The sequence below is a fragment of the Spermophilus citellus genome (assembly GCF_964194105.1).
Source record: "Spermophilus citellus genome assembly, chromosome: 6".
Lineage (NCBI taxonomy): Eukaryota > Metazoa > Chordata > Mammalia > Rodentia > Sciuridae > Spermophilus > Spermophilus citellus.
The window spans coordinates 70,941,559-71,013,647 of NC_138187.1; the positions used below are offsets into that span (position 1 = coordinate 70,941,559).

A 72,089-nucleotide genomic window follows, 5' to 3' on the forward strand; every position below is an offset into this window, starting at 1 on the left:
TGATACTTGTTAGTTTAAAGATATTTTAAGGGTGTACTACTTAATATTCATGTCAATTCTCCTTTGACAAAAGAACAATATTGATGTTGGAACATTCTATAAAAGGGCTTGTTTATTTCAGTGTATGTGAATTTAATGACTTAAGTTTTAAAACCAGATGTTTTAGTGTCTGATCTATTCTTTGCAAAGTAGCTGCTTCTTATTAAGAGAAGTAGTATACAAATTTTGATATTTATTCTATATACGTTTTTTAATATTTATTTTTTAGTTGTTGTTGGACACAATGCATTTATTTTATTTAGTTATTTTTAATGTGGTGCTGTGGATAGAACCTAGGGCCTCAGAAATGCTAGGCAAGCATTCTACCACTGAGCCACAACCCCAGCCCTTTTATATACCTTTTAATGTCTTTATTCTATGCATGACCTTATACTGGATGCTTGGGTCTTAAAGAAAGGTTCCCAATCTCAGGAAGCACACAAGTTATAGCAGAATGTACTCAGGGTTATGATATGCACCATTGACTATAGGGCAGGCGGACAAACAGAGGCTGGAATTCTGGGGAGTTGAAAAGCTTCTTAGAAATGAAGAGACCTGAGATTTTTTGAGTAATGAATACAAATTAATCAGCTTAGTGTTAGGCGTTTGCTTTATGGTGACATTCATGATATTTTAAATCCAATAATGTATACTTTGTTTTGTGTTTTCAGGCCTTGCTATCTTCTGTTTGTTAAAGGCCTGAAATTGGTAAAATATACTTCTTTGTAATTTGTATTTTACTTATTTCCAAAAGTTACTGGACTTGATGAGGCTGATGACAATGTGTCTACGTTGTGTGTACATTTACATCCACTGAGAAAATTTAAAGAGAGAGAGAAGGAGGAACAGAATTAAAATTGTAGGTTAACTGAGCTTTTATATTTCGATAATAAATTCACCTCTGAATAGCCGATGGAGAGAGATGTTTTATACTTTCATTTTTCTGATAAAATAAAAGAAGGAAATTCATCAGGAGAAACAGACTTTTTCTTGGTACTAAATTCTAAAAGGAATGTATCATGTGGATCGTTATTTAAGGGACTTGGAACACTCCCCCTCTGAATTATGGTTGTTTCCATGGGCTTTTTGCAACACCAAGAGCTGAGATTTCAAGTCTGGCAAGGTTTATTTGGCAAGTGCCTAAAGGGCAGAGCCTCTGGGGCTGATTGAAGGAACTTCCTAATTAATCAGACACCCGACACACAGGTAGCAAAATTGACACTTGTTCATGAAGGTCATGGGACCCTTGCAGACAGAATACCTCCTTGCTAGGAAAGCCCTGCTCATCCCAGTGAGGATTTGAGCTGGGGGGATGTTGTCTTTGGATTTGCCGCTATAGTTAAAACCCACTGTTCCATGCCATAGATCAAGGAATCGGTGACTCGCCTGGAAAATGTTGAGGCAAGGTACTGCCAGTTGGACAGCTTGACCATGAAAAAACCTTGCCATGATTCCTGTGGAACATTTGGTCTTGAGTGCTTCTGTCTCCCTACACTGGGAATTAGCTACATAACGTGCCACCACATAACCAGACTAGCCTGTAGGGAGAGATGGTATGGCCAAGATGATGACTGTTTTTGTTGAGTGGTTCTTTTTCATGGTTATTAAATGTCAGGTCCAGTCTTTTTTTTTTTTTTCCTTGAGACCTTTTTATGTTCACTGTAGTAAAATTATATCTCTAATTCATCAAAAAGATGATTTCTAAATTAGACATGTAGCAAGAAGAGGACTAGAAAACAGCCTCGTCCCACACCATTGGGAATTAAATTTGGATCTGTGAGAAAATCATTGTCGCCCACTCAGATTGCTAGTAATGTATTATGAACAGGCTTTGAAGGGCATCAATAGCTGACAATCCACACCAGTACCCACAAATTGACCCATGGACAATGCTTATCTATGAAATCAGAAGCTTATAGTAGATCAGTTAACCTGACCACTTAGCTTTTTAAAGCCAGGGTGGAGGTAGAAGTTTAGAGGAACATCTTGGCTGTTAGTGGAAATATTGTTCTTGGATATTTTATGTGCAAGGAAAAAAGCATTTACAAATCTCATTTTTTTGTGAGTCTTCTATTTACCAGGACTTTTATATACATACATCAATGATTTAGTTTTTCACAGTACCTGTGAAGTGCAGATATAGGATTATCTTTGCTTTACATCGATGAAACTGAGTCGAAACTTGAGAACTTCAGTGATGTATTCATGATCACATGGAAAATAAGCAGGAAATTTGAGATTTGGACTTAGATTTTCTGACTCTAGATCTCATGTTCTTCTACTACCTCCAAAGTGCAATTCATTTCAAAGAAAGCTGATGTAGAGTCTGGATGAATTTAAAAGTAGATTAACAAAATAAAATTACCTAAATGTTAAGTTATGAATCATCGTTAAGTATTCACAAATTCTAGAATTAGCCCAAGTTCAAATGGAACAAAAATGAAGAATATAATAGTTTCAGTGTCTTACAGTATGAAATGAATGTAATTAGATATTGGTCTATCCTGTGATGGGAAAAAGTATTTGTTGAGATGTTCTGAAGGATTTTTGAATGTTCCCAACACAAAGAAATGACCACTGTCTGAGGTAGCAGATGCCAGTCACCTTTAACTGATCATTACACATTGTATACATGTATTGAAATGTCACAATGTGCCCTGTGAAGATGTGCCATTATCATGTGTCAATTAAAATATAATAATAGAAATCAGATTGTTACATTTAATGTTAACAATTTTGTTTAAGTGCTTGGTGATAATCAAGAGCTTTAAAGACTAGTTCAAGACTGCTGCCCAATTATAATACATCCTGGCCAGTTCTTTCTGCTCCAGCATCTATGACACCCAATGGTTTGCTCTCAAGCAATGTTTGCACAGGGATTTGGTAGTTATGAAAGACATGGAAATACATCTCTTTGGTGGCCTCATAGTTTAGATTCTCTGTGCCCTCCATTCCAGCAACTCTGGGAATGTTTAATGATATCATTGAAGTTCAACAACCAGAAAAGCTGTGCCCCAGAGGGACAAAGTGTGCTCTGTTCCTGAAGATATGTCACCACATGCCCGTGCAGATGTGTGATGAGCTGACAGAACAAAATCTCCGCCCTCTTAGCAGAGGCCCCCCTCCCTGCTCAGACTTCACTGGTATATCATCTGTGTTCTCAACTGGTGTCAAAAGACCCAGGAGCCTTTTATTTGTCTGTCTGGATTGTTGATTCACTCTCGGCATCACAGAAGGACTTTCTGCCTTGCTCTTCTCTGCTTGCCCAGACCACCCCCCCCCAAGACAAGCTGTCACAATTTCAGGAACTACAAGCAACAGATCGTTTTATTCTTTAATCCATAAATAAACATTTCTTCCTTTGAACTTCATTAAATTTGGATGTGTTTTCATTTTGAAACAATCTGGCATCCCTATCATTTAGACATATAAAACTATAAAACTAGCAATTAATTTTGGTCTTTAGGAGTGCTGGTGGTCTAAAAGCAGTGAGTTTATGCCAACAAAAGCAAAGGAAAACCTCAAACATGTAGACATAACACTTAAATAAGAAAATTACAAAGCGCTCTGCTCAGTAGCTAAAGGAGATTATCTTCAACTTGCTCCTGATGGTGTCCATCAAAATTCCCAGCTTGTTTAAAGAATTTCGAAGACAGGAATTCTATTTCCTCAAACATTATTTATGTAAATATAATAATTCTTTGATGAAAACCTAAAAATGAAGACTTAAGTTGGCTGATTATGAAAATGTTGAACAATATTTACCAGGAATTAATTCTATTAATTGCAAATACATTAAAGATCTGAGTGCTTATTCGACACAAAGCACTGTGCTAAATATTGAAAGGAGGGTGAGAGGGTTTCTTCTTTCAAAAAGCTTATAAACTAGTAAAAAAGACTCTTAATCAAAAGCAATTATCTGTTGACTGTAAAAGCCAGACTCCTAGTCACTGCTTGACTCCCAAAGCTGGGTCATTAAAAGACATTGCAGCTTCTGTAAGCGTTCTTTCATATTCTTCTTTTGGAAGGGAGAAAGCCCATCTTCTGCTAGGAGAACATTCTAGCAGCCCTCTGGGGAGGCCGATGTGGGAAGCACAGAGACCCTTGCCAACAGCCAGCACTAACTTGCCAGAGTGGTGTGTGAGCTACCTCGGAAGCACATCCTCCAGCCCTAGTGGCGTCTTCAGATCCCTACGGCCCCAGCCCACATCTGCAGCAACCTCAAGGTAGACTCAGAGCCAGAACCACCAGACGAGCTGCTCCTGAATTCCCGAGCCACAGAAAATGTAAGTGGCAATTAGTGATTATTTTTGTTTTCAGTTGCCAAGTTTTTGGGGGTGATTTGTTATGCAACAATAGATAACTAATACATGGAGCAGCTGGCCTATGCCAGGTGCTATTTTGGTGGTCAAAATGGAGAGTAATCCTTGCCATGCCTGCAAACTTCCATAGTTTATGATCTGTTAAGGAGACAATCAGTTAAAAAATAAATATGATGGTCAATGCTTATAGCATCTCAACTCACAATAGCTAAACTATGGAACCAATCTAAGTCCCCCTCAACAGATGAATGGATAAAGAAACTTGGTATATATCCACAATGAAATATTACTCAGCCTTAAAGAAGAATGAAATCATGCATTTGCTGGTAAATGGATGGAGCTGGAGAATATCATGAGAAGCAAAATAAGTCAACCCGCCCCCTAAACCAAAGGCTGAATGTTTCCTCTGATATGCGGATGCTAATTCACAATACAACGGGTAGGTGCTAGGGAAGAATAGAGGTACTTTGGGTTAGACAGAGGAGACTGAAGGGAGAGGAGGGGGTACCGGGGTAAGAAGGATAGTAGAATGCATCGGACTTTATTACTCCATATGCATATGTTATTACCTGACTGGTGTGATTCTACATCATGTATAACCAGAAGAAGGAGAAGTTATACTCCATTCATGTATGATGTGTCAAAATGCAATCTACTGTCATGTATAACTAATAAGAGCAAATAAAAAATAAATATGATGGGAGACTTAATGTAAGACCTTTCAAGTGAGCTGTGGATGTCTGCTCTATGAGTCAAGAGAAGATGAAGATACTGTTTGACAGAAGGAGATGGAGAACAACTCTTGACAGGGGCTAGGTGGACTTTGAATGGAGTATATGATTCAGATAGGCAAAGCACAGGGAAGAGCACCTGAGGTAGAAGGAGAAAACAAGAAGTGACAGTGGGTTAGGAATTGCCATCCTGGGTTGAGTGGATCAGCCAAGACAAGAGCAGGGTGGGGTGAGGAGAAGCCTTGGGTCATCTAAGAGAGACTCAGCACCCTGGCTCAGGTCAGACTTGATCTGTAGCTGACAGAAATCACTGGAGACTTTTGAATTGGTATGTGGCAACTTAAGAGTTTAAAATTGGCTTATCATTTCCATTTGTATTTATTAATCTCCGACTGTGTGCCTACTACTCTTCTAGATATTTGAGGGACCAAATGAATAACAAAATACCTCTGCCCTCAGGGAATTTAATCTCACTGTACTACACAATATGCACTCAGGACAGCAGAGATCAGTACATCTACATGGCATAGAGTGGAAGGCAGCAATGAATCATCTGGAGGATCCGGGTAGTCAATAATAATAGAAAAAGCTTATCTTGTGCTTGCCATGTGCTGAGGACTATTCTAAAACCATTAATGCATCATCTCCATGAGATAGTTAATAGTAGTATGACTGTTTTGCTGCTGAGGAACTAGAGACATGGAGAGTTTAAGTAATGGCCCTACATCCCCAAACAGAGAGTAGAGAAAGGATTAAACCCAGACAGTCTGACTCTAGAGTGACCAGCCACTGTGCTATACCACCTGCTAAATAATAGTGAATCCTGTTAGGATATAAGTGTAACTATCAAATTTTCAACAAAGGTAAAGTCTAACTAATATGTTATTTTTCTTTTTCTTGATTGTATCTCACAAAAATTCTCTGAATAAGATCAAAATATCCAGGCTGCACTGAGAAAGTTCTGGAATACCACAGTAGGGCTTGTCTAGTGTTTTCTTTCCACCACCTTGTTTTGAAAGCAGAAGTACTGGAAATATTGCATAAAACCCCAGGCTGGCCAGATTTCAAGGCTTATTTCTAGACCAGAGTGGTTTGGATCAGGTTGAATAAGATTCTGAACATTTGGATGTGGAGATAAAACCGAACCTCAGCAAACTGAGAAATGACAAACAAACCAAAGATTTTCAAATTATGGGATGGTTTAGGGGGTATGGGCAAATGTCCATTAGCAACTAGGATGCAATTCTCAAGCTGGTTTTTAGCCTAGGTCCAAAGGGTCAGTTTTTGTTTTCAGTTGCTCTCCTCTGAAGTGCAATTCCCGCTTGCCTAGGACCTGGCAGCAACAGTAATTAGAAGAACAACTTATTTTTGTCAGTTTCCTGTTAAAATTTTGCCCCCAAATGATTATATTGGCACCGACTAACTTGTGCTCCGTTCATAATTTTCATATCCTCAGAATTTATAATGATGAAGGGGTTAGTAATGCATAATTATAATAAAACAATGATTTTATGAATTAATGAATAATTAGAATAATTAAAATTACTTGCGGTTACAATTACCTCATAAAAGTTCAATTGAATACCTTTCACAAGCCAGACGCTCTCGAGCACTGAGGACTAAGGTGCTAAGGCGTGGGCCCTGGCCTTGTAAGCTTACCTTGCAGTAGAGAAGACAAATTGGTGGTCTGTGGTAGCCTCAGATGGGACTGAGTACTCTCCCCCACAGTGGGGATACCAGAGGCCATTTATTTAGCATCCGTGAAGTGGCAGATGCTGTTTAATATGTCTTCTCTCTGCCATTCCTAATCCTTACACTTTAACCTTGTATTTACAGATGAGGAAACTGAGGCTCATAAAAGCAAATGGCAAAACTGGGATGTGAATTCAAGCGTCTGTCTCAAGCTTTTCCCACTTCCATATTTCAAATGTGTGCCTGTCAACCCAAGTCTTCCTTTTAATCTGGAACCACAAAAAAAAAAAAAAAAAAAAAGATAGTCTACTCACTTGCAAGACCCCACTTGGGTCTTAGAAAGAGGTGTTAATTCTTTTTGCATAAAATGATGCACTGGGGAAAGCAGGAGCATAAAGAAAAGGTGAGGAAGGTTTCCATTTCTCCCTTGCAGGACAAGCCCTGATTTCTGAAGCTGCTGGTAGGTGTCAGCAGGCCAGTTTGTGCATCAGTGGCCACCTCTGTCCTGCACCGAGAGCTCACAGGAGAGTAACATGTTACACGGTGCCATGAATTTTTAATGAGTTTTGAACTTGAAAAGTCCTTTCAGGAGGTGAATAAAATATGGAGTTAATTGAGCACCGCTGCTCATTCTCCATCTCCCACTGTAGTCTTTAAGTGAAATATGGTTGAAATATCAGCTGTCAGATAATGAATATTTTAAAGAAAATTCTATTATGCACCCAAGGTTCATTCAGCTCAGTAATGAGAGTAATGAGGACGGTTACCTTTAGGGAAAGGAAGTGAGATCACTCTTGCCACTTACTAGGGGGCTGGTGTGACAGGCATCTGCTCTGAACATGGGTCTATGTCTGGGGAAATCACAGCTGCTTGTCTTAACCTTACCCGGTAGGAAAAAGTCTACCTTACAATGGTTTGGAGCTCTATCAGTGGCAAAGAGCTGGCTGCAAACTATTTTTATTCCCTTGGCTGATTGTTGAGGTAGAATCCATCACCTGATGAATATTCAGCGGGTGAGATTAAAAAAAAAAAAAGAACATGATTCCATCTCTCCTTTCCTGCAAAGCCCTCTGTGGCCCAAACAGAAAGAAACCACAAAGGCAAGAGAGGAAAAGTCAGACACATCCCCTTCCTCCTCCATATGAATGCTCCGCACAGATGCTGGGAAATGTCTGACCCTGGGAAAGGCAAAAGGAAAGGGAATCAGTTTTCAAATTGTTTCCAAGAAGTCGCCAGAGAGAGAAGAAGGTCACCTTGAAATTGGGAGGATGTAAAAAAGTGGGCAAGGTTGATAACTGTTCTTGATGTTACCTCTGGTTGAATATAGGCTGTTGGGCTTTTCCCTTGAGTTTGGAATGGAGTTTGGGGGTACCAAAGAAGAAAAAGAACAAAATCACGGTGCTCCAGGGGAAGGTAGCCCTGACAGGGCCTGTCAGAGATCAGCAACCTTGGTGGCATGGTCTGGAGTTGGAAAATAGCAAGCACACAGGCACATTTTTACAAAGGATAAAGATAGAGAATAGTTACTATTCTATGTGTTATAAAGTCAGTTTTGCTAGTTGTGTGATTATCTCTTGTCAGGCTAAAATGGAAATATTTGTAATTTTTCTTCATGCTGTTCTAGTAGGATCTGATGAGCAGTGTAACTGAACCAATCCTAGACAAGAGGCAGCATTCCTTGCTCCCATCCTCCTGCCTGTGTTCCTATGTCTTTAGGCCAGTTGTCTTGTCCCGTGCCATGCATGTGGTGCAGAGACTCCTGGTTGTCCTGGCAGGGTCTCACACTTCTGGGTTTTGATGATTTTTTTTTTTTTTTTTTTTTGGTGTGAGAACTGAGAAGTCCCTTGTGGAAGATTATAGACTATTCTTGATAATAAAAACCATCACAGATATTATGCTCTGTAGGTACCTAATGTCTATCAGGCATATCACAGACTATTTAGTTCTCATTGAGACCCAACATTATGTTATTATTTTCTTCATTTTATAAATAAAGTAAATAAGGCTCAGAGAGGGTAAGTAGTTTGATCCAGATCACACAACTTTTAAAATAAGCAGCTGAGGCTTGACTCCAGATCAGTAATTCTAAAATGCATGCTCTGCTTTTCTCCTTCTGGGAAACCATGGAGGTAGAAGGAGGTAATACAGTCTTGGCGCTAGAGAGTGGGTATCTTGCTGGGTCTTCTCTCTGCCTTCCTAGGGCTGTTGGGGAGGTTGGAAGAAGCCCTTTGTCTTCTGTCTTTGGCTTGTTGCTTCTTGGTCTTGGGTGGTCATAACCTGGTTCCTGGCAGCTATTTATGGAATTTCAGCTGGCCAAATATACACAAGGGACAGGAAAAGGGTAGTGAATGAGGAATTTCTACAATAAAACCTACACCCACCCAGAAACAGGGTTGTAAGTGGGGATGGCTGGTACACTTTTGCAGGTCCTGGCATGCAAAAGTTGGAATGGAGACACTGGCTGGTGGAAAAAAAGACACACGTTTGGTTCTAAAAATCCAAACCTGGCAATTTAATAATAGAAGCACAGAGGTTCTGTTTTCACCTAAAAATACTTAATGCAGTTTCTCTGGCCTCATAAAAATGTCTGGGTTTGTGATACAATGAAATAATGCCTCATGGAGGGGATTGAGTAACAACCGTGGAGAACAAAACGGTCTTTTCTGCCAACGTGGCCCTACCCTGACCAGTCTCTGTTGGTGCACCTTCTGGGAGCAAAGTGGAGGAGGTCATCTGAATGATAATTACTGATACTTAAGAAGCGGCTACTAAGTGTAGGCTCTTCACATGTATTCTTTCATTTCAGACTTTAAACAATCCTAGAAAGTAACCATTTTTTTTCTTGCTTACAGAAGAGGGAACTGAAACTCTATAGAGTGTCTACTGACTTGCTGCAAACAACTCACCCCCCTAAGCAACAGGATAGGGACTTGAACTCACATCAGATTACAAAACCTCCATTTCTGCTACTCTCTGATGTTTCTTTGCTATGCCTGGGGGATGCTGCTTTGTAGGTCTTTTTATTTTTCAACTTAGGTAGAGAAGTGGCACCACCATGTTTAACTCTCCATGGCTAGGTTCTTATTCACCACGGTCAGGGTTCTCCCTATATTTCCCTGTTGCAACACAAGGCATCCAAGTTCCCCACCCCTGTTTTGGACACTGACATATGTCAGTCATCATAGGTGACTGGGGCTTCCATACCTCAAGATGGTCTTCTCCTTTGGGTCCTTCCAACAGGTTCCCTGTCTTTGTATCAGAAGGCTTTTGTCCCCATGGGGACTCCAAGTGTGCCCTCTGTGTGGCCCTTTCCCCTCCTCTTCTCTTTCCCAGCCACATCTTATCTAGATGGACCCTAGAGGGTACATCTAGTTTAGCAAACACCATACAGGGAGTCTTGCCTGGAACTTAGGCTGCATTTTCCCCTAATCTTCTCCTGGATCAGGGAAGGAAAAATGGTCCTTGTGGTCCAAAGAAGAAAGGCAGGGGTGGGAGGGGGGTACCCTGGAGAACAATCAGATTATTACTTCCAGATAACAGGTGTGAGAACTGACCTAAGCTTACTTAGTCATTCCCAAGTCCAGGGTCTAGCCATGGACTGTGGGACCTGAAAATGCATTTAATTTTGCAGGAACAAACCTGCAAAACTGCCTAGAGAATTAGATATAGAGTTTGAGAAGAGGTCCTCACATAAGTGGGGCTTTGCTATAGAAACATCACCAGCCCTAGCTGAAGTTTTGAAAAGATGTTCAAGGTGGTGAGGGCTGGGCAATCCCTCACACCCTGTTATACCCTGTTATAGTAAACAGACATTTTAACCCAGGCATTGATTAGACAAATATTCATCATAAGCAAGCACCAAATATCTACACAATTAGATATATCTGAAACTCAGTGAAATCCTAATCCCTGGTCTTTTCAGTGTTCTCACCATGGAGGTTCTAAAGTAGCACCTTGCTTTATCTGGGCTTTATCAGCCTCAGGCAGACTGGCTACACTCTGTCCTCACTGCAGAGTGGACTTCAAGTGCTATCCTTTGGGTACTCAGTCCTGGCCAAATGCTCTTCTATGCCCAGTTCATGCAAGACTGAGGAGTATTTCTAAACAATTTTAGTGAATCTTTGTGCTCCAAATGCTTTTAATTTTAACCATGAAAGACAACTAATATTAATCGTGTTACTTAAAATTCACTAGTTTCAGCAATGAAAATCCATTTTTGACATGTAGTATACTTATTTGCAAAATGTTAGCTTTTCTTTTCTTTATAAAATTGTGGTAAAGTTCATATGATACAAAATTTATTATTTTAACGATTTTTAGTGTGTAGTTCATGACACGAAGTACACTCACATCATTGTACAGCCATCACCACCATCCATGTCCAGAATTCTTTTCATCTTGCAAAATGGAAACTTTATATGGATTAAGCACTCCCCATTATCTCATCCTCTGAGTTCCTGAAACCATCCTTCCACTTCTTGTCTTTATAACTATTTCAGTACCTCGTTAGGTGGAACCACATAGTACTTGTTATCTTGTGACCTATTTCACTTGGTGCCATGTCATCAAGGTTTATTCATATTGTGGCATATATCAGAATTTTCTACCTTGCTCAAGTGAAGGTAGAAAATTCCGTCACCTCTATACACCTATCTTGTTCATCCATTCATACTTGGATGGACACTTGGATTTCTGCCCACTTGCTACCTTGAATAATAATGTTATAAACATGGGTGTTCAAATATTCCTTCAATACCCAGCTTTAAATTATTTGGGGTAACATGGTTAGAAGTGGGGTTGCTGGATCATGTGGTAATTTTATTTTTAATTTTTTGAGGAGCCACCATATTGTTAAGCAAAATGTGGTTTTGGTCACAATAATAACAGGAGATCTTACACTTGCTATTTCAGCATGTGGCCCTTTATGATAAAGTACTCTCACCCAATTCTGGACTGGGCATTCTAGAGAGCTCTTAGGAGCTGACCATACCTAGAATGAACTTGTAAACTCATTGCCCCTTCCCTAACATCAGAGTATTTATACTAAGATCTCACACCTTATAACTCAACAGCTGTATGACATCCTATATTCTCAAAATGAACAGGAAGTTCTTGGATGATAGAGATGGATGAATCTAGCATTTCTTCATTTTCCTTAACTCTGTGATAGTTACTCATTTAAGAAAGTTAGAGAGGTAAGAAAACCCAAATTCTGGTATGATGTCTTCTCTTTCTCCTACCGGGCAATCTTGGGCAAACCTACCATTTTCTTCTTGAAACTGCAAAGGTCTCTTACTGACCTAGTGAGGATTTATGTGGTTCAAATGGGATAATATGGCTGAAAGCGCACATTTATCTGTAGTACTCGGATACTGTCATTTATGACAGGTGGTTTTCCGAGGAAGGAGAAGATAGAACAATTTGATCCTGTGAATTGCCTTCAGATGATACTGTCCCCCACGCACCTGGGACCTATTTCTTCATATAGTGGAAAGCAAGCGGAACTCAGGCTCTTTCCAGGGCTGAGAGAGAAGCCTTGACTCCACCCCCTTTTGTTCTTCCTTTCTCAAGTCTGATCCTAAGATGTGATTAGAGGTGGGGGAGGGCAGAGAGCAGAGGAATCAGGAGGTAGGTGAACCATCTTTTTAGATTTTGAAACTGCCCATTCTGCCTGTCTCAACTGCGTGGCTTCTTCTTACCCTCCAATTAATACTGCTTCTAATCAGTGAATCAAGCTTGTGTCAGATCAAATAACAGAAACCTGAACAGTGGGCCCTGATGGCAGGCTGCAGGCTCACACTGAGGTTGGTTTGCAGGGAGTCTGACTAGGGTTTTCTGGAGAGAGAGGAAAAAAAGATCTTGTCTTTGTTTTTAATTAATGCACTTACCAGTTTTTCATTTCAAAGCATCACATGAAGAAAATCAAAGAAGTCCATGTATTAATAATAATAATAATAATAATAGTAATAATAAAAGGTTCTATTAGTAATAGAAAACATTTTCTAGAGACACTTGACAGACTTCATTTCCTTCAGGTGAAATCACAGCATAAATTTTAGATTTGTTCAGGTATTTTCATGATAGGTTAGTGAGAATCTTATTTTATTAGTGTCTAAAGTCAAAAGAAAAAAAAATATATGAGTCTTATCCAGATTAGAACATGACTCTTATAATTCAAACAAAATGAGAAAAAATTTTAGCTTTTTTAAAAATTGGCTTTTGTTTTAGTTTAGTTACAGTCTTGAGAAGGATTTGATGAAAGATTATTCTAGGGATTTGTTTTTTGTTCTCTCACCAGTTTCTCTGGAAAACTTGATCAGGGAGGTGTAAAGGACGATTTTGTTTCATTTGACCTGTCAGATCTGAATCCTCAGCTAGAGATGGGCTGGAGTTGCTGAATATCCTCCAGCAGTTTGCCATATTAACTGTCAGTCACCGGAATATAGAGCTATGAGCTGTGTTCCCTGTGGGGCTGGTTTGTTTCCTTTGGGTTTGTTGTGTTAAACCTACTGAAATATGCTGGCTGGAGCACACCATCTTTAACTGCTATTTTCACTGTGAAGTATATCTCTAGGACTTGCCAAGGGAACAAAAACTGATATTTGCCTCAAAAAGGCAATGTTGCCTGGTGTAATAGTCAGCTTTTCATCACCATGACAAAATATCTTAAAAAGAGGAAAGGTTTATTTTGGCTCATGTTTTCAGAGGTTTCAGTCAATGGTTACTTGGCCCCATTGCTTTGGGCCTGTGGTGGCATAGTTCATCATGGTGGGACTATGTGGCAGAGGAGGCCTGTTCATTTCATGATGGCAGAGAAGCATAGAAAGGGTAAAAGGGAGGGGTAGGGTCCTAAAGGCCCCTACAAGAGCACACTTTCAACGAGTTAACCTCCTTCCACTAGGCCCCACCTCTTAAGTGTTCTTTTATTGCCCAATAGCACCATAGGTTGGGAGCCAGGACTTTAACACCCATGTAGAGGACATTTCATATCCATCTGGGCAGTAGTTGTTATTTATCTTTTCATTCTTTCAAAACAGGTTTCTCCATGTTACCATCTCCCTTGTCTGGCCCTGCCAAACTTATGACTTCATTGAGTTCCTCACTTGCAACTCCTCCCTTGCTTCAGCAGACTGAAGAGCAGATGAAGTAAAGATGGAGAGTGTCAGGTGGTCAAGGCATGAACCTAGGGGAATGACGTTCTTTCTGCAGAGTGTTATGTGTTGACATGATATCTTGTTATCTCATTATAGCCACCATAGGAGTTGGTAGGAAGGGTGTGTGTGTTTCATTCTTCCTATTTTACAGATGAAGAAGTTGCAAGACCAGCAAGTGAACAGTAAGCCAAAGTTTGAATGAGGAGAAGTTTTCTGTTTCCTGGTGTAGGGTTGTTTCAGAGTGTGACACTACCTCTTGGAAACTGGTGTTAGAAGATAGGGGGGAAAAATTGGGTAGTATGAAATCAAAAGGTCCGGGTTTGAGTGTGGATCTGGTCACTTACTACTTGTGCAGCTGAGCATTGAAACCCTCTGAGCCCATGTTCCATTTTCTGTCATGTGATTCCTACTTCATAGAATCCCTGGAGGAATTGAATTTAAAAAATGCATAGTGACACCTTAGAAAGATCTCCCTACCCACCAAAACAGTAAGGCTACTAAAATTTTTGATGTTGGCTGCATTTTATACTTGACAAGTTCATTCATTAGGTACTCCTATGCAAGGGGGTCAGTTAGAAGGGTGGAAGGAAGAAACCTGGGTCAAGAGCTCTGAGAATACTGCTGCCTTGGTCTTGATCACTATAGCAGTGGCAAAAGAGCTGTAGAAGTCTATTGGTGATATTTAGTTCCTTTATGTATAAAGGAAGGACTCAAATAATTAAAGAAAAAGGATAACTGCTTTCTTAGAATGTGAGTTCACTGATTTGCCAACAAATACTGATTGATTATGCAATATTTACCAGACGTTATTCCAGGGGCAAGTTGTAAGCAGGACAGATAAATTTCCTTTCTGTTATGGATATTACAGTTGAGTGAAGAAACAGAGATAATAAATCAATAATGCACTAGTACACAAGAGATCACCCACCGGTTTTATGATGAAAATAAAATAGGGTGATGCTCACTAGAGTGGCTAGGAGGCTTCTTTAGATAGGAATGCGAGAGAAGCTGTCTGGGGGGACATGACATTTGACTGAATGATAAGGAACCAGTCATGCAAAGTATGGGGAAGGGCACAGCAGCCCAAGGGCTTAGAAAGCTTATTGGTGATCTGTACCAGTGGAGAGAGGCACCGAAATGAGCATTCTGAAGTGGTGGCTAATCCAAATGTGATTAATGTTTGCCCTTGAATCTGTTGCTCAAGATACAGTTTAGAAAGGACATTCCCATTCAAAGCCACACTGACATCTTAGCTCAGATTTGCTCCACAGCTCTAGGTCCATCCTTAGAAGGAAAAAGAGATGTGAGAAGTGTGCAAATTGTTATATAGCAGGTGCAACCATCGTCTCCAACATGTAGAGAATTATGTGCTGTGACTACGTGAGTTAGGCTTCCTGAAGAGGAGAATTATTCTCTGGGTTTAGAGAGTGAAGGGCAGGGAGAAGTTGGGAAAGTATCTCGGGTCCATTGATGACCCAAATCTGGTTGTAGTAAGAGGCTAACAAAGTTTGAGAGCCAAACTGACTGAAGCAGAGGGTTTTGGAGGCACTAGAGATGGCCATAGTGAAGAGGGAAAGGGTTTTGTGGAAGCCATCGGAGGGTGGGCTGAGGCACTTGGATTTTGTTGGATGGTTAGGGAAGAGGGTTAGCAGCACTCAGAGGTGGATTTTCTGTAGAGAGAAAATCTCTGGAGGAGGATACTCTGTATGCTTTTTCCCTCTCTCCCTAGTTGTTACTACCCCACCCTCGCCCCCCACCGACAACCAGCCTATCTGTCTGAAAGGCTGGACCTGTGCAGTTAAATATGCTCCTCCTTTGAGTTGTAACCAACCCTCTCCCTGAGTGCCCAGGTTTATAATATGAGGTTACCATGACAACAAAAGAGCAGAAATATCCCACAGAATTTAAACCCAGCCATGCTGGAAAAACCTGTAGTTTAGAATGTCCATAAATTAGTGGAAACTAGGGACAAATCTCATGCTTTGGAGAGTCTTGGAAGGTAATCAGGAGTGCTCACCTGACAGAATACACACACACACACACAAACACACACACACACACACACACCAGAAACCAGCAACCTAAGTTAGCCCTCTGCATTTGGTGGACATTGGTTAGGAATCTGGTTTCCATGTTTAGTTGGCCTCAAAAGTAAATGTTGCTTTTCCCTCTTCCTTGTAAACTTTTCTCTGCTTTCTTATTTGTATACTATCTTGCACTTGCCCACTTTTTTCTCTTTATCAATCTCTTACCCTGAGATTTTTCCTGGGATGAACTCAGTCTTGCTAAATTTCTAAAGTCCCTCCCAACTGAAGCAGAGATCAGGAGGGATCACTGAGCTTTCTTACTCTGGAGGAGGATACTCTTGAGTGCTTGTTCCCTCTCTCCCTAGTTGTTACTCCCTCCTCCCCACAACTAGTCTGTCTGTCTGGAAGGCTGGACCTGTGCAGTTAAATACTACCCTTTTATCTGATTTTCTCTTTGCATTTAAGCCTCGGTATTGAAATTTGGAATGGAAAAAATAATGAACTATAATTACCACTTCCCAACCACTTGGAAAATCTTGTTTCTCTCCTCTGTCATTCATTCATAAAAATTAGTGAATTGTTCTTAAAATTCTTTTGTGCTGGTGGCTCTTTAGGAATTTGGGGAAAGATTCTTCAAGAAGTGAGAAACAGCACATCTGCATTCTATTTTGCCATGCTAGCTGTGCAACTGTGTTAACCCTGTGATTCTTTAGTAAAGAGGAAGATGCAATATATGAAGGCTGCTGCAGTCTTCTTAGTCGCTTTTAAGAGGGGAAATGCATGCCACAGGTCTTGGCTGCAACATGGGTATACCTATGTGATTGTAATAAGGCAGCTCCTACTAGACTAAATGATAACTGAAAGGAACATATACTTGATTTCTGGGAAAAGTAACCTCAAGTGAATTGTATTCTATCTGACCAGTATCTAATGGTTCCATGTAGACATTTTGGTCTCAATCCCCTGATAAGGCAAAATTTCAAAGTAGGCTAGTTGTGTACCCCTCACTTCTCCTTTTGCATACTTTTCTGTGCCAGGTGCAGCAATTCTGGCTAAATATATCTGGACAGAGAAATAAATGACTCACTGATTATTTGACAAGTAGTAGAATGCACATCCTGAGTCAGGTGATCCGACCAGTCAATTCACTTAGAACTGAAATCAATAACATTTCCCAAGGACTGCTTGTATCCTATAAGTAGTGCAACAAAAATAATAACGAAAAAGGAAAACAGGAAGGAGGAAGGACAAAATACACATAATCATAAGTGTAAACATTTGAGCATAATTTGCTCAAATCAGAAACAAATCAATATCCACTCACATAGGTGGGACTAGTTGAAAATTACGATACATCCACATAATAATGTACTATATAGCTATGAAAAGAAATAAGAAGTAATTTATATACTGTTATGAATGATTTTTCAGGATATTTTATAAATAAATACAATAAAGCTTAAAAATACCTCCACAACTATGTATTGTATGGTACCTTAAAATCCAAAGAAGAAGAATAAGAATACTACATATGCTAAAATATATATGTATATATTATGTACATTTATGCATGCTAACATACATACCACATATACTTGTATATAACATTATATGTAAGAATATTTATATGTACACATTGCATAATATAATATGATGCATATTTATATAATTAACCAAAACCCAACAAAAATTCACTGACGAGGGTAAGAAGGGCAGAATAAAGAGGATAGAGAGAGAAGCTGGACTTCCCTGAATCTATTTTGTTTTGTAGCTGCAATTTTGAAATCAGATATTTTATCAAATTATGAAACAAAATTAAATTTAGCAAGCAATTCCTAAAAGAAAATGAAAAAAAGAAAAAAAAAATGAACAAGTGAAACTGGATGCATTTCAAATTGGTGGCATAATCACACAGAGAGGAATTATCGCAAACGGCTTTTTAAACACAGTCATTTATCCACACATCCCTTGAAAAGTATAGCCCCGAAAGAAAACAACAGTAACAACAAAAAAGCCAAATTAGGAAAACACCTAAGTTTGTTTTTAACACCCGTATTGTTAGTAATAATATTGGTGTTGCTAGTCTAAAGTTCTTAAAGATGTTATCAGATAAGGCAATTACATAATTTTGATAATTCCATTAGGAATTCTGTAATAGCCAGATGGAAGCTAAGAGCCTTCATCAGTCATCTCCCCGCAGCACACCAGTTTAGGCAGCTGTTCACATACTAAACTAACTTCATAACAGCTAAAGCAGCCAGGTGAGAGACTACATTGCCTGGTTTTAGTATAATAAAAATAAAAGCATTAAAGAAGGCAGGAAGAAGAGTTGTCTGTATCATCCCCCATCCCCCAACACACAACTCCTGGGGGTATAGGGTGGAGAGAGAAGCATCCCACCTGGGGAAGGGAGAGGGAATTAAGTCAGAGCTTTACACTTGAAAACTAGTACTAGGCCCCTAAAATCCTAGAGGTTAAGTAAAGACCCCCATAATACCAAGCTTGGTAGGAACTTATGAAGTATTTTCCTTTTTGAGAAAATGTAAACCCTGGTTGTGTGTTAGGCCTGGGAACAATGATCAACTGATTATCAATGAGTGCCTCTAGTGGACAGATCGATCGTGGTTTGTAATATCATTTCTCACCTAGAGAACTAGCATTTCTTAGATAAATGGCTGATTCCAGGTCTGGGTCAAGAAATATAAAGTAACTAAATAAGATATCTAAAATTGCATAAAAAGAAAAAAAAAAACTGAGGTAACTGGAGGAGGCTACCATTGGTAAAAAAAAAAAAAAGACAATCTCACTATTGATAAGAATAGTAATTGCAATGAATTCAAATCTATCAAGTAAGCATAAATCAATGGGATTAAATTAATATTAAGTATGATCTTTTAAGGGTGCTGTTGAAATGACTAATTATTATGAAATATAGAAAATAAAGGAAAAGAATCAAGAATATTTGGTTTTCCAGAGGCACATTTATTCTGTTCTTCTGGATAATGAAATATTTGATAAGGGGAAGTTTCTCTACACAGAGAAAAATTGATACATACAAGAGAAATAATGGAATTAAAATATAATTTTCAACCTCAAATGAAGTAATGAATAAAGACAATAATCATCAATGACTGCTAATGGTAAAATGTGAGAAACAAATGTCGCATAATTTTTAGTGGAAGCATACACACTACCCAGGAAATATTTTTGCCAAAAAAAAAAAAAGAGGAACTTAAACTGGCTCAACTCTCTAGGTCTCATTGCTAGTTTAAAGGAAATACAGGGAACAGAGAAATGTAGTAAATAATAAAAGCTTTGGGATACAATCAGCAAAATCCAGAATGTGAGGCATTTTACATTGACACAAGATCCAACTTTTTCAATAAATCATTATAAAAATTAATAAAGAGGGAAAAGGAAAGCATACATATCTAAAAAATGACTACAGAGACATACCAACCATTTGTCATGTATGATCCTTATTTAAATCATGATTTCAAAAATGTATAAAATTATTTGAAATAATAAGGAAAACTTGAACACTAAGTCTTTGATGATATTGAAGAATTGTTCAATTTTTTAAATAAATAAACTTCAGTTTTTTAGATAAGTTTTAGGTTCACAGAAAAATTTGCAGAAAGTACAGAGGGTTTCCCTATATCTGTGTCCCCACACATTTATAACCTCCTCTTCTACTGACATCAGACCCCAGAGTGGTATATTTGTTCCAATCCATGAACCAACATTGACATATCATTATCACTTAACATCAATAATTTACATTAGGGTTCACTCTTGATGTTGCATATTCTATATATTTTGACAAGTATTAAATGATAGGCATCTGCTATTGTAGTATTATATAGAATAGTGTGCCATAACAATCCATTGTTCCTAAATATTACTCTTTGCCCTTTAACATTTATTAACCATTGATATTTTTACTGTTGATAGGTTTGCCTTTTCTATAATATCATATAGCTGGAATTTTATGGAGGTAATCTTTCAAAATTGATTTCTTTTACTTAAGTAATATGCACTTAAATGTCCTTAAATATCCTCCATGACTTTTCATTTGTTTTTAGAGCTAAATAATATACATTGCTGGTGGGACTGCAAATTGGTGCAGCCAATTTGGAAAGCAGTATGGAGATTTCTTGGAAAGCTGGGAATGGAACCACCATTTGACCCAGCTATTCCCCTTCTTGGTCTATTCCCTAAAGACCTAAAAAGAGCATGCTACAGGGACACTGCTACATCAATGTTCATAGCAGCACAATTCACAATAGCTAGACTGTGGAACCAACCTAGATGCCCTTCAATAGACAAATGGATAAAAAAATGTGGCATTTATACACAATGGAGTATTACTCTGCATTAAAAAATGACAAAATCATAGAATTTGCAGGGAAATGGATGGCATTAGAACAGATTATGCTAAGTGAAGCTAGCCAATCCTTAAAAAACAAATGCCAAATGTTTTCTTTGATATAAGGAGAATAACTAAGAACAGAGTTGGGAGGAAGAACATGAGAAGAAGATTAACATTAAACAGGGGTGAGAGGTGGGAGGGAAAAGGAAAGAGAAGGGAAATTGCATCGAAATGGAAGGAGACCCTCATGGTTTTACAAAATTACATACAAGAGGAAGTGAGGGGAAAGGGGAAAAAAACAAGGGGGAGAAATGAATTACAGTAGATGGGGTAGAGAGAGAAGATGGGAGGAGAGGGGATGGGGGATAGTAGAGGATAGGAAAGGCAGCAGAAAACAATAGACACTAGTATAGCAATATGTAAAACAGTGGATGTGTAACCGATGTGATGCTGCAATCTGTATACGGGGTAAAAATGGGAGTTCATAACCCACTTGAATCAAAGTGTGAAATATGCTATGTCAAGAACTATGTAATGTTTTGAACAACCAACAATAAAAATTAAAGAAAAAAATATTTCATAGCTTGGGCCTATCACTGTTTGTTTAAAACTCTACTCACCTACTAAAGGATATCTTGATTATTGCTCTAAGTTATGGCAATTATGGAAAAGAAACTCTTAGAAACACTTCTGTGTTATATTTTGTGTAAACATGTTTTCAGTTCATTTGGATAAATAGAAAGTAGAATGATTGCTGAACTGTATGGTAAGGCTATGCTTAATTTTTTTGAAAACTGTCAAATTGTCTTCCAAAGTGTTTGTGCATTTTGTATTCTCACTAGCAATGAATTAGAGTTGTATTACTCCCACAACATTGTCAGGATCTGGTGTTTTTTTTGGCAAGTTTGATTTGGGTTTTGGCAAGTTTGGTAAGTGTGTAATGCTATCACATGATGGTTTTTAAAATGCTATCACATGATGGTTTTAATTTCTTAATAACATGATGCTGAATATTTTTTCATAGGCTTATTGACATCTGTATATCTTCTTTGGTTATATAAAAAGTCTGCTCAGGTTTTTTGACTGTTTTTGATTGGTGTGCTTGTTTTCTTATTGAGTTTTAATAGTTCTTTGTGTATTTTGAAAACAGTCCTTTATCAGATGTGTCTTTTGTAAACATTTTCTCCAAGACTGTTGCATGTCTTCACATCTTTTTGATAATATCTTTTGCAGAAAGGTTTATCATTTGAATGATACCAGTTTATAGATTGTTTCTTTCAAGGATTATGCCCTCGATATTGTATCTAAAAGTTCTTCATTATCTCCAAGACAACCTGGGCTTTTCTTCTATGTTATCTTCTAGGAGTTTTATAGTTTTGTATTTTACACTTATGTCTGTGATGCCCTTGGAGTCAGTTTTTGTGAATGGTGTAAGGTAAGGTGTTTGGATTTATTTATTGTGTGTGAATGCCCACTTGTCCCAGCACCATTTATTAAAATGACTCTTTTTTGCTTTATTTGATTACATTTGCTTGTTTGTCAAAGACCAGTTGGCTATACTTAGTGGATCTAGTTCTGAGCCCTCAATTGTTGATGGACACCATATCTTGATTTATTTTTATGTGGTGCTGAGGATCGAACCCAGTGTCTCACACATGCAAGGCAAACACTTTACCACTGAGCTACAGCCCCAGACCTCTATTCTGTTTAACTGCTCTATTTGTCTATTCTTTTGCCCACATCAAACTGTCTTGATTATTATAGATTTATAATAGTCTTGATGTTGAATAATGTCAGCCTTCCAACTCTGTTATTTTCCATTAATATTGGGTTGGATATTCTGTGTCTTTGCCTCTCCATATGTGTCAGTCAGCCTTTTGTCACTGTGACCAAAATACTCAACAAGAACAACTTAGAGTAGGAAAGGTTTATTTTGGCTCATGATTTCAGAGATTTAGAGGTTTAGTACATGGTTGGCTGAGTCCATTGCTCCGGGTCCAAGATGAGGCAACATGTGGTGGAAAGGCATGGCAGTTGGGAAGTAGAGAGAGAGAGGGGAAACAGGGAAGATGAACTCTTCCAGGGCCACACTCCCAGTAACCTCCTCCTCCAGCCATGCCCTATCTACCTACAGTTACCACCCAGTTACTCCTTCAAACTGGGATAGACTGATCAGCTTACAGTTCTCATAATCCAATCATTTACCTCTCAATATTCCTGCATCAACACAAGAGCTTTTGGGAGATACCTCATATACAAACTATAAAACCACATGAAATTAGAATTGGCGGGGGGCGGGGCTGGGTTGTGGCTCAGTGGTAGAGTGCTTGCCAATTTGGTACAGTGCTCTACCAAATTCTTTTCAATTTCATGTGTGAGGCCCTGGGTTCGATCCTCAGCACCACATATAAATAAATAAACAAAATAAAGGTATTGTGTCCAACTACAACTAAAAAATTAAAAAAATATATAAAATAAAATTAGAACCAGGTTTCAAATCCATAAATAACTTTCTGTGTTTTTGATTGAATTTGTATTGAATCTATAACTCAAGTTGGGAAGAACTGATGTCTTTTTTTTTTTTTAAATTATTTTTTAGTTGTAGTTGGATACAATACCTTATTTTGTTTATTTATTTTTATGTGGTGCTGAGGATCGAATCTGGGCCTCACATGTGCTTGGCGAGTGCTCTACCACTGAGCCACAACCCCAGCCCAAGAACTGATATCTTAACATTATTGAGTCTTCTTATCTGTGAACATGGAATAACTTCATTTCCCTATTTCTTTGATATATTTCATCAGAGTTTTGTAGTTTCCCTCATTTATATCTTATACATATTTTACTTAGTTTATACCTAAGTATTTCATTTTTTAGTAAACTAATGACAACACTATTATATTTTAAATTTCAAATGCCACTCGTTCATTGCTGATATATAGGAAAGGGACTCGACTTTTGTGTTTTAACCTTATACCTTATAGTAATCTGTCTATAATCACTTATTAGTTTCAAAGTTTCTTTATTTTTTTTTCAGATTTTCTACACAGATGATCATGTCATCTGCAAAGAGAGTTTTATTTCTTTCCTCGCAATGTGTATATAACTTTTATTTCCTTTCCTTGTCTTATTACATTGCTAGGACCTCAAGTCAGATACCAAAAAAGAATAATAAGAGGGAACATTCATGTGTTATCCCTGATCTTAGCAGGAATGCTTTTAGTTTCTCATTGTTATGTATTGATGTTAGCTGTACTTTTTTTTTTTTTTTGGCAGATATTCTTTTCTACAAAGAGAAAGTTTCTCTTTATTTCTAGTATGTTGAGTTTTTTATTTTTCAATCATGAATGGATGTTGGATTTTGTCAAATGTTTTTTTCTGCATTGATAGTATCATGTGACTTTAGCCATTGTCATCATGGATTGATTAATGAGATTTCAAGTGTGAATCAATTTTGCATCCCCTGGGATAAATACTACTTATTCATGATGTGAAATTATTTTTAGACCTTATCATATTTGGTTTAGTAATATTGGTTGAGAATTTTTTTCACCTCTGCTCATGAAGCATATTGTTGGTAATTTTATTTTCTTATGTCTTTTATTTTGGTATTAGGGTGATGCTGACCTCATAGAATAAATTAGGATTTATTTTCCTCACTTCTGGAAGAGATTGTGGAAGATTGGTGTAAGTTCCTCCTTCAGTGTTTGGAGGGATTCACCAGTGAATTCGCATGGGTCTGGTGCTTTTTGTTTTTAAAAGGTATTAATTTATTGAATTGCCTTATATATACCTATTCAGCTTATAGTTTGTCTATTTCTCTTTGTGTGAATTTTGGCAGATGGAGTATTTCAAGGAATTGACCCATTTTATCTAGGTTATCAAATTTGTGGACATAGAGCTGTTCATAGCAAATTTTTTAATCTATAGGCTTTGTAGTGGTGTTCCTTCTTTCATTCTTGGTATTAGTTAATTTGGATTCTCTATTTTTTTTTCTTAGTCTGGATAGAGCTTACTGATTTTGTTGATTTTTTCCCCCCAAAGAACCAGATTTTTTTTATTTCTTCTTTTTAATTTCATTGATTTTTGCCCTAATTTTTATTATTTCTTTTCTTCTCGCTTCTATATTCTATTTATATTAAACATGTATTGTTTATAGTAAAACAATCAGTCATTGTCATGGGGCTAGGAAATAGATAAGGATGACCATGTGAACCTTTGTTGCAAGACAGGTCTACTGGCAACAAATTCCATTGATTTTTATTTATCTGAGGAAGTGTTTATTTATCCTTCACTTTTAATGGGGAATTTTATGTAGAAAATAATTTTATATTGACAGTCATCCCTCCCACCCCCCAGTTTGAATACATTTTACTCCATTCTCTTCTAACATTATTTTCTTGGGAAAAGTCAGGTATCATTTTATTCCTCAGGAGAGAAGATATTTTTCCCTTCTGGATTTTTTTTTAAATTTTTGGTTTTATAAGTTTGAATATGATATGCCCAAGTGTAGTTATTTTTGGCACTTATTCTACTTAATATTCTCTGAGCTTCCTGGATTTGTGATTGGTGTATGAGACTAATTAGGGGAAATTCTCAGTCAGTGCTTTTAATATTTCTTCTGTTCCTTTCTCTCTTTCCTTCCCTTGTAATGGTATTTCTATTATGGGTGTGTAACACATTTGGTATCTGTGACACAGTTTTTGTGTACTCTATTCTGTCATTTTCAGTGTTTCTTCTCTTTGCTTTTAAGTTATACATTTTCAGTTGTCAAATCCTCAAGCTCAGGGATTCTTTCTTCAGGCAAGTCCAGTGAGTCTATTTGTGAGTCATTGTTGAACAATGATTCTATTGTTGTATTTACTTTTGGTGTGTTAATAATAGGGTATGTTTTAACGATGAGTTCTTTTAGGGATTCTAACTGAAGTATTTAAAAATTAAATTTTATTATTATGTCTAGGATTTGCTCCATACTAACCCAGTAGAGTATGTGGAGATGGGGGAGGGGCAGAGAATAGTTAAAGGCAGAGATGAACAAGTTTGGTCATAATTTAATAAATGTTGAAGTTCCGGTGATCCATTTATCATACTATTCTGTCTGGTATTTGTATATATTTGAAATTTTCCCATAATAAAACAGATTAAAAAGAGGTTAACAGAGAGAGGGGGACAATTCAATTCAGAAAATAAAGTGGTAGTTTCAGATCTCTCAGTACCTGGGAAGAATGTTTTCTGAGCCCTTCAAATTAAACATAAATGACCAAAGTTGCCAGCATACCTGCTCAGGAGCTATATGCCTCCTGCAGATTGTTTTTATGGTACACTTCAGTGCTATTCTTTGGATTCTGTAAAAATGGGTATCTGCTGCAGCCTGCACAGCCCAGGGCAAATTCCACGTGTGCTGTTAATCAAGTTTGCTAAACTGCCACCAAGTCTAGGGGTCATTGATCCCCCTGGACTCTGCTCAGTGCTATTGATTCCTTCCTGCTGCCCTGTGGTCTTGTGACCTCTCTAAACGCCCCATGGCCTGTGTTTCCTGTCCCTCAAGGAGCATGTTTGCCTGTTCCATAGCTTCCCTTGCTGCAGGGAATACAGTGTGATGCCTAATAAAATTTACTGAGCAACAATAAAGTTCAAGGTTGGCTCTTCCTGCAGAGGAGTTTAGCCTTATCTGCTTTCAGCACCACTCTCCCTGTGGTACTTAGACTTGTTGAAGATTTTCAGAGCAATTGGTTTTCAAGCTGTCACTGCTAACCCGGACTCGAGCCTTGGAGATGACCTTTCTCCAGGCTGGATTATTTATGTCTATCCTGCAGCCTCACTAGGGAAGTGTGTTTTGGCCCCCAAACAAAGATGACTGTCTCCTACATGACCTCCAAATAGTTCCCGCACATGACCCTCCACTGGGATAATTTGTTGAAGTTTGCTGGCTTTTTTAGTTGTTTAATTTTTGAGGTACCTGAGGCATCTCTTTGGGGATCTATTGTACCCATTTCAAATAGATTCAAAATTTATCCCACAGACCGTGGGTATAATTTTCAGAAAGTTCCTGAAGACTTTGGGACAATGAATTATAGTGCTGACCAAGATGAAAAATACAAAATAATTTTTAGGTTTTGAAAATAGCATGGCCTAGGGGTTAAGATCATGGCCATTATCAGGCTGATGTGAGTTATTAAATCCTTCCTAGCTATGTGATTTTTAATTTAAATTCAATTTTTAATTAATAAATAATAATTGTATATATTTATGGGGTACGATGTGAAGTTTTGATATAGGCTATATTATGGATTAAATCAAACTAATTAACATATCTATTATTTTACATGCTTGTCATACTTGGTGGTGGGAACATTTAAAACCTTTCTTTTTTTTTTTTTTTTTTTTTGGTACTGGAGGTTGAACCCAGGAACACTTAAACACTGAGCTACATCCCCAACCCCTTTTTATTTTTTGTTTTGAGATAGGGACTTGCTAAGTTGCTGAGGCTGGCTTTGAACTTGTGGTCCTCCTGACTCAGCCTCGGATTGCAGGTATGTGGTACCACACCCAACTTTAAAACTTATTTTCTTAGGAATTTCAAAATATACATTACAATTGTATTGTTATTTATAACACCAGTTGTGCAGTAGATCTCAAAAACCTATTCCGCCTATCTAACTGAAACTTTGTACCTCTGACCACAATCTCCTCATTTCCTTCCCTTAGCCTCTGAAAACAAATTGCTGTGTGATTTTGAAAAAAAAAAAAAAATAAGCTAATATCCTGAACCTCTGTGCCATAGTTTAGATTTTGAATGTCTCCCAAAGATCCATGGATTAAAAGGCTTCATTTCCAGGATGGTGTTATTTGAAGGTGGTGGAACATTTAGGAAGTGAGGCCTTGTGGGAGGTCCTTAGGCTACTGGGGATATGCCTTTGAAGGGAATTGTGGGATCCTAGTCTATTTCCCTTCGTAGTTGTGTTTTCTGCCTCATGATGTAAATGGCTTTGTTTCACTATACATTCCTATCACAATGTGCTGCCCTCACCAGATGTGCAAAGAATTGGGGCTACTCAATCTTGGATTGGAACTTCCAGAACTGTGAACCACATAAACCTTTTCTCTTTATAAGTTAATTGGTTCAGGCATTTCATTATGGTTGTGGAAAGCAACTACTATTGTAATTCTCATCACAGGGTGGTGCTATAAAGACTGAAAGAGTATGGGAAGGCTTGTCACATAATGATTGTTCATTAAATGCTATCACATATTATTCATAAAATCAATCACAACATGTAGTCCTCATTCTTATAGTGACAGGTTTCAAAACTCACAGCTCTTCACACATTCGTCTCTTACAACACGGAATATCTTTTACTATAATTATTTTTTAAAAATTATTTACTAGCCTAACCAAAATTACAGAAGCTCCCCTATGTTAATTTTTTCTTCTTAATATTTAGCAGTACTGTAGCATTCAATTTTTTGGGCTCACTACTTTTCACTTATTAACAGCAAAAAGATTAAACTACTATTTTTAAAGCCATAAAATAGTATGCATGTACAAACTCATGTGCCTCCATATCTATGATCAAAATATGGACATTTATGACATTGGATCCCTTATCTATGTCTCACAAAAGTGGCTATTGAAGGCCATTTCAGAAGAAGGTTCTCCATCACCCTAAAAGGGCTAGAGTGTGGAGTAAGGTCATTGCCCAGTGGGAAGGGGGAGGATGCGATGCTGTTTTGTAGATGCTCATAGATGAAGGCTGTTAGCCTGTGGTAGGCATTCCTTTTGTGGCCTTTCCTGTAGGTAGTATGCAGTTTTCCAAACAATTATATTGATGAGGACTTCCCTGGATTTTTCTCTGGTGCTTCTGAGTTCTGTGTTTAGTTCTTCAGAGGTGTAAGAAATGGAGTACAATATGTTAGAGGAATGCTAGTTGCAGCATAAGGCAGAGAAGTAGGGAATCTTACATCTGGTTTAGGTAACTGAGATGCCTGACAGATAAAGATGCTTTAAGTTTTTTTTTTTTTTTTTTTTTTTACCTGAGTATAACTGTGAAGACAGTATAACAATCAATCCTAAATTAACTACAGTTACATAGTCATTCACTTACAATGATGAGACTATTGGAAGCAAGTTTAAGGGAAATCTACGCTTCTCAAACTACACTGTATTTCCAGACCTCTTTGATTTGGTCATAAGCCCTTTGTTATTCAAGTTCCCTGATTTGACCTTGATTACCATTCACTGAACAGCCTTGACTGCACATGAGAGAAGTTCTTTGAGACGGGTCTGGGTCAAATATTTCTGTCTACTTGCTATAAAAATGAAAACAACGCGGTGAAAATATTAAAACATAAAAAAATACCTTCATAACTTTATGTTCTGGGCGCATGAGAAATTCTAAAGACTTATTGCCTCAACCTATTCCTCTGCCTGCAGTCATCTCCTTTAAATAATTTATCTTTCTGGAGGAAACTCAGTTTTCCACTGCAAATTCTTTCAGTACATCTACATCTTTTAATACACACATGTGTCACACAACAATAACATACTGTCTCAATCTTTTTTGGAATTTTAAAAATCCCTTAGTGTCCACATTGCTCTTTCAAGGTAGGAAGCATCACAGAGGGATACAGAAACTGCTCCAGGATGAAACCCAGTTCTTGCTGATGCAAATCAGCAACTTATTGGATAGAGACAGATTTTCCTAAAATCCAGGAAGTTAGCTTCCATAGGTTCTTCGCTCTTTTCTTCTGGAGATATTAACCTTATCAGTTTGTCACTTCTGTAGTTTCCACATAAACACTCCTGGTGTATGTTAAATATATGATTTTAAAAGTCATGAAGTTAAAAAAAAGTAATAATAAGAGAATAGAACATATGCATGTAAACCTATGATTTAGGTATAACTTTTATTCAAAAACCCAAGTGACTACTACTTCAAGACATTGGAAGAGAACATCCTGATTAAACATACTTAAATAAAGTTAGAGTTTTCATAAACTTTATTAAATATATATTTGTAGTATGATTTTCTCCTTTAATACAACTGAGAATAAATTACTTGCACGGCGTCTCATCCAACCTTGAAATGGAATTCCCTTAGTGGAGGGAATACCAGAGGCAGGGCTGCCTTGACCCCAAAGAACTGTGAAGAAGTTTATTTTTGCTGCCATCTTACCTTCCCTCTCCTGCTATCCTGATTTCCTATAGTTCTTCCTCAGGCTCTATCCTGTGTCCAATTCCTCAGGGCTTCCTTGCTGTCAGTTAATAATAGCTTTCAATGCTGTTATTCTCAGAGTTTTTGCATTTTAATAGGACCCTCAGGGATTAAAATGCTTCCAGAACCAAAAGAGTGAATCTCTAATGGTGAAATTCTAGGTACTGGTGACAGGTGTTGTGGGAGATTTTATGGGGGGCTTCTCTCAGAAAACAAATACCCCAAAAGCCTTCAACTGGACTGACTTGGTAGAGTTGGCTATTCCAAGGAACACAGAAATATGAATTAATCAGCAATGAAATACTAACTTTTTTAGAAAACAATCTCTTAACCGTCTCAGATTAAAACTTAATGTTTTAATTGTTTTTCCAGTTAACATATATGTGGGAATATTGGAGGTATTTCCTGGCTGGGAAATTTATGCAATATCATAGGGAATATCCTCTGGAGTGATAACGCAATACAGATTGTTGAGATGGAAATGTTTTGTAATCTGTATTCCCGGTCTTATCCCCTTTCTGAGGAAAGTAATCACATTGTTATAGAGGAAAAATGCTGGATTAACTCTTAGGTACAGGCATGCCATGATAATACGCCTCATACTGAACTGTTGTTTCCATATACATTTTGTACATGGACAAAAAAAAGAAAAGAAGCCAAGATATTCTTCTCACCATTGTTCAGCATGAGAGGATGTCAGATTCCTGCACTTTATCTGGACCTCTCTATCGCTCTTTTTTTTTCCTCCCCCTGCTAAGTAAACAGTGGAGCTTCATCCATTATTCAGCTATCAGAGACTGTCAGGATTTTCTGGCTGTGGAACTTGGGAGTTCTTACATTTCTTTAAAACTGTGGAAAAATGTATTTGCAAAACTGCTGGAAAGGGAAATGAAGAAAGATATCAACTCCTACAATATAATTAATCCTTGTGAGCATCTCCCCCAGAGGGCTAACTTGAGTTGTTCTTTAGTAACGGGAATTAAGTTTTATTTCTGTTTTTGGTTGTCATTATTCACACTTAAACTACCTGTGGCAAGTACTGTGGAGGGGAAAGAGACTGTTGTAAACAGGTTTGGGGCACACAGGAAGGAAGGGCTTTGAAGCTGTGCCCCATGAGAAAATGCACAGAGCCGCTGTGCAAGGCTCCGCTGTAGAGCCAGTAAACACACAGCCCTGCCCGCCAAGTAACTGCTACAAATTCTACTTTAATAGCTCTTGGAAGGCTTTCTGCTATCTTTTGCATGTTGAAGGCTGCAGTTAAAAGTTGTCTTTTGGAGAGATTTTTCCATTTCAAAGTTTCAGGTATAAGAAGTTTGAAAGGCGTGTAAACTCTTGTGTATGTGTATATATTTTTTATAGCTTTCATCTTTTGAATCAAGGATGGTGACCTCCGTACTTGGAAGTAGAGAGCAAACAGTTTAAGGAGGAAACAGATGGAAAGGCAAGAGGTTGATTGCAGGGCTACCTAAACACTTAACATGGATTCCATTTCCACTTCCAGATGATGGCTTCTGTAGGCTTCTAAACAGAGAAGGACTGCACTGTCTTGTTTCTATGTGATATTAAGTGCAGTAGAGAGTGCTCAGAAAAGACATGACCAATCCTTATGAGCTTATATTAGTGCATAATAAGAGGCTGGAAACTCAACTACTTTCTTTCTTTCATAATGTGATTACTGATGGAGTAGTCAGTTGCTATAACATTTATGTAACTGTGATTTAAAAAAAATCATTTGAAAAGTTCTTTCATGGTAGAATGTAGGTGCTCAGGTAGAAGAAATGATAACAATGACAGCTGAAATTCAGGAAGTACTTCTTATCTGTAGGAAGAAACATTGAAAGAAGTAATCTAGTTAGAGAGATCCAGAGCTTTTGGACAACCATATATCAAAAGTCACCAATATTATTCCAAAGAAAAGAGAGTCTCAGGAGGAAGTTATGAAGCTTCATATGTTCCAAAACATTTTCAATGTCTGCATGGAGACAAAGAACATATCTGCATAAATCCAGGAGGAAGAGCTAATAAGAATGAGGACTCTATGAAGATTTAATAACAGAATATTGGGCTAGGGATGTAGCTCATTGGTAGAGTGCTTGCCTAGCATGCCCAAGGCCCTGGGTTCCATCCCCAGTAAAACACACACACACACACACACACACACACACACACACACACAGATTTGACACAGAATCCAATGAAAACAAATAAACATTCATGATTCAGATAATGGGGGGGATATATAACGATAACATTTTGGGGATTCTCAGAATTTAACTGGGAGAAGAATAAATAACTAAAATTAGTTGCAACATAAAAGATACACTTAAGCCTCAAATTGAATCCCTGTTCTGACAAAAATTTGTGCAGTCTTGAGCAAGTTAATAATCTCTAAAAACGTTGACATTATCTATAAAAAATTGGATAAAAAAATAGTACCTCTGTAATAGGGCTTCATTCGATAGTGCATGACATGTCTACCATGTAGCATCCAATGCATTTTAGTCATTGTTATTATTACTGACTTCATAGTAATTGTTTATTATAATAAATCTATGGTAGAGATATCTGGTCAGTAGATAATTACAAATTTAGTGAAGACAGTGATGAATTTTTTTTTTAGAGAGAGAGAGAATTTTTTAATATTTATTTTTTAGTTTTTGGTGGACACAACATCTTTATTTTACTTTTATGTGGTGCTGAGGATCTAACCCAGCGCCCTGCACATGCCAGGCGAGCACACTACCGCTTGAGCCACATCCCCAGCCCTAACAGCAATGAATTTTAACACTTAGTTTAAATAATAAATTGTGCAAGTAAGGATGGGGTAAGTTTTGTTTAGCAAATGTTTGTATGAAATGGAGTTGAGGGTGTTTGTTAACAATAAAAACTTTGTTTGAAGCAGTAGTTTAAATTGGCTATTGAAAAAAGATAGTGACTGAACTGATTAAAACATATTGCCCAGGTCAAAGAAGTTAGAAGTCCCTTGGCATTCTAAAATAGACTCATTATGAAGGACTGCACACAGTTCGGAACAGCTGATTCTGAGATGATGGGCTAGAGACGCCCTGAAAGTCTGGAGGGAGGTGTCAATGAGGCTGTCAATGAAAGGGTGTCAATGAAGGGCACAGAGCAAAGGTTTGGAAGGCACAGGATAACTGCTTTAAGTGGATGGTCCAAAGGTTTGCACGTATCAGTTTTAATTTATAGAGCTGGCAGAGTGATGAGATGGAAAGGCTCATGTCATTGAAAGAAGATTTTCATTAGTTATACTTCCAGAGAGGAAGGACAAGGCATATAACACAGGGCCATATGAGGGAACGCCAGTGCTGGTCAAGAGAGAGATCAGGCCACAGTGTGATCAGATTTTCCATGGGATAGATAAGGCACGCCAGGGAAAACTGTTTAGGATTGGCAAGTTTAATAATCCTAGCAGGTTTTGTGGGCTGTTCTTAGTAGTCTGATACCTGATCCTGGGTTGATTTATGGCAGGAGAAAAATTTGGCGTGGTGTGTAAGAGATGAAAGAGGTGATTGGAGTATGGTCTCAGGATTCATTTGGTTTATATATAAAAGGCATGTGTGTAGGCAAGTCGTTCATTATCTTATGAATTAGCTGCCCCTGGGAGGGGCCATCTCTTCCCCATCCAGCTAGGTTCCCCACGATGCCAAAATATCATAAAATATAGAGAATAAAAATATGATTAATACATTAAGGTACAAGCTGTAGCTCCAGGGGAAGAGCTAAGAACCATGGGGGAGAAATTTTAGAAAGGCAAATTTTAGGGGGAACATTTTTTTTCCATGAAATAGAGCTATCTTAAAGTAGAATGGATGCCTTTGTCACTCCGAGGATGCCAGAACTCATATGTACTCTGGGACATGATAATCAAGTCATTAATGTTTTAGGTGGGATTCCTTCAATGACTAGGAGTTTAGAATAGGGTATAAGTCATAGATTCCATTATTCTCCAGCTAATGGCATGCCTTGTGTGGGAAGGAAATCAAATGACAGTTATCTCTGTCTTCATTCTCTACCTTTCAACTTCTTAGGAGAAGAACCAAATAAAAAAAAAATAAAATTCAGCACTGGGAATAAGTGACTTTTTTTTTTTTTTTTTACATAGTTGTAATAACTGGGGGCTCTGAAAGGGAGAACTGGAACCAAGCCACCGGAAAAAGAAACCCCCGTATTTTAGTGTGAGTTAAGTATAAGCCAAGTGGCCAGATGCCTAAGTTAAAAACAATGGGCTGACCTTGAGTTCTCTTGAGAAACTAGGGACTTCTTGGTTTGTATTGGCAAAGTCTTTCTATGAAGTCATTCTTCCACCAGAAATACATTAAGCTCTAGCTTTCTCCTGTCCACTGGGAACTTTACTGTGTCCTAGGACCACCTTTTATAATTAGCTCATTTGTTGGTTATCATTTTGAGTCTGTGTTCCCATTAAGTATGAAAAGATCTTACTACTAGGATGTTCAGTTTCCTATTTCTTAAAACGAAGGAGCTATATACCAGGATGATCTAAAGGTATTCTTCTGCTCTTAAAACTCTTGGGTTCTTTGATGGTATTCTCTATGGGATTCTAAAAACTTCTGGGATTGACTCAAGTCCCATGAGCCACACTTTTTTGTTGGCAATGTGCTGTATGTCTGTCCAGTGTTATTTTGGATGCCTCTGACTGTTATCAGTTAGGTGTACTCCCCCATTTTATAACCCAAGAAACTTCAGACAGATTAAGAATTTGTCCAAGATCACACAGCTAATGAGTAGAAAAACACAGTCTGCAATATGTGATTCTTCCTGTCTTTTTGATGAGTTCTGTATTATAAATGCTGAGCATCAATCAGAGCATTCATAAAATGTTGGTGGGAAAACCAGTCTTTATTTCCCAGTAAAGTCATTGCCTTCTGGCTTGGAAATATTTATGGTTGTATCTGAAATCTGGGATTTGAAGATGATAACTATAGTCCCTTTGCCTCCATCTTCAAATAAGAGTTTTGTTTCTGGTGTGTATAAGGCAAGAAAAGCAAAAAGAATAAAAAAATCTATTTGAAAAATCATAGAAATATTTTAATTTGTCTTTCATTGAATTAAACTACATTTTTTTCTTTACAGATTTGTACCAGTTTTGTCGGCCCCAATACTACTTAAGGAAAGAAGAAAATTCATTTTCATTTATAAAATTCTCTTTGGATATGCTAGGATAGGCACCTGCTTTGCTTATAAAAATCTGTCTGACTCAGGATGTCTTTCAAAGTGGTGTATTTTATGGCTTTGAAGATTGTTTGAGAATGCTGGACATAAAGGACTCAATGAGGGTACTTGAACTCTCATCCAATGCTGGAAAATAAACTATTTGCATCTGAATGCTTCCCCCCCACCTCCTTCTTTGTACCAGGGATTGAACCCACAGGTGCTTAACCACTGAGCAACATCCCCAGCCCTTTTTATTTTTATTTTGAGACAAGTATCGCTAAGTAGCTTAAGACCTCACTAAATTGCTGAATTCACGATCCTCCTGTCTCAGCCTCCTGAGTGGCTGGGATTAACAGGTGAGCACTATTTACTGTTCTAGCTGAATGGCTTATAAATGATCATAGAAAACACAAAATTATCCTTCCTTCTCAGATATGGGTTGTTGCATCTTCATTTATTTTTATCAACCATATTTTTATCACCTTTTCATTGTAACTGAAAACATATCAATTAATGTGTTATTGCCATAAAAAACATCAATTCTACTTATTTTAAAACAAATCAACCAACTTTGTGGGGTATGGTACAAAAAGTCGGGAGCCGGAAGCTCTGTCGATGTTATAAATTCATCATGTTTAAGGCTCAAACATCTGTTGGGATTTTGTCGTCTGGGTAAGGGACGCTTACCAACTGGGCTAAACAGTCGTGTGACCATCTGCTCAGAATGAAAATATAGAGGGGGGAATTAAATTTATCATTTTGCAAAATTTAGTATGTATATCTGCTTTTACTGCATATGTCTCTGTTTTCAAACATTTGAATGAAAGTTTTTCATATCTAGTTTCTACTATATATCTGTGAAAATAAACTTTAAGGAGTATGTGGTGTGTGGCATATGTCTGACACAATGTGGAAAGGGGCTGGGAATGACAAGTGAAACTGTTGGCAAAGTGATAAAACATTTAGGCTCTATGATTAGGTAACTTTTGAGAGGAAATACCTCAGTTTTCTCACCTATAAAATGGAGTAATAAAATTCCTTATTCAAAAGGCCTTATAGGGATCACACAAGATAATTAATGCATGTTAAATATTTAGTATAATACCTGGCAAATAGTAAATACCCTCTTAATATTAGTCACTCTTCAGCAGTAGTCATCATTATCAATCATTGGGATCGTAATCATCATTCAAATCTTATTTTAGAATACAAAATAGATTTAAAAACCTTCAGGAGCTTTCTTTCTTAGATTTATTTTCTAATACATATTCACTGCACCAGAACCAAATTAATTGGTGTGTGTATATAAGCATGAGCATGAATGTTGATGGTGTGTGTGTGTGTGTGTGTGTGTGTGTGTGTGTGTGAGTGCATTCCACTTTTTGAAAACTCTGTTTGATCCACTTTAATTAATCGCTTCATTCTCTGAACTAATGCCTGGCATTAACAGAATAATTTCTTTTCCCCCTTTTATATATATGGATTCATTATTGAGGATGCTGTTACACTGAATGTTAAAATAATGACTAATACACAAGGGGCCAATTTAGCAGAAACTCTTAATCATGGCTTCCTGTAACCAGGACCCTGATGGAAATATATAATTACAGATCAGTAATTGTGGGGATAACAGTACACTGGGAGATTGAGCACAGTCCAATAGAAACCAGCCCCTAAAGCTCTTTTCAATATAGGTTTTAAGAAATTAAAGTTATCTTGGGTACAATCTTGTTTTTTCTTTGTCTCTCCTCCTTTACCTCTCTTGGCCTCCCTCTTCAGCCTCACCATCCCCAACCACTAATTCCTAATGGTTAGAATTATCCTCTTCTCCCTCACATGCCCTGCCTTGCTCCCACAATCCCAAACCCTTCCTTGTTTCTTCCCTCCACGCTCTCTCTTCCCTCCTTTGTCTTCTTCCAGTACATCAACTAGGCATACACTATGCTTCAGGCCTTGTGTTAGATTAAGTGGTAAATAGAACCAGTAAGGTATTTTCTTTGCTTTTATGGAATTTACAGAGCAGGTGTTAAAAAAAATACAGGAGTGATTAATTTTAACGTTTATAAGGACTATGAAAGTTATGTTCATGAGATATGAGAGTTTGTAATATGGGAAGGCAAGAACAATGGTTTCTATGGTATGACATTTGAGCTTGACAATGAAAGAGGAGTCAGTTAAATGAAGAGGGTGGGGGTGTGGGGGGGAGGCAAACATTCTTATTAAAGAGAAGCACAGATTTTACAACGACCCCCAAGGCAGACAAAGTGAAGGACAGGAGGGTACTGAGAGTCCGGAAAGATAGGAGCTAGGAAGAAAGTGGCTGATGCAGGAAGAGCCTGGGATTTTTATTTACATGCTAAGAACAGTGAATAGCAATGGAATGATCTTTGATGTAACTGTGTTGAAATACAGTATTTATAAATACTGAAAGTTATAGGATAGAATAAACAAAGATCTCTGAATTTCCCACCCAGCTTTATTAGGTTTAAAATTGTGCCATGATTTCCTCCTTAAAAAAAAAATGTTATGCAACATTGTAGATTTTCTTGAAGTCTTTGTGCATAATCTTTCTAACTTCTTCCTCTTTTCAAAGATAACCATTCTAGGCTGGGAATATAGCTCAGTTGTTAAGAGTACTTGCCTCCCATGCACAAAGCCCTGGCTGGGTTCATTCCCCAGCACCACAAAAACAAACTTAAAAACATAAAAAAAACCCAATCATTCTATAGAATTTATATTCATCATCCACATTCAGGTTTTTATACCTCCACTAAAGTTCTATGAAGCCATAAACAATATACAATATTGTTTTCCAAGGTTTAAAATTTTCTATAATTAATATTATATACTATAAATTAATTATTCTATAATTAATTATATACTCTATCTGTGATCTTGTAACTTGCTCTTTTCATAAAACTGTTTTTGTGGTTTACACATTTTGGTGTAGCAGGTTATTTTTAACTGCAGCATAATATGCAAATGTGTGAATATAAAATTAATATAAAAATTTGTTTATACATTTTCCATTTAAAAGCATATAATGCTTGGTACATACTAAGTATGCACTCTACCACCAATCTATACCCCTACTCTGCTAAGAGTCTTCTTGTACAAGGCCCATTAGAAAAATAAGCAGAAGTTGTTCTTAGAAATATTCCCAGAATTAGAATTATGGTATTAAGTGAGATGCGTAACTTCCAACAAATTACTTTCCACTGTTTGCTTGTCAATCTTAGCTATGCAATATATACCATAATCTAATAATAGTTCTTGATATCTTACATGGCTACTCTTCTACTGTTCTTGAAATTTGCCTTCTGTAGGAATTGAAGGTGAGCTTCTCAAAGATTTGATTTTTCCTCTCCTTTGCCCTTGTTTCTTACTGTGTTTTGTATGTATCCCTTTCCTTTCTTATTGAATTATAGGAGTTTTCTACATACACCAATTGTAATCTTTGTACATTGTATGCACAATAAGTGCTTTCTCCAGGTCCATGATTTATCTTGTTCGATGATTTGTTTACACAAGTGAACACAACAAACACAGAATTTTTGACAAAGTAAGTTTTGTTTGTCTTGGTGGTACATGCCTGTATCTCAGCGACTAGGGAGGCTGAGGCAGGAGGATCCTAAGTTCAAAGCCAGCCTCAGCAATTTAGCAAGTCCCTAAGCAACTTAGAGAGACTCTGAAAATAAAAAATGAAGAGGGCTGGGGATGTGGCTTAGTGGTAAAGCGCTCCTGGGTTTAATTCTTGGTACAAAAGAAAAAAAAGTAAGTTTTAATATTAATATTCAATTTAGTTTTAAAATTTTGAAAATAATATTTAAGCTAATGGTTTGTAATTTTCACTGTTTAGTTTAAGGAATCATTACCCAAGATTTTATTAAATTATTTCCCTGCATTATGCTCTAAGTTTTTAAAAGTCTGACACTTTAAGTTTTGTAATCCAGCTAGAATTTATTTTGGGGTAAATAATAATTTGTTTTACAATCTCTTTTTATCCATTTTTTTCCTTAACATGTTTATTTTTGCCTGGCTTTAAATTACTATGATAAATTTGTTTTAAAAATTATTTGCTTGATCCGTTATTCTCCTTAATTTGTAATATTGTAGTGTCTTTTGTTGCACATGTTCTTTTACAAGTAGCATATAGGAATTATTTTTTAAATTATGAGATAATTTCTACCTTTAAATAGATGGGAAAATCCTTTTACACTTATTATAATTATTGATATATTTTTACCACCTTATTTTGAATTTTATTCAGACTGTCCTCTTTTATCTGATTTTTTTTCTTCTTTTTCCTACTGTCCTATGTGTTGCTAGTTTTCTAAATTTTTCCTTTTTGATCTTTTCTGATTTGTAAGCTAAAAATTGTAGTTTCATTTTTCAATCAGTTCTTAATTTTTAAACCATTTTACTAGTTATAAATTTCACTGTGTATGTGACATGGCACATAAGTGACATGGGCACATAATCAACCATCAATAGAACATCTATCCATCTTATTTTTGAAACTAGTTTTCTCTTTAAAAAAGTATTTTTTGGGGGGGCTGAGGTTGTGGCTCAGCGGTAGAGCGCTCGCCTAGCATATGTGAGGCCCTGGGTTCAATCCTCAGCACCATATAAAAACAAATAAACAAAATAAAAGTATTGTGTACAACTAAAAATAAATATAAAAAGTATTTTTTCATGTAATAAATATGCTTGCTAGAACATTTTATTGTTTTTTCTACTCATCTTTATTTTTTGAAACCCATATCTATTCTCTGAGTTTGTTTTTCTTTTCTCTGAAATAATCCTTTAATTTTTTAAAGTGAGGACCTATAGATATTGAAATGCTTTTAAATTTTCTAGGTCTAAACTTAGTTTTCCCTATAAACTCTCTAAAGTTGAAAGTTATTATTTTTTCTCATCAAGTTGAAGATATTATTCCGTTGTGTTTTGTTATTTGTTGTTGCTGGTGAGTTCCATTGCCATTCTAACTAGTTCCTTTGTAGATAATGTCTTTTCTCTCTGAGAGCTATTTTTCATGTTCTGTAGTTTTAGTATGATAATTTGGGAAATGGCTTTAATATTTTAATCCTGAATTCTACTTAGAGGGTGCATTCCATCTGAGGATTCACGTCTTCAAATCCGGGAAAGTTTGAATTCTGAGTAATATTCTTTCACCATTTTGTCTATTTCCTTCTTTGAGAAGTCCTGTTGGGCATTTGCATCTTTCAGTCATTCTCTGTGTATCTGAATTGCCTACAGTCCTGCTGGGCTACATTGGAGGGGATTCCTTGCAATTCTTCTCCCTGTGTCAAGTTTGGGCACATATCATCTATTAAGGCTTTAAAAAAAAAACAAAACTCAGTGTCTTTTTTTTTGTTTGTTTGTTGTCATTTTAAAGTTTCTCACACTTTAAAAATGGAAGTTATCCATTTATCTCATTGGGCAATGAAACACCTATTTGCTAAAGTTTTGCCAGATGGTTCCAAAAGCTTAGCTTCCTCTGGGGCATATTCGTGTTTTGAATGTTGATTTTATTGGCCTTCTTTCTCAGTATTAGATTTCCTCCTCTGTTTTGGAATTTTGCTTTGCAGGCTTATTTTGAGTGGGAGCCTTTTGTGTTTGTTTTTCTTCTTTCTGTTTCTTTCTGTGTTCAGCCCTCCTGGGCCAGTGGTTTTGTGGTCACCTTTGTCCAGCTGCTCAGGGCTCCCTGCCCTAAACCTGTAAGGTTACAGGGCTCCTGTTCCTAAGTGGTATTGGGGGATATTGTGATTTGTTTTCTGCCTTGACTGAGGATTAACTGTCTTTCCATCTTTTTCCTTTCTGGCTTATAGCTTATTAGAAATCCTAGCCATTGGGGAGATAGTTAGTCACAGTTTTCTTCTTTTATGGATTGGTGTTGGATGGAGGGTGGGAGTTCTTGAGTGAAGTTAGCCCTAGTTGCAACTTTGCAGTGGAGTAATTTTGTCCTTTTTACCTCACTAGAACCAAACTGTGACCTGCCACAGCCTCCTTCCAGGATGGGCATCCAGGAGGCCCCTGGCTCCAGCACAGCCCACTGACTTGTGCTTCTTTTCTATTTCTGATTTGTGGAGGGACTATTAGGTGTTTTTTTTTTTTTCCTCATTGTGTCTTTAGTTTTATGTTTTGTCTATTTTATTTGGTTTTGCTCTGTATTAGATTGGTGGTGGCATATTCTATCAATGGGTTTTCATTAGGAAGTGACACTGATAGAATTATACATTTAAAAGAGCTGTTTGTGTAAGGCAGTTTGAGGGTAGTCAGGGAGGCAGGTGATTAGGCTATTTCACAGTCCAGGTGAGTTGACCTTGACCTAAACATGAGGATTGCAAGTGGAAATTACAGAAGCTTGCTCATACACCTTGCATTTAGTTGCTGGGAACTTTCCATGATTTTTCTCATGGAAGGAGCTGGGGAGTGTCTGCCTCTAGATGTCTCTCCATTGGCATTGCAAAGTCCCACTTGAGTTTTCTCAGGGTGTCTTCCTATCATTTGCTTCTTTCATATGTGACTTTTTATTTTTAAATATCCCTTCAATATTTTTCCTCTTTGCTAATGTTCTTCCACTCTATCTTACTCCCCATCATTCACAGGACTGTTGAATTCCTGTGTTTAGAAATAAGGCCTGGCAGAGAGCATTCTGGGGCAGGGCCCTGGGTGGCCTCTGGGTCTACTCTTCTGGTGTTAGGAGTGCCATGAGAGTCTTTTCCACCTCTCACCTTCTTCTCCTCTCCCTGTCCTCCAAACCTCCTCTGCTATCTAAGGCCAAATGGGTTTGTGAATTGCTGATGAAAGATAGGGGTGTCCTGCAAATGGGAACTTCCTAGGGCCTTCTCACATTCTCAGTCTTAGTAAAGCCAAATAGGCTTCTATTTGGGAAATTAGTAATGGATGATATCTTTCAATTTCAACCCAATATGTGACCTCCTATCCAAATGTCCTTTCCAGAGAATATATGGAGTGTGATATCTGGCCTTTCAAAGGCTTCAAAGCAGCTACAACTGCTGCATTTGGGGAACAGGAAAATGCAGAGGTGTTTGATTCCATTATGAGATTACGAGTGGCAGTGAAGGACCCCAAGTCACTTGCACCTGCCTATAGGTGCTGAGAAAGAATGAACTAAGTTTTGGGAAAAATATTAGCACAAAAAGGTGGCATTACATGTTCCCTCTGACTCACTATAACATCCCAAATCTTTACCAGTTGTAAAAGGACTAAGAAACAACAGTACTTCTTTCTTACATCATAGTTTAGAGTCCCATAGTATACCATTTTCTAGAACTCACAGAGGATCCCCAGGAAGAAACAAGGGCACATGCTGTTATCTCACTTTTGAATAATGAGAAAACTTGGTTTAGTGAAATGTTCAAGGTCATAGAAGTAGTGTGTCTGGAGTGTGGCTTCACCCAAGTCTCTCAGATCTTTTGTACTTGTTTTGGAGAGGCTTTAGGTGAGTGAGATTTGGAACCTGTGATGGGCTGATAAGAGATCCAATTCTTTTTTCCATGAAATCTGGGTAACTGGTTGAGTAGCAAATGAATGAATGAGTGAATGAAGGAATGCAGAGAATTGGAGCATTGTCTGTCTCTGGATCTTTGTGTTCAGTGTGTATAGTAGGGTCTAGTCTGGTGTACTTCATACCTTGGTAGGTCAGGTCAGGGGCTGCCTGCCATGGGGAAGAATCATGAGTCAGTATCTCTGTGAGTAAGGATGGCTCCTAACTACTCATGTGTGTTGCAGCCAACAGGAGGAGGTTTTGTGAGATCTCACAGGCTTTCTGCTCCATCCTCAACATTTTCATCCAGGAAAAACCAGAGTGCAGGTGGGGAATGAAGGAAAAGTGGAATCATGAAGGGCAAAGAGAAGCTTAAGGGACAGGGGAACAGAGCTAATGGCTCCCATAGATCTGCTTGTTTATCCTAAAGACATCCATGAAATGCATGTCCAAAAATGATCAAGAAAGAGGCTCTCTGGTTCTCAGAGTCCATAAGTCCTGGAGACAGACACACAGGTAGACAGAGCCAGGACAAGGTATTAGGAGCAGCACTTGCCCTCTCATGGCAGGGGGCCTCCTGTGCTGCTGCAGGAGGGTACTGTTTCCAGGACCAGTTGGCTGGGAACACTGGTCTCTTCCCAGCTGTCTCCCTCAGCAGGAGATTCAGGCTGGAGGCAAATTTTGGTTCTGAGCCAAAAGTGGAGAACAAGCTTTCTCAGAATTATGCTTCAGCTTTTGGCAGTACTTCCCTGTGGCAACCAAAATCAGATCCTCTGGAGCTGTTTCTTTTCTGATTTTCTCTGTTACAGGTAGAAAAACAATAAGGGAAGGGAGGGAAGCTGAAAGACACTGAGCCCCAGGAGAGGCTGGTCTCCAAATTCAGACACTAATGACATTTACTCAGCCCCAAGCAACTGCTGATGTTCACACAGACCACAGGCCTGCTCCAGAATTTAACACTAACTGGGGCTAAGAACACTGACAAAGATTATCTATCTGTATAGATAGATAGATATATGGACACACACACACATATGCACACACACAAAGAATATATATATATATATAACATATTATATATAATATATGTAATATTATATATACACTATATAATATATATGCAACATATATCTATATCTTTATCTATATATATATCTCTCTACATATGGAGCATGGTAGCAAAATAGATCTTTACAAAAACATTGAAAGACTGAGAGTGATTTCAGGAATGGCATTGTAGGAATAAATTTATTGTACCTATACTCCCCTCCCTAAGAAAGAAAAAAAAAAAAAAGAAAAAGAAAAAGGAAAAAATCACCCCAGTGGCTATGAATATCTTTGCAACTTTTAATTTTGATACAAGTATTTTCTAGACTGAGTAGGTTATATGGATCCTTCAAATCCAAGTTAGTTTTGACACTGATAAACATGGTTACTGTCAGTGTGGGTTAGGTTTCCAGTGAGGAAGTTAAATAATGTCATTTAGCTGTTAATAATATCAAGCCTGTAATGAGAACGAGTTTTATGAGGCAAGAAAGGCCCTGCTCTCTTGGCTCAGTGAGAAGTATTGCTGAGCTGCAGCCTCCTGGGCTGATGAATAGAAAAGGCCTTTCTGCCCCTGGGCATCTTAAGGACACTTGTGCCCACCCCATGTGCAGCCTGGACTGTCCCACCTGCTTATCATTTCTGGGTGCTTGCTGGCTTTCTCTTCTACAGTATGCATTGCACAATTAATTACTGAGGTGAGGATAAAATGCCCCCTTCCATGGAAATTATGGAAATACTATCAGAAGTTAAGGATTAATGAGTATGAACAGGTGTGAGATTAAATGCAGCTGAGAATAACAAGGCATGGCTTCTTGGTGCTTATTAGAGTCATCGTTAAAGCTGCTAAAACAAACCAAGAAATTTTATTTCTCAGGTGATTTTTCTAATTTTTTTTGGTCTTTCCTAAGCATTTGCATTTCTTGTCCTTGTAGCAAACAATCTCATTCATCAGTGACTTCCTGCATTAGGATCAGCTTCGTAGAGGGTAAAATTGCTCACATGCAGCTCTCTAAAATGTCAATACAGAGACTATGTTAATTGGCACTATTAAAAACTGCGTGCACCAGCTTGAAGTAATTTATAATCTCATGTTTCCAATCAGTAATTTATTTATTTATAAATAAAAACTCACAGAAGTGGTGAAAATCTTGTCCTTTTCTACAAAACACATGTATCACTTTCAGAACTTTATTGTGTGCTCTTTTTTTTTGGCTGTTGTTGGCATTTGAATTCCTTCTGATCAGCCATAGGGTGACATTGTCAAAGCTGAAGAATCAGTCACCATAAGACTGCTCACCTCAAAGGGTCATCCTCAAACAGATGATGGGAGGTAGAGGGTAGAGAAACCCTAGCTTTGTACTGAGGTTTATTTGACTAACTGTATGAGAAAAATCATGTTGTGTTCAGGGTGCTGTGGACTTCTGGGGCACATGATTTATAGGAAAGTCCTTCTTCCCTGAAGGAGTTTGTGTTTCGAGTGGGGAGACACTGTAACAATAGTAAATTTATTTTATCATCTTATTATTGTCATAAGAACTCCTGGGCAGAGTGAGATCTCATTGCTGACATTTCCAGAGCTCCATCTGGGTGCTCTTCCTGAGATTAAGGAGGTTAAGGGGCTCACTTAGCAGTTCCTCCCATGCGAAGTGGAAGCTTTTGGGTCTACAGTTCAAGCTACCCAAGTTCATAACAAAATGGAGATGGATACATTTCATGCTGAGGGTTTTTTTTTTTTTTTAATGCTGAGAAAACTAACTGCAAAGAGGATTGAGATGCCATTTAAAACAGCTTCCTATATAGACAGTCCCGTGGGAGGGTTCTTCCTGGGAAAAGAATGCATGCCTTTTTATTTTATATATTTTTTAAAGAAACAGGGTCTTGCTATATTGCCTGGCTCCAAACTCATAGACTCCAGCCATTCTCTCATGTCAGCCTCCTAAGCATCTGGGCAACACCTCTCAGGCACAATATATGTCTTCTATGCCACAGTTCTCAAAAGGGAACATATCTCCTCAGGGTGCTGAGGATACTTCTGGGTCACTGAGAATTGAAACTTGCATTCAGTTGATTCCTGATGGGAGGGAAGAGGTATGGAGGATCTCTCAGGGGCTGAATGTCAGAATCTGGAAAATATCCTTCACGTTTGACATGGAGGACGCTTTCCACAGCTGTGGCTGAGCAAGCTCTTAACACATCCATCTCTGGAAGGTGGGAGGAGGAAGTTTTGGAAGCTCACTCAAATCAGCTTAACTGTCCACATTTCTCCTGGTCTATCGATTTAGTGAGATTTGAAACTTCTCTGCAAATTAGAAGCTCGAATATGCAAATACTGGTGGAGGTGACACACTGAAATTTATGTCCATTGAATTAAAATCATGCTCATGGTAAGGATAAATGAGCAAGAGCAGACTTACTTAATAAACTTTAATAGATGAAGGGTTGAGGAAGGGAGTTCAGGTCTGGGAATCTGAACACAGGTGATCTACCTAGAGGGGAAGCACAAGAGAAACCCCATTTTATGTGATGGTAGGACAGAAATGCTTATTGGTTGATTAGTGCCAGGCACAGGCTTATTACTTAATTTCACTTTGTCCTCCCAACGACACTACTATGAAGTAGGGATTATGCACACCCACTTTCCGGATGAGGAAACGGAAGCTTCAGTGGCTACACAGTAAATTTCCTAGACTTCCAGGAGGTTCCATATAGCACTTGTCATACCAGCTGCAGGCCTTTGTAGAGCAGCTTCAATAATTCATAATTTTTGGCTTATCATTCATGTACTTTGATACAGAGCATTAGCCCCAAGCATTAATAACTGACATTTTTTTCCTTTGTACTCAAGAAGCCATGTGTTCATGGCAGTGAGCGCTAAATGCCCAAAGAGAGGCGCTAATGATACATTCATTACAGGGATGCAGGAGCCAGAGAGGTCAGCTCAGGCCACCTGGCTTGGGAGACTCCTGGGAGCAGACAGAAGTGAGTCAGGTCTAGGGAGAGAGGGCAGGATGGGGACACCTGTAATCCAGTCATTGGGTAGGCTGAGGAAGGAGAATTACAATTTGGAGGCCAGAGCAACACCCTGCCTCAAAGTAAAATAATAAAGGCTTAGGATGTAGCTCAGTTGGTAGAGCACCCCTGCATTCAATCCCCAGTATCACAAAGGAGAAAGAAAAGGAATAAATCAAAGGAATTAGTGGCTATTCTGTGCTGGTGGGGTTTGGGGTGAAGGAAAAGAGAGTCTAGTATGACTAGAGAAAGTTGTCACGGCCTCCTTTTCCTGATGGGAGTCAGATTTAAGCTTCCAATCTGCCCTTTAATTGTGAGGTCCCCACCACCCGGCCTTAGGCACTCCTTCTCCATTACTTGCTTTACTTTCCTGTTCAGTATCATCATACAACATGATATACTTATTTGGTTTGTTAACTGCCTTTCTCCCACAAGGTTGTAAGGTCTAGAGCAGGGATAGTTGTCATTTTGGACCCTTGCTATATCTCCTTCTCATATGGGCATACACACACACAAAGAACATTTAGTTCTGCTCTTATAATATATAAGCGTATAAAACACATAAAAGTATAAAATATAAGACTCAATGTTCACTCATCTTTAGCTCTGTTTTATAGTTTATAATTTTTTTTATTTTTAAAGAAATGGGAGATTTTCACACATGTTGTAACTGGATGATTTATTGTAATAATTATCAATATTTCCAAGACAAATATCTGGAAAATGGGGAATAAGGGGAAATAAAAAGACTTAGGGCCTGGAGAAAACAAGGCCCAACAAATTTTCAGAAGTCCTGTGGGTCTGGAAGATCCTGGGAAACAGGAGTCTGGTGATTATGTGAAGGTTCTGGTTTAGAAGCCTGGACCTGAGAACCCCAAGGAGCCAGGCAGGTGGAAAGCTACTGAGCTGGTGCTGAAACCAGCATCTGGTGCCTGTGGCTACATGGGAGTGGGGGTGCCAAAATCAGTCACATCACCCAGCCTTGATAGAATGATGGAAAATAAACACTCTCAGGAGCATGACTCTGACAGTCTATAGAAAAACACAAATTAAGATCTTGGATAAAGAGAAACTGGGGAGATGGTATGTCTCCTTAAATCTTCCTGCATTGAATTAAAGCTACAGAGAAAAGCTTTCAGTGCAAATAAGCTCTACACTGAGGTTGTTTGTTTTTGATCTCTCTTGTTTTCTGAGAACTGCATTTGGGGTTTTAAATTTCCTTTTGGGTATTACATTTACCACATACATGTTGACAAAGTATTTTTATCATTGTTCATTTTTAAATATTTAGAAATTTCCTTATGATTTCTTCTTCTTCAAATAAGATGTAATTTGTTTGTTTCCAGACATGTGGACTTTATTTAATCTAGCATTTTTGGTAATAGTTTTTACTTCTACTTCATTTTGATAAATGAATATCATCCATATAATGTTATTTTTTCCCCTATAATTTATTGAGGACTACGACGTGGTCTGTACCTAGTCAGGTTTAATAAATACTGCAGGTGTGCTTGAAAAGAACTTGTATTTTTGTTTGGTGAGTATAAAATTCTAAATTTATGTTATGTTTTGAGGCTATTAGTCATGCAATTTAGATCTACGTATGCTAATTTTTGACAGCTTGATCTATCTTTTCTGAGAGGAGTATATCAAATCTAAATACATGGGAGATTTATATCAAATGCATCTACATTCATGATTATTAAGCATTTTTATCTAAATTTTCCTTTAAAATAGCATATGTCGTTCTATATATATTTTGGGTTTTCCTTCATTATACTTTTCATCTTGAATTGGTTTTGTCCAATATTAAAAGTTATTCCATCATTTTCTACATGTTAACTTGACTCTTCTTTTTCCTCTCTCTGTTTTCAACCTTTATATTTTGAAATTTTAAGTAGATAACATGAGTATTTTGTCTCTCTAATTTGAATAACATTCTTTTTTTAAAATTTTTTTTATTAGTTGCTCAAAACATTACAATGATCTTGACATATCATACATTGATTCAAATGGGGTATGAATTCTTATTTTTCCACGTGTACAGATTGCAGTATCACCTTGGTTTTATAGCCACATTTATACATACAGACATACTAGTGTCTGTTGTATTCTGCTACCCTTCCTATTCCCCCCTCCCCTCCCCTCCCCTCCCCTCCCATCACCTCTCTCTACCCAATCTACTGTGACACATTTCTCTCTCTTTTTTTCTTCCCCCTCACACCATCTTATATGTAATTTTGCATAACAATGAGGGTCTCCTTCCATCTTTCGTGCAGTTCCCCTTCTCTCTCCCATCCCCACGCACCTCTCTCCCTATTTAATGGTAATCTTCTTCTCATGCTCTTCCTCCCTGCTCTGTTTTGAGTCGCCCCCCCCCCTTATATCAAAGAAGACATTCGGCATTTGCTCCTTAGGGATTGGCTAGCTTCACTTAGCATAATCTGCTCCAATGCCATCCATTTCCTTGCAAATGCCATGATTTTGTTATTTTTTAGAGCTGAGTGATATTCCATTGTGTCTAAATGCCACATTTTTTTTTTTATCCATTCATCTATTGAAAGGCATCTGGGTTGGTTCCACAGTCTAGCTATTGTGAATTGTGCTGCTATGAACATTGATGTAGCTGTGTCCCTGTAGTATGCTCTTTTAAAGTCTTTTGGGTATAGTCCGAGAATAGCTGGGTCAAATGGTGGTTCCATTCCCAGCTTTCCGAGGAATCTCCATACTGCTTTTCAAATTGGCTGCACCAATTTGCAGTCCCACCGGCAATGTACAAGTGTACCCTTTTCCCCACATCCTTGCCAGCACTTGTTGTTGTTTGACTTCATAATGGCTGCCAATCTTACTGGAGTGAGATGGTATCTTAGGGTGGTTTTAATTTTCATTTCTCTGATTGCTAGAGATGGTGAGCATTTTTTCGTGTATTTGTTGATTGATTGTATGTCCTCCTCTGAGAAGAAATAACATGTTCTTTCTACCGGTGAGTTGAGCAAATTTCAATATTAATTACAATATTGGAATTTTTTATAGTGCTTCCTGCATGACAGGCATGGTTCAGAGGGGTTTGCACATAGTAAGACATTTAACTGTCATTGGAATCTTTGAGAAAGATGTCATCTTCTTGTTACAAACCAAGAAACTGAGGCACAAATACGCCAAGGAACTTGCACAAGGTTACACAAGTAAATGGTAGAATCGGGAGACAAGACTCGAGCGCGGGCAACCAGGTTCTGTACTCCCATGTAACAATGTACTGTGATACCCCAGGGTTGTAAATTGAGGTTTGACTGGGATTTGGGTCTTATTCATGTTTTTTTACTCGCCATCTATGTTTTCCTCTTTTTCATGCTTTCCAGTCTAGTTTGATGGTCATATCCACATTGGCTTTGGGGTGAGAGCCAGTGGCCCATGTTAAGTTCTGTTGGTTAAGGATCCTTCACTTCTCTTTCCATCTTAATACCATCACTATTCAATCAATATGAACCCTCTGCTCTTGTCTCTTTGACTACCCTATTTCCCATGTCTCTTTTTCTTTTTTTTTTTTTTGTCTCTTGTCACCTAGAATTTCCTCTTCTCTCTTTTTGTCAATTATTGAAATTCTGCCCAACTTTCAAACGCACAGTCCAAATTCCTTCTCTTTTTTATAAAGTCTTTTTGACTACATGTGTCAGGGTTCTTGGATGGATTCCCTCTGGTTCACTTAAGCAGAAAGAGATAAATTAATGAGTATTAAATAACTCACATAATTCCCCGAAGGCTAGAAAAACAGGTCTGGATGTCTCACAGTTAGTAATCCCAGGAGATGTAGGGATAAAGTGAAAACCCATTGCTGTAGTCATCATCCGTTGTGACCCACTGTCATTTGACACTTATGACACTGGGGGATAGACATGAAAGCTTCCCCCAGTGTTTTTCAGAAGTTCACATTTATGCCACTATGTTAGCAAGAACAGCTCAACTGCATGTATGATTGCTTCTTCACAGGGAAGATTTCTCTTGTTGGTGTAGTTTGGCAAAACTTGCACCATATCCAGAACCCATAGCTGCAAAGAAATCTGAGAAATGCAGATTGTACCTTTAATATTGATGTTCTAGAAGGCATTTGCAAAGAGAGTTGGGCAAGTCTTCTCTATCTAGAATTAATCTTATCCTCCCATGTTCTCCCTCCCTACCCCACTATGAGTCACTCCTCTTATATCAGAGAAAATATTTGGCATTTGTTTTGGGGGGGGTTTGGCTAACTTCACTTAGCATTATCTTCTCCAATACCATCCATTTACCTGCAAATTCCATGATTTTGTTCTTTTTTTAGTTCTGAGTAATATATTCCATTGTTTATAAATGCCACAATTTTTTTTATCCATTCATCCACTGAAGGACATCTAGGTTGGCTCCACAGTTTAGCTATTGTGAATTGTGCTGATATAAACATTGATGTGGCTGTGTCCCTGTAGTATGCTGTTTTTAAGTCCTTTGGGTATAATGGGAGAAGAGGAATAGCTACGTCAAATGGTGGTTCCATTCCTAGATTTTCAAAGAATCTCCATACTGTTTTCCAAATTGGCTGCATCAATTTGCAGTCCCACCAGCAATGTATGAGTGTGCCTTTTCCCCACATCCTCACCAACACTTGTTGTTTGTCTTCATAATAGCTGCCATTCTGACTGGAGTGAGATGATATCTTAGAGTAGTTTTGATTTACATTTCTCTGAATGCTAGAGATGATGAGAATTTTTTATATATTTGTTGATTGATGTATATCCTCTTCTGAGTTCTCATATTTAAAAAGTATATTTGTTATTTTTCAGCTGGACTGTTGCAATTATTTGAGGATATTTTGACCTTACATATTTGAAAAAACATCTTAAAATATCACTTAAATAATAAATACTTGCTGACTACATGATGCAATTACAAGAGATTGGATTTACAGAGGTATGTCCTATTTTTTTAATCTGTAGGTAAGACTAGAAATTTATAAATCCGAATACACATCTCAAGAATGTTATTATTTGCTTATAAGATAATTCTTGACCATCAAAGAAATAGGAAAAGAAGCTGTAATACAAGTTCCACTGAAACAAACATTGCTCTGATAAGACCTAAAATGTAAAACATGGCTTTCATTTATAGAAAAATCACATCATATATGACACATAAGAAATGCATTGTACATAAAGCACAATGTGCCTTTGTAATATTTAGCAATAGAGTAATTAGAACTGAGAAGTCCCTAAGTCTGCCAATAATACATCTCACAAAATGAAAAGAGCATTTTAGAATGACCTGAAATCATAAAACCACATGAAAGATGGGTGCTTGTATTATTTACAGCATGTTCACTTCTGATGTCGGAAACAACTTTCAACATGGGAACTTAGTCACTGTGATATTTCTACCTATTGTTCTGGTCTCCATGTGGATTGGTGGTGGGGTAGTCTGTACTCACTTTTCATGAAATATGTAGAAATTATGTCTATTGTGCATCTTGGCTCTTTCCCTTTTCTCCCATCATCATTGTCAATTGCCTTAGTATAGTTTCTCTTTTCTTTTTCTTCTTTTTTTTTGTGTGTCTTTTTATGGCTTGGACAAACATTGTTTCTCTTCTTTTCCCCTTAGTTGGGTTGGGTTGGGGAATTCTTTTGGCTATGAGTGATAGAAACATTTTACTTAAGTGACTTAAACAATAAAAATTTATGTTCAAATAACAGGGTTCAAAGGTCGAGTTGCCTGAAAGTAGCTGAGGAATGACATGAAGAACCCAAGCTTGCTTTGTCCTTCCACTCTTCTCTTCAGGATCAGCTTTATTATGGTGTTGCTTGGGGCAGCTTATAGCAATGAACTGCATGTTTGGTAAAGAGAAAGGTCGGGAGAGAGAGAGAGAAAGGAGAGACTCAGAGAGATCTCCCTCAAGGATGTAACATACATCATTTCCTTTAGGCTGATCAGCCCAAACTAAGGCTCTCATCACTCCCTGAATCAAGAGCCCTTGCCAAAGGATTGTGTATGTTGGTTGGCGTAGGTGAACCAGGATCACCCTTTGCAACTAGGGATGGGGTAGCAAGACAGAGTCTCCATAGGAATCTCTATTCCAAAAGAATTAAATGAAGGGACAAATTACTGAGGATAGTAAGGTTTCAGGGAACTAAAAAAAAAAAGTGACACTCCTTGGGATTAGCAATTATGGAAATCTACAGCTATCTGTGAACCTAAGAAGCATGAGAAGAGAATGATGTCACTGAAGCAAGGAGGATTGTAGCTATGGCAGATGCCAGCAGACAGATGTGTGGTCAGAGAGGGACACAAATCTATGCCAGCAGGGAGGTGGGTAGGAAGAAGTACTATAAGATCTCTCTTCTCTCCCATCTCATTGTCTCCCAAGGCAGAAGGTAGGTGTCGTGAAGGTCAGGTGGTGTGAAGAGCAGGGCTAGAAAGTGAAGAGACTACTTCTGGAGGGACAAATGCAGACTAATCCGCACAAGCACCAAATAACCTGTTAGGAATGAAAAAGGAGGAAATGGGAGAGAGATGGCAACCTGCATCCAACACACTCCTGAATCTATTTTCTACCCTGGAGGCTGAGGGATCATTCTAAAATACAAGTGTGATCGTGTAAATTTCCTGCTTTTTAGGATTTTTTTTAAAAGTATGGATACCTAATATTTGTATATATTTATGTGCACAATACAATTTAATTAGGTATAGGTATGCAGTGTGTCATGCTCAAATCAGGCTAATCAGCATTTCCATCTCCTTTAACAAATGTCCTTTCTATATGCTGGGAACAGGTGAACCCTTTTCTAGAAAATTTTCTTGTTTTAAAGCTTTCAAAGAGTTTTCTGTATCTTTAAGATAAAATCATTAGTGTGCACACAAGGATCTGCACCATGTGACTCTGCTTCTCTTCCAACCTCATTCCTCTTCCTTTTTCTTCTATTACCCTGAGGTCCGGGGATATCCAATTCTTTTAAGTTTAGTTGCTTGCTACCTTTTACAAGTTGTACCCTCTGTCTTCCTACCATGTAACTAGACGGGACACTATTCCCTTAGGATGGGTTGAACTTTACCCTACTCTGGAATTCTCACCTGCCCCTGTCTCCAGGTTGGGAGGTCCTCCTCCCCTGTATCCCCAAGGTCCTGAGATTTACTTTGGTCTCAGTTGACCACACCAGGGGTGACATTTCACTCTTTTTCAGTGTGAACAAAACCGGGAGCCCCTCTTCAGAGTAGACCTTTAGTTTTTCATCCCCCATATCAGTGAGGATCTCTTGAATATATGATTTCATTTAAATGTATATTGATTTCATTTAAATGCATATTGATTTTATTTTTATCCAACAGCTTTTATCAAAGTCCAAAAGAGCACATAATTTAGAGCTGGGTTCACGTCTTGGTTTTACCCTACAGTTTCTGCATGACTGTGAGCAAATCCATCACCTTTTTTGAGCTCATTTTGTCATTAGAGATTAGAGATGAAAAAACACCATGCAGGAATATTTTCAGACATAAATGCAGTAATGCAAACCTTCTCATACTCACAGCCTTGTTCTTAATTCTCTCCACCATCCAGTTCCCCAATTACCCCAATCCCTCCTCACTAGACACACACCTCAGCCATGGCCCTAACACTGCCAGCCCCACCTCCCTGCCTCTGCTGCCTTTGGACAGCCCTCCCTCCATCAGACTTCCTGGTAGATTTTCCCTCCTTTCTTTGTACTGTACTCAATCTCAGAATTTAGGGACTAAATCAGAAAATCTGTTGAGAACATGTATATAAAACAATGGGGGCTCGCTCGGCTCATTTCACCATAGGTGAATTGTTATTTTATTTAACATCAATTCTAGTTCTTATACTTCTGGAAAACAAAAAAAAAAAAAAAAATGAGGCTCAAGTCAAGATTTTTTTGAAGAACCAGTAACTTATTACAAAATGATTGCCAAGATCATTTTTATTATTGTCTATATTAATTTCAATTTGACATTTTACCACAGTCACTTAAAAAGTGAGAGTGTGTTAGTCAGCTTTTTATTATTATGACAAAATACCTGAGATATATAATTTATAAGAAGGAAAGATTTATTTTGGTATATGGTGTCTGGGTTAGTTGGCTCCATTGCTTTTAGGCCTACATTGAGCAACACATTGTGGTGGGAACATAAGGTGGAAGAAATAGCTCACTTTATGGCAGTGGGGAGGGAAAGAGAAACAGAGAGGAGGGTCCTGGGCTCCAATATCCCATTCAAGGGCACACCCCCAATGACCTAACTTCCTTCTACTAGACCCCACCTCCTGAAGTTTTTACAACCTTCCAGTGGTTTCATAAGCTAGCAAACAACCCTTCAGCACATATGCCTTTGGGGAGCTAAACTTATGCAAATATATCAAAGAGTAACAAATCATCAAGTTGTTAATCTTCATAGTGGCCAAGAGCCAGCTGGTCTAATTGCCGGTGACCATGCACTATGGCCCACTTGTACCCCATTCTTCCTACAGTTGTGTACCTCCTCTCCCTTTCCCAGTATTGTCAAATCATTCACTTGCCTTTTCTCATCTTGCTTGTCACATTGAAGTAACTCTGTACAAAATTTATTGTAAAACTGGATGATAGTATGGAAGTCTCATTCCACTTCAGTCTACGTTTCAGAAAACGGAGCAGAAAAGATTCCAAATTATGAAATACTTAAAATGAATAAAGCCCCCCGCCCCTCCCCATCACAATTCTCCAATTAAACACATAAATAATCCAAGTGAGTGTTATCAGGCAGTTTTAGTATCTGTTCTCTCACAGCAGTACTGAATCTAGGGAGAGCTGCATAATGCATTTACATAATTGCACAAATTAGAGATACCTTAAAATGCAAGGATTCCTGCTGATTTTTCTCTGCCCTTTCATTTGCTGGTTACAAAATTATAAGCCCTCTCTCACAGCTCAGCAGAGTCTCCTCTCCCTGGGCCTTGTCCAGTGAACAAGAGCCCTCCTCCTGTCTGGAAATAGCTATCAGGAGGCACTTGAACTGAAGGCCTTTCCAGGGAAAACAAGAGACCCCATGGGAGAGGCCCTCAACTAGACCTGCGGTTCCGTGCACTCCCCCAGCCCAGGTGGCTTCAAGGGAGTAGACACGGGTGGTCCCCCCTTGCTCTGTGTATCTCTCCACACCTCCACCCTCAACTCCAGAGCCTGTAAAGTGAAGGCCAGAGATTAGGTGGAATCTTGGGCAATGTATTTATATTAGGTATCTTATCTTTCCCTAACTTTGTTTTAAATTGTCCTTTAAAACGTTCTGAAAGGTTAACTGCTCTTGAAATGATTTGCAGAAAGTGCCTTCTGCACTTTGAAAACAGTTAATTTTTGAAAGCTTTTCTTCAGGGTTAACTAATTGAAATTCTTTGTTTTAGTTTAAGGAAGAGTTTGTTTCTTCTTTCAGAAGCATCAGCTGGTTTAGTGAAAAGACAACTAGAATAAGAGCCTGCAGACTTGGTGTTAGTTGCTGCCCTCCCGCTGACCCATTGTGTCTTCCTTCAAGTCTTTACTCCCTATCTTGTTTTCCCATTTGTCAAATTGTAAAAATATAGTGTCTGCCCCACAGACATTATTAATAAGTTATATTGATATTTCAGGTAATTGCTGTTATAATCAAATAAGACAACTTTTTATTAATTATAAAAGAACTTTCTCCTAATACAAAGAAAGTATTTGTAGTTAAATTCAGCTGGCACTGAATTTAAGTGCCAGCTCTGGCCTATTCTAAGTGGTTGAATGCAGGTCAGTTCACCAGTATAATCCAATTTTATTTTAATTTTTAAAATGAAGGTATCAATAATATTTGCCTCACCATCCTCAGGTTAATGTTGTCAAGATCAGTTGGGACAGCTTAAGTACAAGTTCTTTGTGAAACTGCAGTGGTAGCAAATCACATACAAATCCTCACTAGGAGGCTGGAATTCTCCAAAGTGAACAATGTGTTCTTTAATGGCCTCATCCCATTTTCCAGTGAGGAAATTGAGGCTCAGAGAAGTGAAGTCACTCACTGATCAGTGGAGTCAACATTTGATCACTATCTACAGGGCCACAGGCTGCTTGCTGTTTGATGCTATTTTCTCAGAGATGGGGGTTCTTCTGGTGGACCTGTAATATTTCATTTAGTAAGAGATATTAAATAATTCCTCAAAAGGCCATGAGAAGAAGGGAGAGGGATTCCTTAAGTTTGATTCTGCCTCCTTGCAAATTAGATCCATTTGCTTAAGTAGAATTGCTGATTGATTCTTATCAGATATGAGAATATGGTTCTGAATAAATTCTAAGTTGAGATGTTTGGGAAATATCTCATTTTCACCATTCCTACATTAGGGTAGTAAAGGATATCTGCTTTCTGTGGCTTTTGGTCAATTGTAAAAAGAGGAGGAGAGCAAAGGGAAACAAATATATTATGCAAAGAGCTCTCATAAGTAAAAGTTTATGTCAAAGATGGCTGAATTTCCAAGTTGAACATATGTTTTTATTACTTTTGTTTGTATTTACTCATTTATTTATTCTTTTTTGTTTTAATCTGTTCTCTTTCCTGTTATTACATGATAACTTTTAGAAGAGAATTTGGTCACTCCACCTCCTGTTCTCATTGCACTTCCTCTGTCTGATAGCTTTTGTGGACAAGCAGTGGTTGGTTTTCTATTCAGAACAGACCTGATGATTCAACATAGAGAAGAATAAAGACCAGAAACTGGTAAGTTGGTGGTAAGCATGAAAATGATTTAAGAAAGAAGAGCAGTGGTTCAATCCCTGGGCTCAATCCCTTGTATCCAAACAACAACAACAACAACAACAACAACAACAACAAAAACAGAAAGGAAGAAGAGTTTTTATTCAGTAGAATTATATCTGGGGATTGATCAGCCAACCAACCATTTATTGAATACTATCAGCAAAAAGTTCTTGGTTGGAGTTTCCTTCCTAGTGAAAAAATTATCTTGGATTGTGAGCAGGAAAAGGCTGAAGTGATAGAAATTACTCCTTGGGGTAAGATAAAGACAAATGACAGTTAGGGGAGAAGAGTGGAAACCTCTTGCACCCAAGAGATGTTTAGTTAAATTGTTCCAGACACTGGAAAATGGTGGTGGCCAGAGGTAGGAAATCAATAAGATATCTTCCTATGGAGGATAACTAACATCCTGTATTTATTATATGGGCTTAAAATTAATCTAACTTGAAGGTAGTTAATATCCTGTCTTACAGTCACATCCTGTTAAGCTTTGGATCTAACATGTACCCAAAGGCTCGTGTGTTGAATGAAGACTTGGTCTCTAATGCAGAAATGTTCAGAGGTGGAGCTTTTGGGAAGTGATTGGATTGTGATGACTCTGATCTCATCAGTGGATTAATCTATTGATAATTTCAGAGCTGAATGGGCCCAGTTGGAGGAAGTAAGTTACTGGGGCGTGCCTTTGAAGGTTGTATCTTGTTCCTGGCCCCTTTCTCTCTTTGCTTCCTAGCTCCATGCCCATCTGCCATGATGCTCTGTCTCACCACAGACCCAAAGTGATGGAGGCATTCCATCATGGACCAAAACCACGTGCCAAAAAAATAGATCTTTCCTTCTCTAAGTTGATTTTCTCAGGCATTTTGTCAGAATGATGGAAAACTGACTAATGCAATTCTTTAATGAAGAAAATCGGATCAGAATAGATCACAGATGTTATGGAACTTCTTTGAAGAAACCATACTTAGGGTGGGATTTGGGCAAATGGGATGGTGGTTACAGGTGTGACAGCCACACAATGGTGCTACAAATATACTATTGAAGGCAGAGAGCTCTGTTGCTTCCAGCCTTGGACCAATGAATGGACCTTCTTTCAGCAGGTGTGCCTCTGACTTCCAAGAAGTGTTCTTACCTTACAGTTAATATTAAATAATAGCTCTGTTCTGTTGTTCCTTGATAAGTCTGATTTTGGGAGAAAAGTGAAGAAATGCCAAACAATCTTTGGATTTGAGATCTTCCTTCTAATATTCTGCAGCTGCCTCTCAAGAATTGGGTTGTTGTTTCTAGAAGAGAAAATACACCATCAGCTTCACACAGGTAGTCTCCTGTAGTCTTGGTTTAGGTTTGGTAGTTGGTTATGGCTTCATCCCATCTCAATTTATCAAGATAGTAAAGATTTTTCTTACAGCAAATGAAGGAAGTAGAATTTTCAGATTTAGCATTATTTACTTATTATTTATTTATTTATTTTACAGAGATTTCTAGCTAGCAGTTTTCTTCTCACTTGATTTAACTTCGACCTTGGGTGGGCATGATGACTGATTTCTGAAGTTATGATCAGTCCCTCCTTAGGATCCCACGATGAGGTATCTCCTGTGATCCCATGATATGCTCCCTATAGTCTCATGAGCAGATTTCATATGAGCTCCCCTTCTATAGCCCCATGACCCCACCTCTTTAGCCCATCATCTGGAAATCTCAAAAGCTTCCTCAAGTACTGTATTCAAGCACTTCTTTGCAGCAAGCATCAGAATTAGAGGGGAACTGAAAGTGGGTTTTTTTTGGATATATTATAACATATTCATATGTGCACACAATAAAACAGTATAATTTGAACAATTTTATTCCCCAGTATCTTCCCTTTCCTTCCTCTCCCACCCCGATCCCTTTCTTCTGTTCTACTGCTCTCCCTTCTATTTTTTTATTAATTTGTTCTAATTAGTTATAGATGACAGTAGAATGCATTTTGACACATTGTACACAAATGTAGCACAACTTCTCATTCCTCTGGCTGTACATGTTGCAGAGTCACACCAGTAGTGTAATCATACATACATACAGGGTAATAATGTGTCTCATTCTACTGTCCTTCCCATCCTCACAGCCTCACCCTTCCCCTCGCTTCCCTCTCCACAATCCAAAGTTCCTTCCCTCCTCACCTGCCCAACTATGGATCAGCATCCACTTATCAGAGAAAACATTTGGTTTTTGGTTTCTTGGGACTGGCTTATTTCACTTAGTATGATGTTCTCTAATTCTATCCATTTACCTGCAAATGCCATAATTTCATTTTTCTTGAAGGCCAAGTAATATTCCATTGTATATATGTATCACATTTTCTTTATCCATTCATCTGTTGGAGGGCGTCTAGGTTGGTACCATAGTTTAGCTATTGTGAATTAGTCTGCTATAAACATGATGTGGTTGTATCACTGTAGTATGCTGATTTTAAGTCCTTTGGGTATAAACTGAGAAGTGGAACCACCATTCCAAGTTTTCTGAGAAATATCCATACTGCTTTTCAAGGTGGCTTCACTACTTTGCAGTTCAACCCCAGAAATGTATGCACATACCTTTTTACCCACATCCTTAACACTTATTGTTGTTTGTATTCCTGATAATTGCCATTCTGACCATTCTGACTGGAGTGAGATGAAATCTTAGAGTAGTTTTGATTTGCATTTCTCTAATTGCTAGAGATGATGAAAATTTTCCATATGTTTGTTGATTGATTATATTTCCTCTTCTGTGAAGTGTTTGTTAAATTCATTAGCCCATTTATTAATTGGGTTATTTTTTTTTGGTGTTGTTTTTTGAGTTCTTTATATATCCTAGAGGTTAGTGCTCTATCTGAGGTGTATGTGGTAAAGATTTTTTTCCCATTCTGTAGGCTCTCTCTTCATGTTATTGATCATTTCCTTTGCTGAGAAGAAACTTTTCAGTTTGAATCCATCCTGTTTATTGATTCTTATTTCTACTTCTTGTGCTTTAGGAGTCTTGTTAAGGAAGCCAGGTCCTAGGCTGACATGGTGAAGATTTGGGCCTACTTTTTTTTCTATTAGGCACAGGGTCTCTGTTTTAGTGTCTAATTCTTTGATTCACTTTGCAATGATTTTTATGCAGGGTGAAAAATAGAGGTTTAATTTCATTTTGCTACATATGGATTTCCAGTTTTTCTAGCACCATTTGTTGAAGAGGCTTATCTTTTCTCCAATGTATTTTCTTGGTGCCTTTGTCCAGCATAAGTGTATTTATGAAGATTTGTCTCTGTGTCTTCTATTTTTTACCATTGGTCTGCGTGTCTATTTTGGTGCCAATACCATGCCATTTTTGTTATTATTGCTCTATAATATAGTTTAAGGTCTGGTATTGTGATGCCTCCTGCTTCACTATTCTTACTAAGGGTTGCTTTGGCTATTCTTGGTCTCTTATTTTTCAAAATGAATTTCATGATTGCTTTTTTTATTTATATGAAGAATGACATTGGGATTTTAATAGGAATTGCATTAAATCTGTATAATAGTTTTGGTATTAAGGCCATTTTGACAATATTAATTCTGTTTATCCAAGAGCATGTGAGATTTTTCCAACTTCTAAGGTCTTCTTCAATTTCTCTCTTTAGTGTTCTGTATTTTTCATTGTAGAGATTTTTTACCTCTTTTGTTAGATTGATTCCCAAGTATTTTATTTTTTTGAAGGTATTGTAAATGGGGTAGTTTTCCTAATTGCTTTTGCAGTGGGTTCATCACTGGTCTATTGAAATGCATTTGATTTATGGGTATTGATTTTATATATCCTGCTACTTTGCTGAATTCATTTATTAGTTATAGAAGTTTTCTGGTAGAGTTTTTTTGGATCTTCTAAGTATAGAATCATATTGTAGGCAAATAGGGATAGTTTAAGTTCTTGTTTTCCTATTTGTATCCCTTTAATTTTCTTCATCTGTCTGATTGCTCTGGCTAGAGTTTCAAGGACTATGTTGAATAGAAGTAGTGAAAGAGGGCATCCCTGTCTTGTTCCAGTTTTTAGAGGGAATGCTTTCAATTTTTCTCCATTTAGAATGATATTGGCCTTGGACTTAGCATAGCAGCTTTTACAATGTTGAGATGTATTCCTAGTATACCTAGTTTTTCTAGTGCTTTGAACATTTAGGGGTGTTGTATTTTGTATTCTTATCTTTAAGTCTATTGATGTGTTGAATTTTTCCATAGATGTTGAATAAAAGTGGTGAAAGAGGGCAGCCTTGTCTTGTTCCAGTTTATGGAGGGAAGGCTTTCAGTTTTTCTCCATTTAGATTGATGTTGGCCTTGGGTTTCGCATAGTTAGCTTTTACAATGTTGAAGTATGTTCCTAGTATCCCTAGTTTTTCTGGTGTTTTGAACATGAAGAGGTGCTGTATTTTGTCAAATGCTTTTTCTGCAGCTATCGAAATAATCATATAATTCTTGTCTTTAAGTCTGTTGATGTGATGTATTACGTTTATTGACTTATATATGTTGAACCAACCTTGCATCCCTGTGAATGTAGTTTTTCATCAGAATAAAAGTTGCTTTAACTGAAGGGAAGAAGCAAAAAAGGGACTAAAGCTCTTTCACAGCTCTAGGATAGATTACTTGGTGAAATAAATGCTGAGAGCCACTGTCTCCATATAAATATTGATTCAGAAAAACAACCAATTTCAATTCTCACCCTTTCCATCCCTTCTTCTTCCCTCCACCTCTTTTTACCTATTCCATTTATTAAATGCATTTGATGGTCTCAGGGTGTCAGAGATGAGTACAATCGTTTTTCTAATTTGTTCTCTGAAAAGCAGAGAACGTGCATTGTCATTAGCGCTTTTCTTGGCAAGACAAAAACTAATCACATATAGTCCTGACGTGTGTGTGGGGATTCATTTGTGTATTTCATTTTTTGAGCACACACAGTCATCACTCCATATCTATATGGGCTTTCTGTGGTTTCAGTTACTTGCATCAACCACAGTCTAAAAATATGTAGTATGAAGAGATGAAAGAGAGAGAGCCAGAGAGGGTAAGAGAGAGCACATACATTCACTTAACTTTGATTGCAGTATATTATTATAATTGTTCTATTTTGTTATCATTTATTATTGTTGACCTTTTACTTTACCTAATTTATACAATAGAACTTTATCAATAGGCATGTAGGAAAACAGTGTATGTAAGGTTTAGGCCATTACTGGGCTTCTTGGAATGTATCCACCCTTATCCATGGGGTGCATATACTTTGTTCCAATGGGAACACTAGGGTGTTTCCATTTCAAAAGAATGAAAGAAATTATAACTAACAGCTATGGAATATTTCTATCAGTAGGCCCTATACTAGGGTTTAATATGCGAAATGTATTCACTAAATCAAAATGATTTGATGATAGACTCCAGCCCTGCTCTGTGCTTACTCTTTGTAGGAGTTGTTTGAAAACTTTAACCACATCAAAATTTACTGGAGAGCATTTTAAAACATTCATTTCTAGGTCCAACTTCTCTTATGCATAAGCCTAAGAATTTGCATTTTGAATACCTTCTCAGATGATGATAATTTGCCCCTCTTTGATAACCACTGCTCTGGGCTACCCTGTCTTTCTAGCAGCTCTTCCCTCGGGTCTGGTTGCTTTAGGAAAGGTGAAATGTACTTTGCATGGGCTCAAATTGATGCTGCCTGTGAATGAAAGAGCTGTCTTTCCCAGGTAGGTCTTTGCAGGGCAGCCTTTCTCCCACGTTGCATTGCAGCTGTGAAGTTGCCTTTCTATTCCTTTCTTGCTTCCCAAGAAAACAGTCTGGGAAGAAAACTCTTTTCAAATTGAGGTGCTGGTTGTATTTAGTGACTGTCTGAAGAAGATAAAACATGTGTCCCAGTGTGCTGGTAATGGAAGTACTGCAAACAATGTAGACATCTTAATAATCCCTGAATTCACTTCTGCCCAACCTATTAGGGTAGGGTTATTTGTTCTAGAACACCATCCTGAAACTTGAAAACAGATAGCAAAAACAGCAGCTGTTCGGAGACTGTTTATTTATTTAATCCCTCATGTAAACACAGTGAGGACGATGAGAGATTGTCAGTTGGCCTGTCAACATGACTGTGCTCAGCAGGGGCCTTGTCCTCATCTGAGCCCTCTGGCCTGTTTCCCATGTCTGCAAACAGTGGCAAAGCGGAAACAGAAGGGAAATAGGGGTGAGGAAATGGTGTTGAGTTGCAAAACATGGATAGAACAATTGGCATTTCAATTCCCAGGACAAGCAGGATCCACCGGATTGTGGAGGTACAAACTCTGGAGGGGGTGGTTCTGTTCTCTGGCACCAAAGGTATGCACTTTTTGCAGCCTTGGATTCGTCCTGCCTCTGAGGAAGCTATTTACAGTTTTGCACAGTGGGATAGTTTTATGAGCCAACCCTCTCATTTTTATGAGGGTTCCCGGGGTAAAGCAGTTATACAATCTTACACCAGCACACTGACTTCAGTGAAGTACAAACAATATAAAGTAGGCCATCCAGACCCATAAAGCAGGCAATGCCAAGCAGTCGTGATTTAAGTTCAGTTCAGGGGTGACCTGGCTTATTACGATAAGATAGAGGAATGAATACAGCCTACGCAGGGAGAGTGAGCGAGTGGGAAATAAATAATTCATTGGGCTCTTTCCAGAAGCTGTAAGTTGAAGGAACAGAAATCTTGTTATCAGAAAAGGGACCAAAAATTCAATTGCTAAGATGTTCTCTCAAATTACTTCTCAGATTTGTTGGTTGAAGGAAATGACACCACCTTCATCCAAATATTTGGTCAGCAATCCATCATCAATAAAACAAGGCTTTCAGATCTTAACATGGCTTTCTGTGACAAACCGATGTTTCCCCAGTGAACCTGTTGAGAACAAGGTCTCTGGGTGTGCTTGTATTTACAAATGAGTTTACTAAACTTGGGCTTCCTAAGAAGACAGGGTTAATTATGAACTAAACTACAGATCTCAAATTTATCAGCAGGCTAAGTAGCTGGTGACTGCCCCAATCCGAGTCAGCTTCAAGGAAATGAAAAAGGGACTTATTTACATTTAGAGTGATGCCCTGCTTCTTAATCACCTCAAAGCATTTAAAAATTAACTTCACTCCCAGCAGTTCAAGAGGCATAATGAATCCAGGGATGGCATTTTCTACTCTTTTTTCCTTCTTCTTGAGCTGCCTAGTCATTATTTCAGGCTATGTTCTTTGCCTGTGCCTTTTTGCTAAACCTTGGAAAGTTTCTTTTTGATTCAGTTCTGCTAAATAATCTGCAGTTTATTTAGAAAGCTTCCTGGTAAAGCACTTTTCAAAAGCCTTACCAGAATGGTTAATGGTCACCAAGATAGCTTAGTACGTATGCACGATAGGACACTGAAATAATTTTGGCAAACTTTCTTTGATTTGACTGCTTTAGGTAAAGTGATTTGTTAACAAAGGGTTATTCTGGGTTGTTGTAGTTGGGATCATCAACATTCCCAAAGGTCTAATGTTTTGAAGGCTTAATCTCCTGCCTTTGACACTATTGGGAGGTGATGAAACCTTTAAGAGGTGGGGCCTAGTGGGAGGAAGTTAGGTCGCAGGGGCAGTGCCCCTGCAGGGGATAGCAGGACCCTGGCCCCTTCCTCTTTCTCTCTTTCTTGGCTTTCCAGCTGCCATGAAGTGAACAGGCCTTCTCCCCCACATGCTTCTGTTGTACTGTGCTGCCACAGGCCCAAAGCATCAGTGACCATGGGCTGAAAACTCTAAAACCATGAGCCAAAATAAACCTGTTTCCTTATTAAGTTAATTATCTCAGATATTTTATTGCAGTGATAGAAAGCTGACTTACACATGAGTTACACATGTTGGACAAGAGGGGTGACCCTAGACCTCAGGCTATTGCTTCTTACATGACTATGGAATCACCTTAAAATGAATGCTGGTAATGATTAGATTAGGTTTATACTAGAAATTTCTGGGCAGCCAATAAAAATGATGCATGTATAAATGGCACTTTCAATCCCATTTCAGTTTGACACAGTCTGCAATTTAAGTTAAAATTCTTATTATTTGGATCTGTGCCCTCTAATCATTTCAGAGTTTTTAAATTTATCAGAGGATAGTCAAATTTGTTGGCTGGATAGGAATGATAGTAATATCTTCCTTGCCTCATTCAAAAGTATTGTTGTAAAGATTTATACTATTTTTTGTCAACTTAAAGGAGCTATACCAACATAGGATTTCTGGACTTTCAGTTATTTAAGATTTTAATAACAAATATTTTAATATGAATCATTTTAGTTTTAAATTCAAAGTGCATTAAATACCATAACTTTAAAATTATTGTTTTTTTCTCTTTATGCAAAAAGAGATGTAAATATTTTATTTCAAAGAAAATTGTTTTCTTTAGAAAGGATTAATGACAAAAATGGATTAATGACAAAAAATTATCAAGAGTAATTTTTTGGTTAGAGAGGGATGAATGAAATATTTGCAATTAAAAGATTTGAGAGGTTTGTATTTAGAAATCCGTTATGATATGAAGTTGGGGTAGAAGAGAGTCCTGCCTCCTTGCTAAATTATAGCATCTGAGAGGCTAATGGGTTGGTTCTCAGGGTTTCAACTTTGTAGAAGCATGTTTACCTGCTGCTGCAAAAGGTGTGACTCTTGGGTTCTAAGAACTCATTCTTGAAACATGGGCAGAAACCAGTGACTGGCTCTTTATTTTTATTGCAGGAAGAACATGCTGTGCTTTACAATTCATTTTGTGCCGAGTCTGCTGGAGGAAGATTGGCGGCTACACCTCTTGGGCTTTCCCATAACAAGACGTTCATCTCTTGAGGCTATCCTGGTGAGCCAAGCTGCACATAAATCCATTCTAATTAAATATGCTACTCTCTAGGGGGACATGCCTTCATTATAGGGACTTATTTCAGGGAAATATAGATATGTGCATATCTATATTTTAGTGATAGACACCAGTACCTGTTTGCAAGCAAGTGCATATACCATCCCCCTTCACCACTCTCATCTTACATCTTGCTATCTAGAGACTCATACAAAACAAATCTCTTGGGATGGAACGTACTTTCAAATATGTGAAGCTAAACCATTCGTAGACACAGGCATCTTTCCATTATAAGTACAGTGAGAAGCTTTCCACAACTTGAAATTTCAGGGTGCCATTTCTAATCCAAGCACCTGGCTCAATTAGGATTTAATGAGTGCTTTCTGATGATGAAGTTAATGAGTACTTATAGCTACAACCAAAACGCTTTACATATTTAAAAAATATATATAGACCAGAGAGTCAAAGCACATATAAGTGGTCAAAATTGTCTTCCTCATGCTTATTTTTAAAATGAAAATTTATGATTATCTGAAGTTGGGTGTCAAGTCTTACCAAAAAGTTAGGCTCAAACTCCAAATTGATTCATTAATCAGACTGTGCTAATGAAATAGAGGAACTATTTCTAGAAGATCCTAGAAACACATTTTCATTGCCTATTCCTCCTGTCTTTCTGTACGAGTCTTCATCATGTGCAACAAATGGCAAGAATATTCAGGTCAGGGTTGTTTCCTTTTTACTTCCACTACAGGATGATAAGTAAAAAAGAGCAAAATATTGTTATCATACTTTTGGAAACCAATGTCACCCTCTAATTCAAGGATTTTATTGTGATACATTCTAGCTACCTAGTAAAACAGAGATAGGAATCAAGTGGTACACATTTTTAAAAACTCTACATCATACTCATAAGACTTTTGATATTGAGAACAATTTACTTTAAAATTTGTCTTTTTAAGTCTTTACACTTTTAAATAAATATGAATTATATTGGAAGAATTTATACTTGGCTGAGAAAAATTGATTACAGCTATAGTAACACCCAAGATGATTTTAACTAGTTGTCCACCTAAGAGAATATGAACCTGCAGTTATAGTATTTTTCTGTTTTTTATGAAAGTTATAGTTGATTTATTTGCCTTGCCCTGATGATTTTCCTGCTCTTATATATTCAGATGATGTGTAAATTCTCTGAATTTTTTTCTGGAGATGGTACCCGGAAACTGTGGTTAAGTTGGACTCTACTCTGTGTTCCCATGTTGAGGTTTGCTTGGGCTCATTCATTAGGGGAATTTCCTTTTGATCAATTTGACAGATACTTCTGGGTCCTTGAAAAGGATGCACAAAGTCTACTTGAAATTGGGCCAATGATCTTTTAGTTTCGCAGGTACCTTTACTTTGCTTCTCTTTTTTAAAAAATTCTTTGGAAATAATATGATTTTCCCTCAATTAAAATAGTATCTTACAATAATTTCTTTTTCTAAGTAAGTAAATAAGAAATAAGTCAAGACTCAAATAATCAGTGTGAAATGAGTTAGTGAATTAAGGGAATGAAGCTTTTTACCAATACATCATGGGAGTGTTAAATTTCTTTTAATTTCTTGATGGTACATTAAAAACATTATACTATACCCTAACATTATAGTGGCCTTCTGCTCTATTTTTTTAATGATATATAGTGTATTAAAGTCTGTCTTCAAAATATACATTTTGGGGCTGAGGATGTAGCTTCATGTTAGAGCACTTGCCTAGCATGCATGAGACCCTCAGCAACACAGACACACACTTGCACACACAAAAACACACCTCACATTTTTAATTTTTAGAGGGCATTTTTATGCCTTTGCTAAAATACTTGATCTAACACATTTACATTGCATATTCTAAGATAAAGACTGCCATATTGTTGATGGCCAGGCATGGGTATGAGCATAATTGTGTTTTGAAAAAAAATGATGATAACACTGGATATCATGAAGATTTGGTCAGAGGAAACATGGGAACAAGTTAACGATGGAGTCTTGTCCACAGCACACATATCCTTTATTGACCAGAGCAGGGAGAGTACAGGACTCTGGTACTGATTCCAGGTTCAGGGGCGTCCTTGGTCCCCCTTTGACTAAGGGATGAGGTCTCTCCCTGAGCATAAGTGTAGAAGCATCATTAGATACTCTTTGGTTTCAGAAGTGACACATTTGTGTTGAAGCTTCAGCTGGATTTTTGGAAATGTTATAAAAAAATTATTAAAACAAAATTCCATTCCACAAACTGCAAGCCATACCCTGCCAGGTTAGGCAGATTAGGAACACTTTTTAATTCAGTTGGAGGTTGAAAATTACCTTAGTGAAGCTAAGCAAAGAAGAAAATAATTTAAAACAGAAAAAATGGTCCTTACCTTTGAGAATCCTTGGAGTCTAATGAGGAGGTGAAACAGCTCTGTTTGAAGAGCATGACCACATGATGTCAGTAAATAAAAATATATTTAATGAGAACCAAATAATCATAATGATTTTTTTCATATAAAAAAAGACTGACTTCCCATTTTAGCAGAGGAAGTTTGTGTTCTGCAATCACTGTGGTTCTAAAAGGTAGTTAGTTGAGTTTGGATCTGGGAGGCATGCAGACTGGATACTAATCTGATCCTCACTTCATGCTAGCTGAGTATATTTTGGGAAATTTCTAGACTTTTTAAATCTTAGGAGTTAAAAAAATATCTGTTAAATAATAGCCTAAAAACAAGACTCTTTTTCATAGGTTGTTGTACCTATGACAAACTAAAGCTGAGCATAGAGGATGCACACATTTGCTACCTCTCTGAGATTAACTGGAGGTACCAGTTCTAGGCAGAGACCATCAGAGCCTCAAAGAGAATCAAGCTAAACTGTCTGGCAATGAGTATTCACACCAGGTGCAAAAGGGAGGGCTTCCGGGAGAGCTGGGGGAAGCAGCCCTCAGGAAGCAACTGCCTCTCCTTGCAAGGACTCTATACAGAGCATTTCCAGTCTCAGCTCAGCTGAGTGCACAGAAGAGGGGTTGTCAAAGCAGAAAAAAAAAAAAAAAAAAAAGAAAGAAAAGAAAGAAAAGAAATGCTGCCAGGCCCCCACGGTCCGGGTGGGACAAACCTAGGACTTAGGACAGAATTCCCACAAGCTTTTGCCATGGTCTAACCTCAGTGTGTACACAAGTCCTTTCCTGAGCTCATGTTGTGACTTTGGTGTGGGCGCGACCCTTGCAGGGAAAGGCTTTCAAGCAGCCTTCATCCCTGGGGTGTGGGTCATGGAGCAGCTGCCGGCTCCTCCCAATCCTTAACTTTGCATCTCCCTGTCCTACACTGATCTTGAAACTCTGCTTATCTAAAACTTACGTCTTGTGAGATCTTACCTGACATACACTCTTCTGACTCTCTCCCAACTCCTTGATTTTAGATTTATTTAATAATTGTAAACAATACTTGGTTTAAAATAAAAAGCAGCATAGCTGAAAGTACTAATGTCACCCAATTGCCAGTAGAGGAGAAAAATGACAGAAAGCAGCATTGGCTTACTTTTGAATGTAGGGACCCAGACATACAAAAAGCCTGCTCTAACAAAAAAGAAGTGATAAAGATTTCCCTCGGCGGGGTGTAGAGTGCTCTCAAACCTGCCCTCTTCCCTGATTAAATAACAGGATGAGGGTAACAGATTGAAGGGAAAAAGAAGCTGTGAGTTAGAATTGTGGATGACCAGCAAGGCTGCCTGAAGAAGGACCAGGATACTGTTTCAGGGGGATGTTAAAAACAGAGTGATAGCCTTCTTTCAGGGGAAAAAAAATCCTTAAAGCTCACCCCAGAATAGTCTCCCTCCAAGAAGCAGCTGTCTGTGGGAGGCATCAGGATGCTGCACAGCGAAGACATCTGGCCCAGTTTTGCCATGGTCTAACCTCAGTGTGAGTCGTGCATCTTCTCCTACTGTTTGTTTCTTCTCTTGCTCACTCTGCTTAAATGATAAATCAACTTGGCAGGAACATTATGTTTCTATTCATTTGCTAGAGCGCCTGGCTCAACAGAGCATAGTTGATACATGCTAAACGATAACACTTGTGACAATAAGGCAAAGACTGGGAACCAGGGGTGGTATTTGGAAAACAGTGGGAAGTAGGGATCTGAAAATATATACGAGCTTGGGCAAATCACTCACCTTTGCCATTAAGTGGTTCCCAAAATATACTGTATCCCATGACATATTTGAATGGGGGCATTATTCATAAGTCGTAAAGTATGTGCAAATTGTAGCGAAATCAAGCTGTGAGGATAGGAAATAGCATTCAGAGGAGCCTGGCAGTGTGGCAGGCAATGAGCAGCCTGGTAGTGTGACAGATCCCAGAGGCAGCTCTGAAGCTGCTAGCATAATTATCCCTGGACCTTGTCACCTTCATCAGCCTGGCACCTGGGCCACCACTGCAGGTGGAGGACGGAAAGGGATCATACTGGATATTGTCTTTTCAGAACTGCCCATTGTCCTTTGTTTATTCTTTTTCTGGGATAAGGGATGGTGGGTTTTGTCAACCAAATCACAAGATAGGAAAGTGATGATTTTTAAAAGTGATCATTTTGATTCTACTGGGAAAGCAGATTTGCTACCATTAAAAAATAATCAGCAATTTAAAAATGCTTGCTTGTATCCTCCAACAATACCATTTGGGTCCTTTGCCCTTGGGAATTTAAAAGCAACACATGGAGAACAACTGGTCCCCAACAAGTTGTAGTATGCATGCTCTTCATAAGGCCTGGTATGCATGCTCTTCAGGTTTCTCAGGAGAGTACTCACCAGAAATGGCCCACAGTGCTTTTGGAAACTTCAGAATTGCTTGGCCATAAAACAGGAAAACACAGGAGGGCTTACAAAGTGCCTGTGGTTGAGCCAAAACCCCTGGAATCCTACATATGCTACAAAGATCCCCCTTTCATCCTGCCTTCCTCAGAGAACTCCAGATTCCACAGTCGAGAGGGTCCCTTGTCAGGTACACAGACTTGGAGGAAGCTTGAGGAACTGAATGGTAACTACACAGTGACTGGTAGGTGAAAGGCTTTCTGGCTTATGGGGTAGATGAAGGTTTGCCTCCTCATGACCTGCTGGGGAGGGCTGCATGGTGGGGATCCCAGTAGGATTGAAAGATAAGGTCTTTCCTGGGGTGGGATGCCCCACCTGGTACCTGACTTCAGATCTATGAACTCAGCTCTGACCTGGTTTCTTGGGCTGCCAATCATATCCATGAACTGAGGAACCACTGAATCACAAGTGACCTTTCAAAACCTGTGGAACTTGGGTTCTTTGACCTCTTACTCAGAGATGCCACATTTTAGCTCAGCTTGCAGTAGATAATAATAGTCCCTTACATTTGAAGAGAGAGCATTTTAGAATTTTCAAAATCCCCTTCCACAAGTTTTTTGATCTTTATGGCCAACTTGTATGGTAGCTATTATGTCTGTTTCAAAGATAAAGATATCAAGATAGGGAGAAGAGAGAGAACTTGGTGCATTTGATGTGGGCCAGTTGTGACTTGAACCTAGACTGGCAATTGGCAGCCAGGATTGCTGCCTGAAAGACCCTGGAAGCAGAGAGGCCCATGTAATGCCCCTTGATGGCCAGGGCTGGGCTTTGCATTCAGGCTGTTCTATGAGAGTCTCAACTCCACTACCGATTACCTGTTTGACTAGAACCAGTGTGTTCAGCCTTGTGCCTCATCCTCTTTATCTATAAAATGGGACTAGTGCTTATTAACTGGTGATCATCTAACACATGCTGGTTAGTGCAAGTCAGTGTTTATAATAATAATCACTGCATTTTGGTGCTTATTGTGTAACTGGCACTGTGCTATGCACTTAATAGGCATTAATTCATTTAATCATCACAATAACTATGAGAGGGGGCATGCTTATTCCCATTTTAGAGATAAGAAGCAAAGGTACAGAGATGAAATAATTTCTTAGAAGTAGAAAGTCTAGAGGTCATCCTGTCAGCCACGTACCAGACTTCCTTTCAAAACAGAGCTTGGGTCCTTGTAAGTAGTCAAAAATGTTGGCTGCCACTGAGGTTGTTACAAGCATGGGTGGTATGATGTCAGGGCCCCACCATTCAGATACCTCCCCTGAGAATTCCCTATAGTTGGAAGACCATGGTCAGGACTTCAATTTGAAT

General features: G+C 38.1%; 1 long non-coding RNA gene across 1 annotated transcript; it reads left to right on the forward strand.

Annotated features, from left to right (window-relative positions):
- The first annotated feature begins 4,072 nt into the window (after positions 1-4,072).
- LOC308651008 lies at positions 4,073-35,597 on the forward strand. Its single transcript, XR_014022461.1, has 3 exons — positions 4,073-4,325; positions 7,218-7,376; positions 34,665-35,597. It is a non-coding gene; the product is annotated as an uncharacterized lncRNA (long non-coding RNA).
- The last annotated feature ends 36,492 nt before the right edge of the window (positions 35,598-72,089 follow it).